The sequence below is a fragment of the Triticum aestivum genome, chromosome 7D, assembly GCF_018294505.1.
Source record: "Triticum aestivum cultivar Chinese Spring chromosome 7D, IWGSC CS RefSeq v2.1, whole genome shotgun sequence".
In the NCBI taxonomy this organism is placed as follows: Eukaryota; Viridiplantae; Streptophyta; class Magnoliopsida; order Poales; family Poaceae; genus Triticum; species Triticum aestivum.
In genome coordinates this window covers 34,056,797-34,128,885 of record NC_057814.1, presented here as the reverse complement: position 1 = coordinate 34,128,885, position 72,089 = coordinate 34,056,797, and the positions used below count along the sequence as shown (strand labels likewise).

General features: G+C 44.6%; 2 protein-coding genes and 1 long non-coding RNA gene across 3 annotated transcripts; all 3 read right to left on the bottom strand.

Annotated features, from left to right (window-relative positions):
* Window positions 1–31,893: 31,893 nt before the first annotated feature.
* Window positions 31,894–32,595, bottom strand: LOC123165177 (uncharacterized). The gene is made up of 2 exons (XR_006482818.1): window positions 32,352–32,595; window positions 31,894–32,242 (listed from the first exon to the last, which is right to left on the bottom strand). It is a non-coding gene; the product is annotated as an uncharacterized lncRNA (long non-coding RNA).
* A 7,217-nt stretch (window positions 32,596–39,812) lies between these two features.
* LOC542929 (spastin) lies at window positions 39,813–45,275 on the bottom strand. The gene is made up of 13 exons (XM_044582807.1): window positions 44,924–45,275; window positions 44,733–44,824; window positions 44,321–44,346; window positions 43,596–43,836; window positions 43,414–43,509; window positions 43,231–43,346; window positions 43,068–43,148; window positions 42,414–42,537; window positions 41,783–41,832; window positions 41,041–41,131; window positions 40,518–40,553; window positions 40,330–40,430; window positions 39,813–40,197 (listed from the first exon to the last, which is right to left on the bottom strand). Exons 1-13 carry the CDS (start codon window positions 45,184–45,186, stop codon window positions 40,081–40,083), a joined length of 1,434 nt encoding a protein of 477 aa, XP_044438742.1. The 5' UTR covers window positions 45,187–45,275; the 3' UTR covers window positions 39,813–40,080.
* An 11,132-nt stretch (window positions 45,276–56,407) lies between these two features.
* On the bottom strand, window positions 56,408–58,606 carry LOC123171350 (ervatamin-B-like). The gene is made up of 2 exons (XM_044588886.1): window positions 58,309–58,606; window positions 56,408–57,130 (listed from the first exon to the last, which is right to left on the bottom strand). The coding sequence occupies exons 1-2, from the start codon at window positions 58,517–58,519 to the stop codon at window positions 56,562–56,564; spliced, it is 780 nt and encodes a 259-aa protein (XP_044444821.1). The 5' UTR covers window positions 58,520–58,606; the 3' UTR covers window positions 56,408–56,561.
* Between the last annotated feature and the right edge of the window lie 13,483 nt (window positions 58,607–72,089).

The following is a 72,089-nucleotide window of genomic DNA, read 5'->3' as shown; positions in this document are numbered from 1 at the left end:
CGACAAGTAGACCGACTCCTGCCTGCATCTACTACTATTACTCCACACATCGACCGCTATCCAGCATGCATCTAGAGTATTAAGTTCAAAAGAACAGAGTAACGCTTTAAGTAAGATGACATGATGTAGAGGGATAAACTCAAGCAATATGATATAAACCCCATCTTGTTATCCTCGATGGCAACAATACAATACGTGCCTTGCTGCCCCTACTGTCACTGGGAAAGGACACCGCAAGATTGAACCCAAAGCTAAGCACTTCTCCCATTGCAAGAAAGATCAATCTAGTAGGCCAAACCAAACTGATAATTCGAACAGACTTGCAAAGATAACCAATAATACATAAAAGAATTCAGAGAAGATTCAAATATCGTTCATAGATAAACTTGATCATAAACCCACAATTCATCGGTCTCAACAAACACACCGCAAAACAAGATTACATCGAATAGATCTCCACGAGAATCGTGGAGAACGTTGTATTGAGATCCAAAGAGAGAGAAGAAGCCATCTAGCTAATAACTATGGACCCGAAGGTCTGAGGTAAACTACTCACACATCATCGGAGAGGCAATGGTGTTGACGTAAAAGCCCTCCGTGATCAATGCCCCCTCCGGCAGGACGCCGGAAAAGGCCCCAAGATGGGATCTCACGGGTACAGAAGGTTGCGGCGGTGGAATTAGGTTTTCGTGGATGCTTCTATTGGTTTGGGGGTACGTAGGTATATATAGGAGGAAGAAGTACGTCGGTGGAGCAACATGGGCCCCACGAGGGTGGAGGGCGCGCCCAGGGGGTAGGCGCGCCCCCCTACCTCGTGCCCTCCTGGTTGCTTTCTTGACGTAGGGTCCAAGTCCTCTGGATCACGTTTGTTCCGAAAATCATATTCCCGAAGGTTGCATTCCGTTTGGACTCCGTTTGATATTCTTTTTCTGCGAAACTCTGAAATAGGCAAAAAAACAGCAATTTTGGGCTGGGCCTCCTGTTAATAGGTTAGTCCCAAAAATAATATAAAAGTGTATAACAAAGCCCATTAATCATCCAAAACAGAATATAATATAGCATGAAGCAATAAAAAATTATAGATACGTTGGAGACGTATCAAGCATCACCAAGCTTAATTCCTGCTCATCCTCGAGTAGGTAAATGATAAAAACAGAATTTTTGATGCGGAATGCTACTTGGCATAATTTTTTTAATGTAACCCTCTTAATTGTGGTATGAATATTCAGACCCGAAAGATTCAAGATAAAAGTTTAATATTGACATAAAAGTAATAATACTTCAAGCATACTAACTAAGCAATTATGTCTTCTCAAAATAACATGGCCAAAGAAAGTTCATCCCTACAAAATCATATAGTTTAGTCATGCTCCATTTTCGTCACACAAGAATGCTCTCATCATGCACAACCCCGATGACAAGCCAAGAAATTGTTTCATACTTTAGTAATCTCAAACTTTTTCAACTTTCACGCAATACATGAGCGTGAGCCATGGATATAGCACTATGGGTGGAATAGAATATAATGATGAGGGTTATGTGGAGAAGACAAAAAAGGAGAAAGTCTCACATCAACGCGGCTAATCAACGGGCTATGGAGATGCCCATCGATTGATGTTAATGCAAGGAGTAGGGATTGACATGCAACGGATGCACTAGAGCTATAAATGCATGAAAGCTCAACAAAAGAAACTAAGTGGGGTGCATCCAACTTGCTTGCTCACGAAGACCTAGGGCATTTGAGGAAGCCCATTGTTGGAATATACAAGCCAAGTTCTGTAATGAAAAATTCCCACTAATATATGAAAGTGACAAAACAAGAGACTCTCTGTCATGAAAATCATGATGCTACTTTGAAGCACAAGTGTGGGAAAAAAGGATAGTAGCATTGTCCCTTTTTATTTTCTTTTTTCTTGGGCCTTCTTTTTTTGGCCTTTCTCCCTTTTTTTGGGACAATGCTCTATGAACGATGATCATCACACTTCTATTTATTTACAACTCAATGATTACAACTCGATACTAGAACAAAGTATGACTCTATATGAATGCCTCAGTCGGTATATCGGGATAGCAATGAATCAAGAGTGACATGTATGAAAAATTATGAACGGTGGCTTTGCCACAAATACGATGTCAACTACATGATCATGCAAAGCAATATGACAATGATGAACGTGTCATGATAAACGGAACGGTGGAAAGTTGCATGGCAATATATCTCGGAATGGCTATGGAAATGCCATAATAGGTAGGTATGGTGGCTGCTTTGAGGAAGATATAAGGAGGTTTATGTGTGAAAGAGCGTATCATATCACGGGGTTTGGATGCACCGGCGAAGTTTGCACCAACTCTCAATGTGAGAAAGGGCAATGCACGGTACCGAAGAGGCTAGCAATGATGGAACGGTAAGAGTGCGTATAATCCATGGATTCAACATTAGCCATAAAGAACTCACATACTTATTGCAAAAATCTACAAGTCATCAAAAACCAAGCACTACGCACATGCTCCTAGGGGGATAGATTGGTAGAAAAAGACCATCGCTCGTCCCCGACCGCCACGCGTAAGGAAGACAATCAAATAACACCTCATGTTTCAAATTTGTTACATAACGTTTACCATACGTGCATGCTACGGGACTTGCAAACTTCAACACAAGTATTTATCAATTTCACAACTACTCAACTAGCACAACTTTAATATCACTACCTCCATATCTCAAAACAATCATCAATCATCAAACTTCTCTTAGTATTCAGCACACTCATAAGAAAGTTTTTTACTAGTATTGAATACTTAGCATATTAGGATTAATTTTCCTACTTAAGAAAATTACCATGCTGTTTAAGACTCTCAAAATAATATAAGTGAAGCATGAGAGAATAATAGTTTCTATAAAACAAATCCACCGCCGCGTTCTAAAAGATATAAGTGAAGCACTAGAGCAAAAACTATATAGCTCAAAAGATATAAGTGAAGCGCATAGAGTATTCTAATAAATTCTGAATCATGTGTGTCTCTCTCAAAAGGTGTGTACAGCAAAGATGATTTTGGTAAACTAAAAACAAAGACTCAAATCATACAAGACGCTCCAAGCAAAACACATATCATGTGGTGAATAAAAATATAGCTCCAAGTAAAGTTACCGATGGAAGTAGACGAAAGAGGGGATGCCTTCCGGGACATCCCCAAGCTTTGGCTTTTTGGTGTCCTTGGATTATCTTGGGGTGCCATGGGCATCCCTAAGCTTAGGCTCTTGCCACTCCTTGTTCCATAATCCATCAAATCTTTTACCCAAAACTTGAAAACTTCACAACATAAAACTTAACAGAAAATCTCGTGAGCTCCGTTAGCGAAAGAAAACAAAACACCACTTCAAGGTACTGTAATGAACTCATTCTTTATTTATCTTGGTGTTAAACCTACTGTATTCCAACTTCTCTATGGTTTGTAAACTATTTTACTAGCCATAGATTCATCAAAATAAGCAAACAACACACGAAAAACAGAATCTGTCAAAAACAGAACAGTCTGTAGTAATCTGTAACTAACGCAAACTTATGGAACTCCAAAAATTCAGCCAAAATAGGAAGACCTAGAAAAAAAAATTATTGATCAGCAGAAATTGGAATCAATATTTTATCACGTTCTGGTGATGTTTAACAATTATTTTCGTGAACAGAAAGTTTCTGGAATTTTCAGCAAGATCAAATAACTACCATCCAAGAAGATCCTATAGGTTTAACTTGCACAAACACTAATTAAAACATAAAAACAAATCTAACCAGAGGCTAGATCAAAGATTTATTCCTAAACAGAAGCAAAAAGCAAAAAAAACTAAAAATAAAATTGGGTTGCCTCCCAACAAGCGCTATCGTTTAACGCCCCTAGCTAGGCATAAAAGCAAGGATAGATCTAGGTAATATCATCTTGGGTCTTTAATTTTTTAGCGGAGTTATGCTCGAATCCGGGAGGTTCTTTACGTTTCCCTTCATATTCGGAAATTTTGAGATCTAAAGAGTCCAACCGCGTATTGCAAAGGGTAATCAACATATTCATGTGGTGGAGATTCCCGCTAACACTCTTAAGAGGTTCAAGAGATTTTTGTAAAATCTTTGTTACTTCGCAAATTTTCTCAAAAACTTGCGTTTCTTCTTGGGTATTCTCGGGGATATACCCCGCGGCGTAAACCGGCCGGAAGTATAACCCGGCCGGACTTGGCGGTTTACTTGAGACCCGGCTGAGACTTAACGATTCACTGGCGACCCATTTGGACCTAGTGGTTTACGATTCATTGGTAATCCGGCAGGCGGGTCAGAGGAGCGACAAGACCCGGTGGCCCAACGGGCGGTTCATGAAGGCCGGTTCATACTATGGTGGGCCGGTTTAAGAGGAAAGGCGTGAGGAATATTTGTCTTACAAGGAGTTAAGACCTGGACCTGTATCCGGTTTGTATTAGAGATAGACTAGTCCTAATCCTGATAGGACTCCACATGTAACCCGCCCCTTCAACATATATAAGGAGGGACAGGGCTCCCCAAAGAGACAACAGGCAACAATCAATAATCTCTAGGGCTAGACACAATTAGAGGAGAGCCGGTTTACGGCGACTCCCTCATGAGCGTAATGAGATCTAGCCTCAAACAGCATGTAGGGTTATTACCGGATGATGTTTCCCGGGGCCCGAAGTTGTCTAAATCCTCGTCTTGTGTTGCGTCTCTCGATTCCGCTCAACCCCTCTCAAGCTACTGCATAGATGCGCTGGCCTCACGACTAAGTCCTCACCCTAGGACATCTGCCGTGACAAATCCACGACAGGTATGATGAGGCCCCTTTTGTTGAGGTAGTGTTCCCACTATACCTTCTATAATTTCATGTGCAATACTGGGATCAATTTCAGTAAAATTGCCTTTGGCAACGCAATCCAAGAGTTGTCTATGAGACACATTCAATCCAACATAAAAGTTGCGAAGCAAAATTCTAAAATTCACCTCTAGGGTGCAATTACGATAAAATTCCATCATTCTAAACCAAGCATCTTTTAAGTTTTCTCCTTGTCTTTGTTTGAAGTGAAGAACCTCAAACTCGGGAGACAAAGGAGTAGAAAGAGGGCTAGGCATAACGACAAGCAAGCGAAGAAGAGGCGAACGGGAAAAAAAGAGGGCGAATAAAACGGCAAGGGTGAAGTGGGGGAGAGGAAAATGAGAGGCATATGGCAAATAATGTAATGTGGGAGATAAGAGTTTGTGATGGGTACTTGGTATGTTGACTTTTGCGTAGACTCCCCGGCAACGGCGCCAGAAATGGCTCGTTGTCGGGAGTCCAAATCTTGACTTGACCTTGCGTAAGCCTCCCCGGCAACGGCGCCAGAAATCCTTCTTGCTACCTCTTGAGCACTGCGTTGGTTTTCCCTTGAAGAGGAAAGGGTGATGCAGTAAAGTAGCGTAAGTATTTCCCTCAGTTTTTGAGAACCAAGGTATCAATCCAGTAGGAGGCCATGCACGAGTCCCTCGCACCTACACAAAAAATAAAAACCTCGCAACCAACGCAATAAAGGGGTTGTCAATCCCTTCACGGTCACTTACGAAAGTGAGATCTGATAGATATGATAAGATAATATTTTTGGTATTTTTATGATTAAGACTAAAAGTAAAGAAAGCAAAATAAACGGCGCTGGAAAAATAGCTTGTTGACGGGAGATTAATATGATGGAAAATAGACCCGGGGGCCATAGGTTTCACTAGTGGCTTCTCTCGAGAGCATAAGTATTACGGTGGGTGAACAAATTACTGTTGAGCAATTGATAGAATTGAGCATAGTTATGAGAATATCTAGGTATGATCATGTATATAGGCATCACGTTCGCGACAAGTAGACCGACTCCTACCTGCATCTACTACTATTACTCCACACATCGACCGCTATCCAGCATGCATCTAGAGTATTAAGTTCAAAAGAACAGAGTAACGCTTTAAGTAAGATGACATGATGTAGAGGGATAAACTCATGCAATATGATATAAACCCCATCTTTTTATCCTCGATGGCAACAATACAATACGTGCCTTGCTGCCCCTACTATCACTGGGAAAGGACACTGTAAGATTGAACCCAAAGCTAAGCACTTCTCCCATTGCAAGAAAGATCAATCTAGTAGGCCAAACCAAACTGATAATTCGAAGAGACTTGCAAAGATAACCAATCATACATAAAAGAATTCAGAGAAGATTCAAATATTGTTCATAGATAAACTTGATCATAAACCCACAATTCATCGATCTCAACAAACACACCGCAAAACAAGATTACATCGAATAGATCTCCACGAGAATCATGGAGAACTTTGTATTGAGATCAAAAGAGAGAGAAGAAGCCATCTAGCTAATAACTATGGACCCGAAAGTCTGAGGTAAACTACTCACACATCATCGGAGAGGCTATGGTGTTGATGTAGAAGCCCTCCGTGATCAATGCCCCCTCCGGCAGGACGCCGGAAAATGCCCCAAGATGGGATCTCACGGGTACAAAAGGTTGCGGCGGTGGAATTAGGTTTTCGTGGATGCTTCTATTGGTTTGGGGGTACGTAGGTATATATAGGAGGAAGAAGTACGTCGGTGGAGCAATGTGGGCCCCACGAGGGTGGAGGGCGCGCCCCTACCTCGTGCCCTCCTGGTTGCTTTCTTGACGTAGGGTCCAAGTCCTCTGGATCATGTTTGTTCCGAAAATCACGTTCCCGAAGGTTTCATTCCGTTTGGACTCCATTTGATATTCTTTTTCTGCGAAACTCTGAAATAGGCAAAAAACAATAATTTTGGGCTGGGCCTCCGGTTAATAGGTTAGTCCCAAAAATAATATAAAAGTGTATAACAAAACCCATTAATCATCCAAAACAGAATATAATATAGCACGAAGCAATCAAAAATTATAGATACGTTGGAAACGTATCAACCTCTCAGAAGCCGCCGCCTCAATGCGGACGCAGCTTTCCGGCGAATCAACTCCGACCGCTGCACCGCATTGATGCAGTTGACCGTCCGTTCGCATGGTCTGGCCACGACTTTAAGCGGTGCTCCAGCGTCATTCACATCGCACCTACTACATCACTCCGCACATTCTCCTTCTCCCCTCCCCTCTTCCTCCACAACTCCGGAGATGGGCAAGTCATGGGCCTCGGCGCCAGGCAGCGGCTCCGGAGGACCTTCGGGACGCCGCCCTCGAACTCCGGGGCCTTCGTCCTCATAGGAGGGCGGCTCCTTGCAGAAGGCAGAGGTCGTCATCTCCTCGAGCAACGAGGACCAGCCATTGCAGCAACAGTCGGCGCCGATGTTCGTCGTCATGGATGAGGAGTAGAAGAGCAGATGGAGGGTGATGCTCCGTTGATCTATTCTCCACATCAACGGCTGGGTAGCGTCACCGGAGATGCTCCTCCGCGTGAAGCCGGAGCCCGCCTCCCATCCACGCTCTCCTGTGCAACCGCAATCTCCAGATCGGACGTCGCATCAAGGAGGAGCCCCTCTCGCCACCCCGGCGCATGAAGGAGGAGTTTCTCTCTCTGCCGCCCCATCACGTGAAGGAAGAGCGGCGCTCTCCACCGCCCCGCCACGTCAAGGAGGAGCACCCAATGATGCCGCCCCTGCCTTATGCGATCGCCGTGAAGGCGAGTGGTCGCATTCGTACTACCTCGACGGCGGCGGCAGCAGCTCGTCGTCCCGGGGCGCCCTAACACGCAGGAGTACGCCGACGGGGAGCGGTAGTGCGGGACAGGCGCAACGCGGCGCGCTGGTCGGAGTTCACGGACTCCGACGTCCCACTGTCACACATAATGATGGAACCGGACCTGGCGTTCGCCTGGGCCCCGGACCGCTCCATCACGACGGTGGAGCTGAGCAAGCGCTGTCTACACCGCCTCGATGGGGAGATGGCAAAGTACGGCGAAGGTTGTCTCTCAGCGAGATCTCCGCCGCCAACACAGCCCTCTCCCCCCGCCCACGTCGTCGATGGCCGCAGCCGCACTGCACACGACGCAGGAGGAAGCTGAGAGGTTCACTCGCGGGCGTCAGGCAGCTGCCGTGAAGCCCTGCCGCGATGTTGCGCCCTTCCGCCACCCGAAGCACGACGACGACGATGACAACGGCTCCGGCAACGATGACGGAGGAGCCGGCGGCCAGCCTGGCATGGGCTACGAGATCACCTGTGAAGTATAAGGTAGTGTAGGATTAGGTTTTTTAAGGTTTGATTTCGTCCGGTTTTATGTAAAAATCATCTAAGTTTAAATGAATGTCGTTCAGTTTGTTTTAGTTTGCATCAAATTTTGTCATTTTTGTTAAAATTTGTTTGGAATGTAACCGGACATATGCGGCTACCTTTGGATGGCCGCTTCTCGCATCCTTGTTCGTGGACGGGTCTCCTCCTATCCGTTGACGGATGCCAGAGTAAATTTATGGATCAGCGTTGGAGATGCCCTAACGGACAGTACTACGACCATGACAATTGGCCGTTTCTACCGTGCCTGCAATTGCAGCAAACCAATGAAACCGGTAGTGTTTTATACTGATATATATATTTGAGACGTGAAGCAAATCGAAATATGATGTGCACCATGATGAGTTGTTCGTTTGTCTATGAGATGCTACAAACTGTTTCAAAATTTCCATTCAGATTTTAACATACTTCCTCCGTTCGGAATTACTCGTCCAAGAAATGAATGTATCTAGATGTATTTTAGTTATAGATACATTCATTTTTGTGACAAGTAATTCCGAACGGGGGAGTAGTTGTCATAACCGTGACCTTTAAAAGACGCTCACTCTATGATTTTTTAGAGGCTGAGGCTTTATGCAAGAACACGAATAACTGGTTGTCGTTCCTAGGGAAGCCACCCTGGAGCGAACGATTGGTTCGCCCGAGAACCCTCCGTACAAACGTTTTCGTTCACTGTCACAAGCCACCTGTGCGAATGTTTTTATCATCACAGGCCATCCTTTTGGACGGCTTAAAAAATAAGCTACGTCTTCCTAGCTTAAAAATAAGCAGCTCTTTACTTTTTCTAAGACTTTTAAATTAGTTATCTCATAACTAGTTCAAAAGGCCCAATGAGCTCCTCGGCTCGTTAAGCTCATACTCGCTGAGCTCGAGCTCGTTAAGGCTCGGCTCAAGCTCGTTAAGTTTAACGAGCAAAAAACCGTTCTCGGCTCGGTTCGTTTGAAACTTGTTAAGCTCATGAGCGCTCGATAACAAATTATAGTGTGTTGCGGTCTACAGGATGAGTGTGCAGGTGTGGTTTTTAAGATGAAATAAGGTGACTACAAAGAGAAATGCACTACATTGTTGCCTCCTATGTCGATTAGATTGAATAGATGGGTTGAGGTGCTATAAAAAGTTTATCACGTAAGATGAAAAAATGTATTGTGTTGTTACTAATGAGCTTAACAAGCTACTCGTGAAACTCGTTAGCTCGTTCGTTAAGCTTGTTAAGCTTAACGAGCTGAAATCAATGATTGGCTATGTTCATTAAGAAGCGAGCTACGAGGTTAACAAGCCGAATTATCAAGCGCGAGCTACGAGCTTTTGGTCCAGCCCTAACCCTCAGCCCTACAAACATTTTCGTTCACTGTCACAAGGCACCTCTGCTAACGTTTTTATCATCACAGGCCAGTCCTTTTGGACGGCTTAAAAATAAGATGTGTCTCCTCAGCTTAAAAATAAGCCGCTCCCTAACTTTCTTAAGACTTTTAAATTAATTATCTCATAACTAGTTCAGAAGGCTCAATGAATGAGACAAGCGGCTTATGAGAAAAGCTAGGCAGGAGGCAGCTTAAAAAAGCTTAAGTTTTAAGGCGCCAAAAAAACTGGCCCGTACATAATGCCCGCAAAGATGGACATGGGTCAGGCCTGTATCACGCTGGCTGATTCGTAAAAACACACACACAGAGTGACACACACAAAGATGCCATGTTGTAGATCATAACAAAATTACCTTGATAAAAAATGAATAAATTTGCCATGCTATAGAGGAAAACAATTCACGTACAAAATAAACCAAAATCAAGACTAACATGAAAATTTGCCAAGATATAGATTACTAAAACTGTAATAGTCACATTGCAATTATGGGGGGGGGGGGGGTTGTTTCTATATAGAACACGGCTAATTTTAAATTTTGTTTTTGGCCATCACATATCCAATTTATCGGAAAAATGTTTTTCATATGAAATTAATGGTAAAAACTGAAGAAAAATTGTGAAAGGTCACATTAAAATAAAAATTGCCGTGGAAAGTTCGAATAATTTGCAATGGTATAGAAAACTAAATTAGCATGTTTTATTCAATAATTTTCCCGTGGTATGAACAATAAATTGCCATGACTAAAAATAATGAACCAAAAGAACACCATGCTACGTACAATAATAATTTCCATGTGCAAACAATAAAATTTGCCATGGACAAAAATGTAATGCCAAGGTCCAACATTTTATTTCCCATGATAGCGTATGAAAAGGAATTTATCATGAATTTTTCAGTTAAATTGCCATGGTGTGTACAATAAGTTGTCATGGTATGTGTACAATATATAAATTTTCCATGGTCCAAAAAATAAATTGCATACGCAATAAACGATATGTTGGGGCTAGGTTAGGGATTTCTTATGGCTTTTTTTGGCCAAATGGGCGGGATCGGTGGAAATTTGGGTGGGTAACGGTGGGAATTAACTGGGGTCTACTAATTTTACAGCCCAATTGTAAGGCTTCCATGGGTAAGGTGGGCAACGGGCACGGGTAATGCTATCACACCCCCATCCCCGTCTTGCACGCTTGGTAAGGTATTTGACCCACCAACTTCCCGTGGGCATTAAAGCTTGCACATCCCCTTTCCCCTAATAGAGTAATTACCCAGGTGACGTGGGTAACGGTTAACCATTGCCAGCTGGAGCTATGAGTACCACTTCATCCCCCATCATCATCATCGGCATCATCTTTATTGGCAAGCTCTGCAGTTGATGATTAATGGGTAAAATATGGTCGAAACATTGCGAAAGAGTTCTAATTTTCATGCCAGGCAACTTCTTTGTGAATAGTTTGGTAACTTTTCGTAACTGACTTAATGCGGGTTGGCTACTTTTAGCCATAAAAAAATATCCGGGACATACCAATATGGGATCTAGGTTGGAAGATTTTGTCATGACAGATTAGTGGTGAAAACATATTTTGTTGGGTGTTTGAGCTTGGAAACATTTTGAATTTTCAAAATAGGAGAGAATATAAGCTGACCTCAGAACTTTGTCTTATCGGCATGCATGTATCCAATAAGATAGAGGGAAGAGTGCACGTGTGTTGGGAGGAACATTCGGTAGCTACACTATATTTGAAATATTCAGAATATATCATGGTTCTTGCAATTAAAAGACATTATGGCATACAGTTGAAAATACTTCCACATGATAATGAGTCAAGCATGTCGATGAAAAAAATATAAGTGCACACTCGTATTCCTCCGGCACATGCTCACACACAATGTAGAAAAATTCCAACAATGGCGAGTTGTTGTAAAATGTCCATCCTCTAGCGCCACTCCCAACTACTTACTCAACCATCAACGCATCATTGAGAAGAAGCCTCGAGCATTGGTATAAGTCCATGGTGGCCACAACACACCTCGCTCGGCGTGAGACTCCTCGTAGAGGCCAAGGAAGCCAGGAGACCACGTTGTCTGTGTATGAAAAGTTCTATTCTCGGACGCATCGAACACACTTGGAATGTTTGGCATGCGGTTGTATTTACCACTGGTGAGCAAGTTGAGACAATACATAGATGATGCATTTTGGTTTTCGGAAGTGAGTTTGTGAAAACTTTAATCATGGGTACTAGGCATACATAACATAAATACATTGCTGAAATATGCTTCAAGGAATGTATATCAACACAAAAAGTAATAATAGTTTGGATGATGGATAGCCAACCCGACCAACCACAAACTACAAAGATAAGTTGGTACTAGGGCACCTTAGACCTCACCACCGGGGGGCAGTAGCCCCCCCCCCCTTCAGGACACCGGATTTTGCAATGGGCATGTTAAATACAATGTTGATCAACTAGTTAGGTTAACTAGTACCATCATAATTATGTGCTTGGATTGTACTAGCTTGAAGTGTATGGGTAGTAGTACTTTATGTGGTATGTGTGGGGCTAGAAATACTAGTCCCGGTTAGGATTCTGTACTGGTAAAACTAGACACCTATGGCAAAAAGGAAGAAGATGATGTGGACATTGAGGAGGAGCCATTTTTTGCCGATGAGCTCCCTCAACAAGAAAATGCACGAAAGGGAAGGCGGCAAAGCATTTGGACTGGAGCATACACTAAATATGAGGACAATTTGATTTGCAAAGGTTGGGAGGAATTTGGACAACATCCCGAGACGGGCGCCGAGCAGAAATGATCAACATTTTGGGCGAGAGTTCATGCATACTCTCATGAACGTAGAAAGTTCCCACCTTACATGTTAGAGAGCAAACGTAGAGATGTGTCAATCTCACAAAGGTGGGGTTTCATCCAACAAGAGTGCAACAAGTTTTGTGGCACCCTTGAGAGCATTGAAGGTCGTCCCGTGAGTGGCCTATGTGTCAAAGACATGGCATACATTTCCTTTTCCTTGTTCATATGTGTGTATATTGTTAATTGATGCTTTCATGTCCAATGCATATGAATGTCCATTGTTGCCTTCATTCTCATTTGTAGGCATTCTAAACTTTGGAAACCTTAAAGGCCCAACTGGGAACAAGCCATTCACCCTCACCCATAGTTGGACGATCATTTGTGATTGCCCTAAGTTCAAGGAGCAATATGCCGCCCAAAAGAAGAATGAAGGGCCGGTGGCCGTCGTTGAGCATGGTGACGGAGAGAAGCGGCCGAGGGGGGAGACCAACTCCAACATGGATGACAAGCATGATACAGCGACATTCGCCTTCCAAGAAACTTTGCAAGGGTTCATGACCAAAAAGGAACCAGGGGATGAGATGATGAGCTAAGATAAAGAGGAGCAAATGAAGGCCTCTACATCGAGATACAAAGGAATAAGCTCGAGATTGAAGAGAGCATCCAAAAGAAGAAGCTCGAGATCTAGGATAGCATTGCAAACACAAAAGAAAAGGAGGTGAGGCTCAAGATAATGACGAAGAAAGTGGAGATCATGACGGTGGACTTAAGCAAGATGTCCCCAAGGAGAAAGGTTTGAGAAGAGGGAAAAGGAGATGCTCGAGATAGATGGATGAACTATGGCCGAGACCGCAATCATTCTATATGCTGGCATGAGCTACGACCGAGATGCATGAACTATGGCCGTTTCTGTTGTGCTGGCAAGTATGTCGGCCGATGGCAAGTGTGTCGGCATGAACTATGGTGATTCTTTCTATAGGCTAGCACGTACGCCGGCATGAACTTTGGCCGCTGGGCATACACTTGGATGTTGGCCCTCAAATTATTTTGTGAAATTATATGTTTATTATAAAAAAAATCGGCCACGTGGACGAAATGGGTCGGTAGGTTGGGCGCACCAGCCAGATTCAGGCGAACCCGGCCAGACAGCGAGCCTCCAGCCGATCCAAAGGACAAAATGCGGACCAAATCTGCGTCCAAACGCCATGTTGGAGTTGGCATGCTGCCATTTTAGGGGGGTGGCACATGATAGGTAGCCAACCTATCCGTTCACTTACCTACCTGTTGCGTGAGTGTGTGTCCATGGAGTTGAAGATTGACAAGATATTGGCACTGCGGATGGACACTTGAGTGAAGAGCATTTGAAGATCACAATTGCTTAGAACAATTTTAGCAGATACTGCAAAAATTGATCCCGCAGATGCAATACGTAGTTCGCCTTAAAATGGATTTGCGGTATGAATTGGCATCGCCAGAACAGAGCTACTAAAACGTACCGCATATTTAAATTCAAGTTCGCGCTACAAACTTAAGCTTAAACACAATCGGGGTTCATCTTACATATACATAGCATAAAACATAGATCGAACTAGTTTAAATCTAGGGATTGATGGCGAATCAGTCCTCGACGCCAAGGTAAAACGCCTCGGCCGACCTCGAGCATGCATGGGCATACGTGTGCTCTTCCTTTTCCCCCTCTAGCCGTTTGGCGGCGCCATCTTATCCGGCCGCCACCGCGTTCTGCGCGGCAAGGAGCTCCTCGTCTACCACCCGGCACCTCTTCATGTGCGGGAAAAGGCCTCGTCGAGCTCGAAGAAGCAATCCCACGTGCAACGGCTCCTGTTCATGCCCAAACAAAAGGCTGAAAACTGTAAAACGGCCGGAAATGTCCAGATCGGTGGCGATATAGCGCATCTGCTAGAATTACTCTTGCTACTACCATCCTGCCAGTACACATTAGGCTATTCCTAGTACGCATGCCCATGATGTTGATGGTGTATGCATGTATGTGGTCAGTGGCTACAGAGGACAAAAAGAAAAGCAGAGCTTGTTGATTGATGTAGCCGTAGTAATAACAACTAAGGGTGTTTCTAACCGATCCCTTGTTCGTCGTTAGTGGAGTATAATTTCGATTTTACTCCCTTATGTCGTACCTACCCGATCCCGTAAAACACGTAGAGGTGGATAATTTATCCTCCGGCGCTTATCTCATCCCTAAATATACTCTGTCTAGAGGCGACCGAGGATAAAGAATTTCACGCAAAGGCCTCCTTTTGGCCGGCCGGCGGCTCGCGTGAAGCTCCCTTGTTGACAACGGCAACCTCGGGCCTCGCTGATGACCTCGACGGCGTACGGAAGCTGCGGCAGTACGTCTACAACTACCTCAAGCTCACGGTCCTTGTCAACAAGCAGAAGAACGGCACCGCCAGGGTGGAGGCCTTGATGGCCACCGCTGACACGTCTGAGCTTGTCGGGTTATCCTGGGGTCGAGGCAGTGGTGATGGGTACACCGTCGTTGCGCACTGCCGCTGGCACGCCGGCGCCACGACCATCTCCTTCGACCTAGCATTCTAGCTAGCCATGCAAATAATGCAAACCTTAGTTGTGACTTTAACAGAAAGTTTTGCTATATTAAAAAGTAATTATTTCTGCCACTTTAATAGAGCGTGACTCTAGCTTGGTTAACCTTAGTTGTGACTCTGGTTGGGACAGTGCTAGCAGATGTAGTCGACGGTAGGATTGGACGGACTAAAGGGGTTCAAACTCTAACCCCCCCCCCCCCCCCCCCCCCCCCAATCGCCATTTCAGTTTTGAAAAAAAACAAAAGAAAATGGTAAAAACTTCAAAAATTAAAATCCTTCGGGGTGTAGTTATGTTACTACATCTACTAGTTAGGAAAATTAAAAAACTTAAATTTGGACATGTTTTGCAAAAAATGTTATGAAAAAGTAAAACGGCTATAACTTTTGCATACGATGTCGAAAAAAATGTATAATATATCAAAATGTTCAGCACGAAAATCCGGTTCCGATTTCGACGGCCATAGGCCGTTTTGCAACATTTTAGAACCTCAAATTCATAAAGGAAAAGAAGTTATCCTCACATTTATGTTTTTTTGAATTTTTGGTCAAACTCTGGTCAAACTGCTTATTCAAGAATTATTAGTGTTACTAAATAATTATTGATTCTAAGAATAATAGTTTCAAACTCAAACGGTGAAACGTGTGACTTCATGCTCAAGTTGAAATCCTAGGGGTTAATAGGATTGACAGCTTACTATTGTAAGGAAAACAACAAGTGCAGACTTGGAAACGAGGGGGAATAGAACTGGAAAGTTAAGCGTACTCAGGCTGGAGTAGTGAGATGATGGGTGACCGGCCGGGAAGTTAGATGATTTGCAATGATGAGGGCTAGTAGAAAACAGGGCTTTCGTTCGGGCATGGCAAGCCCATTAGTCCCGGTTCAGTCACGAACCGGGACCCATGGCGGCATTCGTCCCGGTTCGTGAGCCCAGGGGGGCGGCCGGGGCCTCGTGGGCATTGGTCCCGGTTCGTATGGAACCATTTGTCCCGGTTCGAGGCACGAACCGGGACTAATGGGCTTCGCTCCTGGCCCACAACCATTGGTCCCGGTTCTTGGCTTGAACCGGGACAGAAGGCCCAGATTTAGTACCGGTTCTAGCCACGAACCGGAACAAATGAGCTGCCTATATATACCCCATCGCCGCAGCAGAGCACTCCACAGTGCTCTATTTTTTCTGGCCATCGAGGGGAGGGCATTTGGGTGCTCTAGCTCACCTCCTATGCACATGAGGTGTTCGATGAAATGTATGAGCCACACTAGTTAATCTTTCTCCTCTCGAAACTCGACCTCCGAGCTCCATTTTCCCCGAGATTTGTCTAGGTTTAGCGGTCCGTCACGTCCCGTCCCCATCTTCATCGCCGTCGATCGCCCGCGCCGATCTCGTCGCCAGCACCACCATGGTGAGCCTCTTGTTCTTATCTTCTTTCTGAAAGAAAAAAAATTCTTACTTCAGATAGATACTTGACTAATTTTGTTACTTTTATTATTCCTTCTTATTATATAGTGCGATGGTTTTGGTATCCGCCCCTGTCGGCCCTCGTCCTGTCTATGATTCGGATGTGGTATATATTATCTTTTTATAACTATTTGGTTCATTTATTGTTTATGACAATTATGCCGACCAACGTGACATAGATTTTATTTATCTAGGAGGTGGTTGAACCGGAAATTCCAACCGACCCTATTGTCGAGAGGTTAAATTTAGTTGAAGAAGAAAAAATTTACTTGAAGAAAAAAATAAAAAAATTGAGGAGGAGAAGATGATATTGGAGTTGCACGTTGCGGATGTCGTCGATGATCACAAGATCAAGATGGATGCAATGCGGTTGAAGATTAGAAAGATTAGAAAATATGTCATTCATACCGAGGCTTGGTATCATTATGCAGTTGGATCAATTGTTACCTTGGTTGCGATTATGATCGCATTTGTTGTTGCATTGAAATGTTTTACATAATTTCAATGTATGGTTTAATTAGATGCTCTGGAGAGCTATATATATGTTGTTCAATGAGAACTATGTATGTACTTTGGTTTTAATGTGATGATGAACTTCTATTAATTTGGTCACTTGTCTATTCATGAGAGCTATATGTTGCCTTCAATTTCAGGGTCTTATAGCTCAAAATAATCAGTAAATGCATGAAAAATAACAAACGAAGTCAGAAAGGGTTGAAAATTGATGATGTGGCTTTGAATGGTGCATTTTGAACACAGAAAAACTATGAAGTTCAAGTAAGTTCAAAAAAATGAAATCCCTTTGTAACAGACGAGTTTCCGAATGAAACCCTGATACTTCGAAAGAGATTGTCCGTTTTGTACACGAAGTGCATCCAGTTTTTGCCGTAACCCTCTCTACTTTCTTGCACATGCTATGTGGGTGAAATGATGATACCATGCCAACTTACAACCTTTTCAGAGTTCATTTCTAGTGCTTTTCAATTTCAGGGTCTTATAGCTCAAAATAAACAGTAAATGCATGGAAAATAACAAATATTATAAAAAATAAATAAGTAATTAGAAATAGAATAAAATAAACTTTAATAAAATATATAAGTAGAAACAAAATAAAATAAACTTGAATAACATAAATAAAATTTATGAAACTAAAATTATCAACGTATTTTCTGTTCAAAACATTATAAGCAACCTCTAGTATTACTAAAAACTAAAATTATATAAAATCGATGCAACTAAAATTATCAAAGTTTTTTCTGTTCAAAATCATTAAAAGCAAAAAGAATTTTTCATAAAGAACTTTTTTTGTTAGAAACTTTAATAGCAAAAGAATTATCATAAAATAAAATAAATAAGTAATTAGAAATAAAATAAATAAGTATTTTGTTGTAAGTAGAAACAAAATAAAATAAATAAAGCAAAATAGAAAAGAAATAAACTGGGAAAAAATAAAAAAAACGCCACCTACTGGGCCACCACCGCCTGAATACAACTAGAAACCCACCCATGGGCCAGGATTCAGGCCCGTAGAAGGCCCAATAGGCCCACAAGCAGATACAGTGTGTTTAGGCCCGAAAGCCTGCATTTGAGAGGAGCTCGAGAGGGCAGCGGGAGTGGGCTTATAAACCACTCTCGAGCTCCCTCAGCTAGCGAGGTGGGATTAATTAAACTTTCGTGCCGCGATGCGGGCAGCACAAGGCCTTTAGTCCCGGTTGGTGCCACCAACCGGTACTAAAGGCATACATTGGTACCGGTTCGTGGCACCAACTGGTACCAATGCCCACCCTTTAGTCTCGGTTCGTGCCACCAACCGGGACCAAAGGCCTCTTTTCAGCAGCCCTCTGAAAAGAGGCCTTTGGTCCCGGTTGGTGGCACCAACCGGGACTGAAGATGGGCTTTGGTACCGGTTCGTGCCACGAACCGGGACTAAAGCCTTTCCTATATAAGCCAGCCCTTCGCATTTTTTCAGATTTCAACGCCAGTTGCCGCCCGACGACGCCGACCTCCTCGACGCCGCCAGGCTACCCCGCCGCCGTCGCCGTCGCCCGTGCCCCCGAGCCCACGCTGACGCCGTCCGCCGCCCTCGAGCCCACGCCGTCGCCGGCCGCGCCCCTGCGCCACGCCCCGACGCCGTCCCGCCCCGCCCCGACGCCATCGCCGCCCCGCGCCGCCCCTGCCCCGGCGCTGCCTCCTCATCGCCGTCGCCGCGCACCCTGTGAGCGCCGCCCCAATCCCCTCCTCCTCCTCCCTGTAATGGCCGCCGCCGCGCCCCCTAGCTATTATATATGTGTAGTATAGATTTTTAATTTAGTTGTATTAATTTGGATGTGTAGTTAGATGTGTAGTTAATTTAGGTGTTGTAATTTAGATGTATTAATTTAGATGTGTAGTTTAGATTTTTTTGGTGATATTATTATTGAATATGCAAATGTTTGTATGTTCATATATATGCAAAGAATATATCAATTTTTTCATAGAATTTTCATGATTTTTTTCTGTTGTAATTTTGTTCATAGAATTTTTATGATTTTTTTTGTCCATAGAATTTTCTTTGTCAATTTATGTATATGTTCATATTGTGTAGGAATCTGAAAATTGTGTATGATCAAAGTCATTTATGTATGTTCATATTTAGAAGAAAAAGAAGGAGAGAAAAAATGAAAATAAGAAGAGGAAGAAGGAGAAGAAGAAGAAGAATAAAAGAAGAGGAGAGGAAGAAGAGGAGAAATAAATAAGAAGATGAAAAAGAAGAAAAAAAAAGAGTATAAGAAGAAGAAATAGAGGAGAAGAAGAAGAAATAGAATAATATATTATTCTATTTTTTCTTCTTCTCCTCTATTCCTTCTTCTTCTCCTCTTTTTTTCTTTTTTTTCTTCGATCTCCTCCTCTATTCCTTTCTTCTTCTCCTCTCTTTTTTCTTCTTCTTCCTCTTCTTATTTTTTTATCGGGTATGTCGTTGTCGATATACGTACCCCCCTCCCCGATAACTTTTAGTAAGTACTACTTAGAAAGTGTTTAATAGAATTAGTTAGAAAAATAATAGAACTAGTTAAACTAGCTAGTTTATTTTTAGTAAATACTACTTTATTCTATTTTATAGTAAGGAAATTAATAGAACTAGTTCTTTTTTAGTTAAAGCAATTATTCCCGCATCGACATCGACGATGCCTATCCCGCATCCTCGTCGTCGACTCGGCGGAGGAGGCCGGCTTGATCAGAGGGGCCATGTCCGGGACTGGGCTCCGCCGGGCTGGTTTTGGGAGGTGCTACCTTCCGGGGGGCGTAGGTTGGTGAGGAGCCAGCCCGTCGTTGACCCGATCGTTGTTTGGTGGCGGTCGCGTGGGCCAGTGACGGTGCCGAGGCTTCCGGACACCGCGGAAGTGGTACGTCACCGTGTCAGCAAGGAGGACCAGCACGTCCGTCGCTACATGGTTGCGTTGGAGGGCAGGTTCGACAATACCTGGCAGGTTCTTCAGGGATCTCACTAGAGCTATGATCCTGTGATGGTTCCTTCCCTTTGGGTGTCCACCGCCCGCGCCGATACCCGTCGGGCGCTACGGTTCTAGCTGTACTGGCGATATGTATGATAGTATTCGAGGTGTATTAGTGATATATTCGACGATGTACGGACGCATGGAGATGATGTAGTTTTGCTTATAATTGAATGCATCCTAATTTGAATACTACTTTATTTTGCGATTTGATTTTGCTTATTGAATGCTCAAATTGGAAAACTACTCCTACTTTGAATGCTAAAATTGGAGAGCACTATGCAAGGCATATGCATATGATTAGTTGATAGCATATACGGTTTTTGTTTTCGCAGAAATCTAGGAGCCCCCGGCCCCTCCATCATCCCCGCCATCGTCCCCGTCACCGACCCCCTCCGACATCGAGGTGAGACCAGCCAAATCCTCTTTTAGAAAGATAATTAAACGATATTTCGGGTTGACTTTAAGTCTGTCGAGTCTCCACCATATATGAGAGGACGAATAATCCCGACTGTTGTCGTGGGGGTAGCTTCTCCTTCGTTCCCGTATGCTAGACAATTTGGTGTAATGCACTCGGGAACGAATGGAGGAGCTACCATCACCGACGGTCGCAAATGTCAGAGAGGAATCAGTGAGGGAGAGTTCCACCATATAAATATGAGAGGACGGAGAATCCCGACTGTTGTCGTGGGGGTCGCTTCTCCTTCGTTCCCGTGTGCTAGACATTTTGGTGTAATGCACTTGGGGACAAATGGAGGACCGACCATCACCAACGGTCGAATGTATACACCACGTGAGCTGAGAGTTTTCAAGAAAAGACTCGACAAACCGATAGTCAACCCATGATGAATAATAATGATCTAATTTAGTTTTTGTAGTACATATATTTAATTGTACAAGTTTAATCTTTGAATTATGAACGTAGGAAATGTCATCATCGGACGACGAAAGTCTCCCGGGGGAGTGCGGGTGGTGCCACGACGATCGAGGTTTGTGCGACAGGCCTCACCTGGACGATGATCGGCGCTTCAGCATTAAGCTCGAGGAGACCTTCGATGTTGACACGGTACGCAACGGCGACAAGTGTTTTTTCGTAATTAAGCATGACTTCAACTATTTCAACGTGTAATTTTCATCTTTTACAATTCGAGTATAGCTTATCCCATGCCATGCAAGATGCTATGTCTTGGAGAAGATGGCTTTTGAAGACCATGAAAATTTTGAAACGAAGAAAATTCACCTAAGGACCCATCATGATGTGGATTTTGAAGTAAATCTGTATAATGCTGAGAGCGTAACCCATTTTGGTTGCAAAAATTGGGAAGCATTTTGCAAGATGTATGGTTTTGATGAGGGTATGCTTATCACCATGGATCTTGGTGATCCTGAAATCGAGCAAGACAATATGGACATTTGGGTCCTTGTTGATACGCCTCCAGTTCTACAGCTATGTGAGTTTCTCAAACATAGTTATTAGCTAATTTATATTGTTTTTTCAAAATAGTTGACAGCTTATTTCCATTGACAGCTTATTTTGATTGTTCAAACAATGTGCGGAACATGGTAGACAAACCCCACTACACCGATGGCTCCGAATTAACTTATCAGGAGAAAAATTATCTGGTCGGATTTTGTACTGATATTGAGAATTACAATATCTACAATAAAACTCCTCAACATTATGGTCAATACGTGCCACTAGTGCACGTGTTGAACTACGGTAACTACCATGGAGATACCCTGGTAAGATATTTTACTATTACGACATCCGTGCATCTTTTGCATACTTCTAAAACTAGTACATCATTGCTAACTATGAAGTTATTACTATGTTTTTCAACGGAGAATCCCAGAGGATTGTGTGCCTCATTTGATGTATCAGAATGGCAGCCTTCGTGTTTTGAACATATATCTAGTTCATCCTACGAATCTCAACTGTCCATACCGGATTTCTAAAAGAAGTGGAGACATGCTAATCAGAGAATGGAAAAAATGTATGGACAGTCGTAAGGAGGTTCTTGGAAGCAAAAGGAAGCGAAGCGCAAGAATTGGAGACAGGATGATCTCCATTCTCCATAATGGAGAGTCAGGGTCTATATTGTTTTATGCTATTTTACCTTAACGAGGGTATTTAGGTCCTACCTAATACTGATGATCATGTGCTGAGAACAAAGTAGGGTTGGTTCGATGACTATCAGGATGATGATCGTATGACTTGTTATTAATAACGAGTAGAAGTTGTATGATGATGATTAGTAGGACTTGTTATTATGATGATGCATGATGCGAGCATGAAGAGATATGATATATCTGTGGATGAAATGAACATGGATTGGATTGAAGTGAAGGCAACATGCATGTGGTGCATGTCGAAAGTAGTACAATCCAAACTTGATCAAGTTAGGATTAGTATTACTTTCGACATGCACCACATGTTGCCTCACTTCAATCTAAGTCATGTTTAGGCATAGCAGTAGCAGTAGCACGGAGATAAGAGAGGACACATCTCTCTATTAGCTACCTATACCAACCTAAATTAACCCCCAAAACCCCTAAACCACCTCCTTTCAAAAAAACAGCCGCTGAAATGCTGACGCGTGGAAGCTTATTGGTCCCGGTTGGTGCTACCAACCGGGACCAAAGGCCCTCCTGCCTAGGCTCGCCGGAGCGGCCACGTGGAGGCCCATCTGTCCCGGTTTGTATAAGAATCGGGACTAAAGGCCTAGGGCATTAGTAACGACCCTTTAGTACCGGTTCCCCAACCGGGACAGATGGGCCTTATGAACCGGGACAAATGGGCCTTTTTCTACTAGTGAGGGGTGATTAGAGATTAGAGATTAAATTGAGCAGTGATGAGGGGTAATTAGAGATCAAATAATTCAGAAATTTGAAAATCGGGAAAAAAATTCAAAAAAAATTCCCAAAAGAATCAATTTAAAAAAAAAATCCTTTAGCCCCGGTTGGTGTTACCAACCGGGACTAAAGGTGGAGCTCCAGACAGCGGCCACATGGAGCCCCTTTAGTCCCGGTTCGTAAGCGAACCAGGACTACAGGTTTTGGGCTTTAGTCCCGATTCCAGAACCGGGACTAATTAAAGGCCCGTTTTCTACTAGTGTCTTCTATTAGGGCATCTTCAACGCTGACACGCAAGTTTGCCCTGGCATCTGTTCACGGACAAGGGGGGGCCAGTCCGCGGACATTGATGTTGGAGGCTGCCATCCTGCCACATACATTGCAACAAATTTTTGAACTAACTAGATGAAATTCATGCAAACATGGCGGATTTCATATAAAGAGGACGACATTCATTACATTTTGGACAATTTTTTACTAAACACTATACTAGACTAAGGTAAAACTAGTTTACGGTCGGTGCCGGTGGATACCCACTCCCACGACACGGATACCCTTGACTAGTCTACGGCCGGCCGCGGCGGATCCCCATTGTCTTCCCCATGTCCGATAGCCCCCTTGTCGGACTTCCATGAGCCCTGGAGGTATATGCTTAAGGGAAAAGGGTGGCTCGCTTCCCCATGTTCGGTAGTGCTGCTCATCGGAGTGGAATCGCTACGGCGTGCTTCGGTCGGAGGGTAAGGGGACGACGGTGGCCTGCGCCCGGACAAAGACGCCGGCTGCGTACGCTCGCGTCTCATACCTCAAGACACCCTTATGGGACCCAAGTGGCGGCGGCCTCCCATGTTCTATTTCTCCTCGACGATGGCGGCGGGCACGGATGTGCTGGCCAACGTTTCGTCCATCTCCGTGAAGTCGGCTTCTTTCTCCGCCGACAGGGCGTGGCTACGTGTTCGTTGACGGTGGATGGCGCGGTCACAGACATGGAAGGAGCGGTACAACACGGTGACGTCCACGGAAGCCACGATGCCCGTGCCGCTGTGCTCCCCCGCATGTCGGCCTGGAGCAACTCACCACTCCTCGGTGAGCTAGCTTGGAGCGGCGAGTTGCTGAACGATGCGCCGGCTTGGAGCTTCTACATCTGCGAGTTGTCCTACAATATGGCCTGGATCTTCGAGGGTAGTGGAGCAGAGAGTTTGGCTGGCTCGTATCCGGCAGGCTCGACGGGCCACCTAGCCGGCTTTTATGCTGGAGAACTCCTCTTCCTGCTCGCGGGAAGTAATGGAGATTGCGGAGAAACTGGTACAAAGAGGAGAAGCGAGCGGAGTGTGGTGTGATTTTTGCCCAGCGTATGGCACCGTTTAAATATCAGGCAGACACCTAGAGCCAACAGAAATATAAGGTGTATTGGTTTCTGTGCAAGTCAAGCTTATGTATGTTTGACCAAGATTATAGAATAAAATATCAACATCTAAAAATATAAAATATGAGAATACTTTTCGTCGTGGATCCAATAATACAAGTTTGGTACTGTAGATATTGATACCTTTTTCTAAAAACTTGGTCAAACATGCATGTGTTTGATTTTTGAAAAAACTAATACACCTTAAATTTTGGAATGAAGGGAGTATATAACTAATCATATTCTGGGTGGCTCTATTTCCCCCTCAAATTGATAGGTGATAGGGTGGGATCAGATGGGTTCCCCGAAATATAGGTGGATGCGGGCTGGCAGGAATGAGTTCGGGCGATGGGGGCCTGGTGGGGTTCCTCGAACATCCACACATCTCACCAACTTACCGCAACATACTCATAGAGTGGTCTGGTTGCAGAATTAGGGGAAAATAACTATTAATTATGTGCCCAATAGATGAAATATGTGTGGTTGCCATGCATGCAATCATATCCAAATCACAGGAGCCTATGATTCAACAAAAATATGGTTATAACATAAATGTGAATATAGAAAAATCAAAGTAGAATAGAGGATGTTACCACACATGTGCTAGAATTGAAGAAGCCTGCACTCACATAAGGTAATAAATGCATCAACGCACTACTGTGCGCCAACAAGGTCCAAGGTATAAATATAGGCCCCTTACAATACTCTTGGTACCAATTTCTGTAACATTACATATGTTCAAAGAGCAAAGATCAGGTTATACTATATGAATGAGTTGTTACAGTTGTATAGGCTTGGAAGGCATGGGAAATTATGTCATGACTTTGAAGGTTATTGAGGTGATCAATTTGACCCCTTAGACATCTTCCACACCACGGGGGCTGATGTTGTGTCTATATTTTGGATCCTTATGATGTGAATCAGCCCCATAGAGAACCCAATCTACTAACAAGGAATCAACATGCTTACAGGTTCAAGGAGCCCCAGTTCCTTCTATAATGTGGCTATTTTGCTGCTAGGCATTAAGATGTAACTATAGGTACAACTACTGTTATTGTTGCCATTGTTGTTGGAGCTAGATTGTCAATAAAACCATAGGCGATGTTGCACTTGTCAAACAATAACTTAAGTGCAATATTACTCACATGTAGTCATTTACTTCTAGAGTTGTGCAAATTTACTTGCAGCCTAATATTGTATTGTTAAAACTTTTTTGTCTCTGCAAAGAGTTACCATTGGCATGTAAAAATACCACATTGTCAGTGGTATGACTTATTTCTTTTGGTCTTGAGCAGAGGCATCGTTGGCAGGCAGGAGACTCATCTAATCACTAATTGATGCAAACTTACCTCTGACGTTTAATCTCTATTAGAAACAAAAATCAGTGAATGGAGAAATTTCCTAAGCAGACACACCAAAACATTAACGCACGTCCCCCTTCTCCTTCTTTTCTTTTCTGTGTGTCCGGTATTTTGGTGGCCCAAGCCAAAATTTTGGAATGGGAGAATGCAAATGGATGACTCAAGAATGAGAGAGGTGTTGGATAGAAGGGAAGGTCATGCATGCCATCAAATGCTCTAGTAAATTTTATTGGCTAATTCAAAATAGAAATGATTGTCGAATAGAAAGTCACATTTTTATACTGCCCAACCATGAGATCGTACTCATATTGCTTCTCGTACAGAACAACTAATCACTGAATTCTCGAACAATATCAGCCCAACTTGTCCAAATAGATACCAGTCATAGTCTATCTTGCCAGCCTATTATATACACCACGTAGTTCTAAGTCCTAACGGGTGGTTCAAAGATAATTATGAAAATAGCAAATCAAAACATAATAGAAGAGATTACCAAACATGTGCTAGAATTGAAAAAGCCCATACTCATGGAGGCGAACGAATGAATTGAACCTCTAAGTTCACTCCAACATTGCCCGAGATATAAACATTGCCCCGTTCCAAATTCTATAGCGTCAAGGAATAGATATAATACACATGCTCAAAGAGTATGTATAGTGTGTATATGATGAGTCGTCTAGGCTCGGAAGGCACCGTGAATAATGATCCATATTATGTGAATCGGCCCTGAAGAAGACTCGTTGACTGGACGAGGAGTCCATATGCTTGATGTTGTAAAGGAACCCATGTTCATTATATTTAGTGTCTACTTTGCTACTAGACTTTAAATTCTAACTCTAGCTACTATGAATTATCCCATTCTGGTTGTCATTGTAGTTGGAGATAGCTGTGGTGGCTAGGTTTGTCTATGTAATTGGTTGTGGAGCTACCCTTGTACAAGCAAAACAACATGGCAATATTATCTTAATTTGTTCATTCATTTATTGATTTGTATCAATCCTCTATTTCTTTAGTTTGTTTCTGTACAAAGTTACAAATGATAGGCACTAATACGGTAACATCAGTAGTATGAATTGTTTTTTCTCCTAATAGAAGCACCATTAGCAGGCAAGATACCCATTCAATCACTAAGAGGTGTAAAAGTTATCATTGACGGATAATAATTGTTGGACGCAAAATCCGTGAGCGGGAAAAATTAGGCAAATGTTAGAGCAACTCTTGGAGAGTCGCAATATTAGGCCGGCCTACATAATAACCGCTGATATGGCAATTTTGGCCGAAAAGTGTCATTCGCTCCCGAGTCATCATAGTTTACGGAGGTCGCTCTATATGCATCAAACCAATCCACAGCACACTTTATGGGACCCAAGCGGCGGCGGCCTCCCATGTTCTACTTCTCCTTGATTATGGCCGCGGACGCGGACGTGCTAGCCACCGTTTCGTCCATCTCTGTGAAGCCCACTTCTTTCTCCGCCGGCAGGGTGCGGTTACGCATTCATTGATGGTAGATGGCATAGCCGCGCGCACGGGAGGAGCGGTGCGACAAGACATCATCCACGGCAGCCACGATGACATGCCGCCGTGCTCCCCCGTGTACCGGTCGAGCAACTCGCCACTCCTCGGCAAGCTGGCTTGGAGCGGCGAGTTGCTGAATGACGAGCCGGCTTGGAGCTTCTGCATCCGCAAGTTGGCCTGCAGCAGCCTGGATCGTCGAGGATGATGGAGCAAAGAGTTGCATGGCTCATATCCGCCGGGCTCGATGGGCCACCCGGCCAGCTTTTATGCCGGTGAACTCCTCTTCCTGCTCACCGGATGCCATGGAAATTATGATGAAAATGGTGCAAGTAGGAGATGGGAGTGGAGTGTGGTGTGATTTTTGTCCAGCATATGGCACCGTGTAAAATAGCGTGCGAACGACGAGAGCCAACTGGAGTATAAGGTGTATTGGTTTTGATGCAAGTCAAACTTATGTATGTTTGACCAAGATTATAAAATAAAATATCAACATAAAAAATACAAAAATAATATGAAAATACTTTTCGTGGTGGAACCAATGTTACAAATTTGGTACTGTAGATATTGATATTTTTTCTAAAAACTTGGTCAAACATGCACATGTTTGACTTTTGAAAAAACTATTTTTTTGGATAAAGGGTGGAATTTTAATGGTTCGAAATGGAGCATCAAGAGGATACAAACACAATGAGCATACGCCCGACCTCTTGATAGCTAAGATGTACATAGCCAACACCAACACACGCACGCACCGAACATCTCATGACATCACACGGACAATGAGGTTCGCGATTGGCGAACAGTAAAAGTGAAACCCAAAAGCGATCAGATCCGCGATTGGCAAACTATAATAATGACCATATCCGCACCGACCATCTCATGACATCACACGGACAATGAGGTTCTTCAACGGCAACACCTTTAGGAAGGGAGAAACACTCAAGTGTCGTCATCACCAGATCCAACCACCCAATGTCAGAATCTAGGTTTTCACCCGTTAGACCCACTATGAGCATATCCGAGCAATGCCTTCAACAAGGTAACCGCATAAAAACATCGTCATTGCCAGGTATAACCAACTCGGTTGCACCTAGGCTTTCACCCAGAGCTCGAGAGCATGTGCTCAAGTAGCACAACCATCAACGTCACTCATGTTTCATCTCCACCACTTTTCTACGATCCCAGCAGCTACATGCGTGATCGATGCGCGATCGCCGCCACTGCACAATCATCCTTCTGCGTCAAGTCGTCATCGATACTTTGCTTCTCCCTATCGAGCTCAAGCATCGGGTCTAGCGAGAGGAACCCTCACAATGACCTTTCGATGGTCACCGTAATCCATAGCGAGGCCACCACCGCAAGCCGAACGTCACCAAGGACCTACACGGACAGCGAAGCAAACCACCACAGACTACCACCTCACACAAGAGAGCCATGCCTAGGCCTGTCGACCCAAAACCAATATTCCTGGAACTAGAGCACGAAAGTCAAATAACTATCATCAGTGACGCGCACCCAGACCAAACCAACCACGCCATGGTGAAGGAGGCGGGTCGAAACCATAGCACGGGTGCAACCCACCAGTGGACAAAGCGGTCACCATCGGAGTAGCTACAACACACCTGGGCATAGCTGCCACCGTCAAATGAGGCTTCCTTCTGATGCATCCGGACTCCAGAACCTAGGCAGAGTTGGTTGGCGAGCAGCCGCAGCGGACAGTCCCTATCCAGATTGGATCTGAGAGGGCCAAGCCAGAGGCCTGCCGAACCAAGGCCATGCACGACACAACCACAAACTCTGGTTATGGTCCCTGTACTCCAGGAGCTTCTTCAGCCGGCAGAGGAGGCCCCACACCAGCCGCATCACCGGCGAACACATATCAGCGAGGGGTTCCTCACGAGCATCGCAAGATGGCGCGGGATGGAGTGAACTGCCCAGCCGCCACCGAGCGCCGCGCAGGGCTTTTCCTCGGCTGCACTGGCTAGCGGGGCGAGGGGGAATGGAGGAGGAGGGGTAGTTTCGTCCCACCCGTGTCGCCCGATAGGCAACGCGGGGGCCTGAGCGATTTTTTCGGATCTTTTGGTCAGTACAAGCTATGTTTCCAAGGTTCTCTTTGAATAAACCAACACACCTTATATTTTGCAATGGATGGAGTATAAACTAATCATATTCTGGGTGACCATGGTCCGGCCCGGCCATGGGTGGACAATCGAAGCTAAAGGCTGGCGCTACCATTTTAGGGGGATGGCACATTGGCACATGATAGGTCATCACTGGCACATGGAGTGGATGCTGGAAAAGTCACCACTCCAAAGCACCCCTACCCTGTCACCTACCTACCTACCTACTTGTTGTGCCTATGTGTCCATGAAGTTGAAGATTTGACAAGATATTGCATTGTGGATGGACACTTGACAGACATTATTAGGCCATTCATAGGTAGCTTAGACAACTTGTGAATTGGTCTAGCAATCTAATCCCCTGATACTATTTCCCAAGAACCATAGTAGTTATCATACTGTGAGTGCAGTACAATTTCGCAGTTCCAACTGTTGCTGAACTCCATTACATGAGGCAGAGCAGAGCATGTGTTAGGTTTAGGGAGGAAAGAAACATTCGGAGCCGAATCACCGGGGCTACAGAACAGTCAGTTGTGCACACACATGGGTGGCCCACTCACACGATCCAGAGAAAGAGTGAGAGAGAGTAACGGCTCATCCAAGAGCATCTCCACTTGTTCGGCCCCGCAGGGGCTTGAAATAGCGCCGTCTGGGGCGCGCTGGCGAAAAAATCGGCGTGGGGTGGTCGGTTTCCCAACCGCCGCCTCAGATGCGTTTTTTTAATAAAAAACTAGGCCAAAATTCGGCCAAACACGACAGAAATTCAGTCAAACTAGGCGATTTTATTGATATTTGTACAAAAACAGAAAACATAATTTAAAAACTAAGTAAAACGACAACTAAATACTACTATGCCATCGCCGCCGCCCGCCTTCTACATGCCGAGCAGCCTATAGAACTTGGTGTAGTCGCCACCGTCGTCGTCGTTGTCGCCGTCATCGTCACCACCGTCCTTCATGCCGCCACCGTCCCTGCTGCACCCCTGACCAGCGTCGCCGATGCGTGGGGTGTTGGACGGCCCGGGCGCCTCCTCGTCGCTGTCGTCAACGATGACGACGCCGCCCTCCTCGCGTCCGCGGTGACAAACGGCGATCTCCTCGACGGCGCGGCGTTGGTGCGCCATCTCCTCGCCGACGTAGTCCTCCCGCGCCCATTTGAAGGCAGACTCATCGTCGGCGGCCATGGCCTCGTGCTCCTTCTTCATGGGGAGCAGCCCCGGCTCGGTTTTCGGCCTGATGAGGCGTGAAGAGGGAGGAGAGGGGCCACGGCCACCCTCGTTGATGACGGGGGCGCCGCCGCGGGTGCGGCGCCCGAGCAGCGTCTCCTGCGGCTCCGGCTTGAGGGGGCGGAGCGCCGGAGATCCGGAGGAAAGGGAGCCCGACGACGAGGAGGTCGTTGTCTCCATTCGCCGCGGCATCCAGGAGCTGCCGCGGCGGCGAGAGAAGGAGGGGGGCGCCGGGTACTCCATGCACGGTGTGTTGCCGGCCTGGATGTGCTCGAGGATGGCTTCGAGAGTGCGGCCGGGGACGCCCCACCATTGGCACCGCCCCTCGGAGTTGAGGCGGCCGCGGGGCTTGACGCCGTTCGTGGAGGCGAGCTGGTCTTCGTGGCGGCAGCCGAAGTACGCCGTCCACAGCGTGTGGCTATCGGGGGCGTACCTCGGCTCGTTCCGGGCTTGCTCCGGCAGCAACGACCAGATGCGCGCTATCTCGGCGTGCCGGTCAGCACCGATGGGCGCCATAGGCACCGGAATGCCACGGGCGCTCAGCCTCCACGAGCCCGGCACCCGCATGTCCGGCGGCGCCGGGTAGTCGGCCTCGTAGAAGAGGCACGCCTCGTCCTCGTGCAGGTGGCGGCGGCCGAAGCCGTTGGCCGCCGCACCGTCGCTTGGGTAGCGCTCGGCCATGGTCGTCGACGGAGGAGAGAGGGAAGACGCGCGTCGGCGGCGAGAGGGCGAGAGGGGCGTCGGCGGCGAGAGGGGGAGAGGGTCTGTGGGCGAGGGAGTGTGTGTTCACCGGTGAGGGAGGGCGGCTTTTATAGCCGCGGGTGGGCGGCGAGAGGGCGACCGCCGTGTGTACGCGTGGCGGGAGCGGGCGGGACGCGCGTCGGCGCGCCTTCACTGTGCCGGTCAATGGAAGGCTGACCGGTGCGGCAACGCGGCAGCCTTGGCATTGATTCCCCGCGGGAAATGGAGGCGATGAGGACGACGAACGCGCCCGGTCGCTGACTCACCGGGTCCACCAGTGTTCCGCGCCAAAATTGTTTTCCCTGGCCCTCCCCAGCGTGCCGGGTTCGGCCTGGATCCGCCGGCACCAAATTCAGCCCTAACCACCATAATGCGATCGACGGTACGTCGGATTCCTCTGAAATGATTAGCCCGTCGCCATCTCGCTGCAATCATATGCGCTCCGGCCAAATGTTCTCTCTTCCTGTCTCGGTTTCCTTTGCATCGCAGCTACTGTTTATGATCCCTGCGAGCTCTAGCACATGGAACAGGAACATGGCTGGATAATGGAAACTATGACTGTTTTACACGGTCAGGGAGATGAAATCGTAAGCATTATATTATGTGTAGGCACTGATTATATACAGCATAAGTTCATATGTAATTTTCAGCGATCCGCACAGCTCATGAGCCAGAGGGACTTTACAATGTTGTAACAAATCGGATGACCGATTGGGCATGGCAAGAAGAAAGTTGGTGCTTCATCCTTGGCCATGAACTACTCACTGGAGATTACTACCAACAATTTTAAACAGCAGGGTTGGCGGTTCGGTATACAAAGTTCAGAAACTGCAGAAGAAGCACCTGGTTTGCTTTAGTACTGAGAATGTTCTGTGCACCGAGCTCACTGATGGACATCATTGTAGCTTCCTCGCACAAGGCTCTCAGGTCACTCCCAGAATACCCTAGGGACATATAGATATGCTTCCTCATCAAGGACCACAGCAGCGCCATCATTTCAGAATGAGCATAGAACGGAAGATGGAATTTACCTTCAGTCTCGGCAGCAAGCCTCTCCAGATCATAATCTGTAATAGAATTGATTGTCAAATATAAAGTCGCATTTTTTTATACCACCAAACCATGAGATCGTCCTAGTATTGATCCATCGTATAGAAAAAGTAAACAATAGATTACCAGAAAACATCGTTCCAATGTTGTCACTGGATTCCCGAACAATATTGTTTCATTGTTGTTCGAATAGATACTAGTCTTCATCTATCTCGCCATCCTAGTACATGCTAGGAACTCAAGGCAGGGGGCTTGTGGCCCGGTAGTAGAGAGATGACAGTAGTGTCGATGATCGATGGGTCAAATGAGCTATACGCCATGAAACTCCTCACAACGATACATCCCGCCAACTCACAACAACATAATTGAATCATGGACTGGTTGGAGGCTTAGGTGAAAAAACAACCAGTCCATTAGATGAAATATTTATGGTTGAGATGCATCCAATCGTATCAAAAGCACATGGTCGTATGACACAACAACGAGCGGTTCTATCATAAATGTGAATACAGAAAAATCAAGACATAATTGAAGAGAATAAATGCAATTGAGGACCACGTTCACTCCAATGCCCAAGATATAAACATAGGTCCCTTCCAATACTGTTGGTTCCAATTCTTACAGCCCTGGCGTAAATCAGCAGAGATAGGGCTGCCTATGGATTAGCTGTCTACGCTTGGAAGGCACCGGGAATTATTATACGGTTACAAGGTTGTTACAGGCGAGCAATTTGATCCCTTCGACCTCTTCCACACAACTGAAATGGGCATTCTTGTGTGAATCAGCCTCGATGAGAGATCAGTCCACTGACAAGGAGTCTAAATGCTTAAAGTTGGAAGGAGCCCATGTCCCTTCTATCGTGAGAAAAAGGGTTTCCCCCCGCTTTGTATTACAAAGCAACCACTGATACATCCAACGATAGGTGCTATGGCCGCAGCACAAACAAGCCCAAAGAAAAAAGAAGAAGAAAGGAAGAGAAACAAATGCCAACAACGGCAGATCGACGAAACGAAGATGACCGGCGACCGCTGCACCCTCCGGAGAAGTACCACCACGTTCCCAGCACCCGAAGCGCCGCGTACCAAGCAACACCTTCAAGAAGGAGGCGACGACGACGCCGCTGCTGCCCAGACTAGTCCTAGGGTTTCCCCCGGTACGCGGGGGCAGTGAGGGCAGGGGAGTACCCGACACCCTTCAGGAAGGTCCGGCGGCACCCACAGGCGTCGTCGCGTCGGGGCCGGACGTGCCGCCAGAGATTTCTCCCAACCCAAACCCCCAGCACCACCCCAGACGAATCATAGTGCACCGCCCATCGCGCCGCCCACCAGCATGTGCCACCACGGTCACCGAATCAACTTCGCCGTCTCCCTGAGGTCACTGACACGAGACCTGGAGGATGGGAGAAGGGAGAGTGGCCTAAGGGGCATCCGCAACATCGCCGACGTGAGGGGACAACCACCACCGCCACCGCAGAGCCGACCGGACGCGCGGACAAGGGGCCTGCCAGGCACCGAGGCCCGGCCGGACCCAAAAGGGTCCGGACAGCCCCTGCCGTCACGCTGCAGCTCGCCGGCCGACGAAGCCGCCACCGCCCGCGGACCACCACCACTTCACCACCAACCAGGGAACAGCGCCGCCACGCACCGAGTCGCCGACCCGCCCTAGCCCAGATGGAGCCCGAAAGGGCCTAGATCTGGGCCGCGCGGGCGCCGCCGGCCACCAGCACCGCCACGCCGCCCCGCGGCCAACGGCCGTGCCGCCGCACCGAGAACCACGGAGTTCGCCGGAAATCCGCCGCCGAACCCCACCGCTGCGACCGAACTGCACCGCCGCCAACGGGAGGCCCCCGCGCTCCCCAAGAGCGAGCGGGGAAGGGACAGCCCGCCGCCGCCAGCGCCGCGCGGGCAGGGCCCGGCGGCGGCGGGGAGGGAGATGGACAGGGAGGAGGCCGAAGGAGAGGAGGCAGGGGGGCGCCCGTCGCCCGAGGGGGGCGAGCGGGCGGACGGGAGCGGGGGAGGGGGAGGGGAGAGGGGGGTGGGGAGCGCGCTGCGGCGGCCGGCGACGGCAGGAGGAGGCGGCCGGTGGCGGCGGCGGGGGGGGGGGGGGGGAGCAGGGGAAACCCTAGTCGTGGGAGCGGGAGCGGGAGCCCAAAACTGTGGAATTAAGCGCGTATGTCCCTTCTATCATGTGGTTATTTTGCCGCTGGGTTTCAAGATGTTGGCTGGAGACTAGCAGCGTCGAGTGATGCGTTGGAAATCAAGAGGCATTTCCCCTGTAGACAATGCTTTTAGAAATTCCCCTGCTGTTGTTATATCTTGATACCCATGATGGTTAGGATTGCCTACATAACCACCGTCCACAAATGGTGTTCCATTTGTACAGACAACATCCTCAGAGCAATATTACTAGCATATAATCATTCAGTTCTAAATTTGTGTAAATGTTCTTGCAGTGTTTTGTTGGGTGTAAATACTTAGAGCATCTCTAGTAGATTCCCTGTTCTAAAAGTCCAATACTCATCCCATATCCCAAAATCTCAATGTCAATTTTTAGGGGATTAAACTTTTTCTCAGCTAGCAAACCCCATCCAACTGTTTTTAAACTTATCACAACATAATGTTGCAATACTTAAGAATTCCGTGCACACAATTTAAATACATAGCAAATTTAATGTTCTCAAACATGACCGTGCAAATACGGTCCAAATGAACTAAGAATCCAAATAAACATGATAAAAGAGCACAAGATCAAGTGCTATGAAGGCGTCAATTTTGCTGAGTGAGATCTTGAGGTCCATTGTGAGCTTGACAGTTCTCGAGCCTTCGGTGTGCTTGGAGTGCTTGGAGGAAGGCTTCGATCATGTTTGGAGGATATGGATTGTGTACATGGAACATGGCCGTTTTACACAGTCAGAGAGATAAAATCAAAAGCATTGTTATTATGTGTAGGCATTGATTTTATACAACATGAGTCGTGCAATTTTGGCTGATCCACATGGCTCATGAACCCGAGGGATTTTCCTTGTACAGCATTTTACATTGTTACAAATCGGATGCCTGAATGGGCGTATGTGTATATGTGCCAGTGACACGCTTGCAACTTGCAATCCATTTAGTAGCGCGGAGAAATATATGTACACACCGAAGTAAAACCATCTGATGAACAGGGGGAGTTTATTGTTGTCAGCTTGCGCCGAACTCATCGTTCCATTTCTCCAGCTCGTCCCACTTGCTCTTCTGCAAGCTTGGCCTTATCGCGGTCATCGCATTCCTGAAATCTTCATACCTCAATGGTCGCAGCTGCAACACGGTAAGCAGAATGTTAGTGCTTCTCCTTGGCCATCAACTACTCACGCGAGAATACTATCAACGATTTCAAACAGCATGACGGTTCAGTATACCAAAGTTCAGAAACTGCAGAACAGTCACCTGGATCCCCTACTTGTCAACCAACGCCCGCTATTCCTTTTTTTTTTTTTGGCAAGAAAAACTCCCGATCTATTCATCATCTGTCAAAGCAGTACAAAGATCATTACAAGTAAAAATACATCCAGGTCCGTAGACCACCTAGCGACAGCCAAGTAAAAAATTACATTCAGATTTGCCCGGCGCCGTCTCGCCGCCATCATGTGCAGCTCTGGCCATATGATCCCTTCTTGTCCCGGTTTCCGTTGCAGCGCAGCTACTGTTTATGATCCCTGCAAGCTGTAGAGTAGAGGATTGATTGTGCACATGGAACAGGAACGTGGCTGGATAATGGAAACTGTGACTGTTTTACACAATCATTGAGATGAAATCATAAGCACTACATTATGTGTAGGCACTGATTTTATACAGCATAAGTTCATATGTAATTTTAACCAATCCGCACAGCTCATGAGCCAGAGGGATTTACACTGTTGTAACAAATCGGATGACCGAGTGGGCATATGTGTCTGGCCATTTAATTAGGGAGAGAAATTTATGTACTCCGACATGGATGGAGCGTTACTCTTGTCAGCTTGCGCCGAATTCTTCGTTCCATTTCTCCAGCTCTCGTCCCACTTGCTCTTCTGCAGGCTCGGCCTTATCGCCATCATCGCGCTCTTTTTTAAGAGGAAGACCCCGGCTTCTGCATATGGGCGATGCATACAACCACTTTATTAATTATTTAAAAAAACTTATAAAAAAATACAGCGGTAAGTGTGAAGTCACCGTCTACGCAGTATCTGTCGCTACTCCTATCCAGTTGATGAAGGGATGTTGATAGTCCTGGCCTAATACCAAACAGACCTCGCAGTCAAACCTAACATTAAGACCTGAGGCATCAACCAAGCCACATGCCGGGAATAGGACATCCACCGATCCGGCGCACTCTTAGAGGCTGCCGCCGCCAACTGCCACCACTCCATCTTCAGAGCTATACTGGCGCATCAACCTTGCCCGGTCTAGCTGTCGTCGACGCCACCACGACGCCAGACAACGCCACCATCCTGCGCTCGTCCATCAACACACACCCAGCAGCGAGACCCTGCTGCTCCATGCCGCTGAGACCCACCGTTGTCGACGCGTCAGATGCAACGCTGCTCCTCCTTGGCGAACTCCACCTGCTGCCACTGGTCCCATCCCCTCCACCTGCAATTCCTCTGCACTCCCAACCGAGCCCCAGTGCCCCTGACGACACCTCCAGGAAGGTCACGACGCGAACAACGCCGCTGCCGCCAAATCCGAAGAGGATTGAAGGTTTTCACCCGGCCGGGTTGGGCCCTCGGTTGTGCCTTCATGAAGGAAAGCGGCGCCCATGGGCGTCGCCGCCGTCAGGAAGGCCAGGCCGGCCAAGGTTTCCCTCGAACCCAAAGTACAACGCCAGGGCTCACCATCGCCGGAGTCTGCAGCCGCAAACCACCGGGACGACGAGGAAGGCAACAGGAGAAAAACCTCCAGATCTGACGCAACGGAGCACCGCACCACGGCCAGACTTCACCAGCGACCCGCCGCCTGCGCGGCCGAGCACGCTGGCTAGCGTCGCCTGCAGACGTCGCCAGCCGCCGGACGCCACCGCCTCACCGACAGGGCCGCCGCCCAAGGATCCGCAAGCCACCGATGCGATACTCCAGCCCGCAGGCCGACGGGATCGATCCGGGCTCGGAGATCCCTGCTGCCACCTTCCCCGGCACCCATGCGGGCTTTGCCGGTGGCCGTCTCCGGCGGCGGCGAGGGAGGGAAGGGGATGAGGGGAGGCGGCGCAGCGAAGATCTGATCTCCCCGGAGTCGCCCAGGGAGGCGAAGCGAGGGCCGCCTCTGTTACGCCCCACCCGCAGCCCGCATGGTGAAGGAGTCGCCTGAAGAATAATGATTCTCTTAAAAAGGGAGAGATTTTCACTTCCTGGCCTCTGCACCAACTAGTGGTGAATACTGCCATGTTAGTACGAGTACCAAGATAAACATGGTCCTCATAATTTTTTAAATGAGTATCAAGATATTTCTTGAGGAGTGGTTCCACCACACACCAAGATTGATTCTCAATAAACAGGGAAAACTCCTGTGCATCACCTGTCAATTCTAGAAATTGAACTCGGGTCGGTAGGTTGCACAACCGCATGCCCAACCACGGAGCCATCATCGTGCTCGTGAAATCCTCATATCTCAATGGTCGCAGCTGCGACACGGCAAGCAGAAAGTTAGTGCCTCGTCCTTGGCCATGAACTACTCACGGGAGAATACTACCAACAATTTCAAGCAGCAGGGTTGACAGTTCAGCATACAAAGTTCAGAAACTGCAGAATAAATACCTGGTCTGCTTTGGTAGTGAGAATGTTCTGTGGACCGAGCTCTCTGAGCAGCATCATTGCAGGTTCCTCGCACAAGGCTCTCGGGTCACTACCAGAATACCCTAAGGGACATACAGATATGCTTCATCATCGTCAACGACTACAACGGCCATCATTTCAGAAATGAACATAAAACAGAAAATGGAGTTTATCTTCAGTCTCCACAGCAAGCCTCTCCAGATCATGATCTGCAATAGAATGGAGGGTCAAATAGAAATTCTCATATTTTTTTTATACCAGCAAACCATGAGAACGTCCTAATATTGATTTATCGTATAGAAAAAATAAACAAGATTACCGGACAACATCGTTCCAATGTTGTGCAAATAGATACTGGCCTTCGTCTTATCTCGCCATCCTATTTCATGGTAGGAACTCAAGGCAGGGGGGTTGTGGCTCGGTAGTGTGGAGATGACAATAGTGTCGATGATCGATGGGTCAAATGAGCTATACGCCATAAAACTCCTAACAACGATACCTCCCACCAACTCGCAACAACATAATCCATACAATGGACTGGTTGCTGGCTTAGGTAAAAAGAAGGCATTCCATTAGATGAAATATTTATGGTTGAGATGCATCCAATCATATCAAAAGCACATGATTCTATGACGCAACAACGAGTAGTTCTATCATAAATGCGAATATAGAAAATCAAAACATAATTGAAGAGATTACCACACGTGTGTTAGAATTGAAGAAGTATGCACTGACATAACCTAATAAATTCAATTAAACATTACCTTCGCTCCAGCAATGTCCAAGATATAAACATAGGTCCCTTACAATACTGCTCGTCCAATTCCTACAGCACTGACGGGTCGATATGATACATATATAAATCGGTAGAGATAGGGCTGCATATGAATTACTAGGTGTCTAGGCTTGAAAGGCGCCAGGAATTATTATACAATTACAAGGTTGTTACAAATTTTATCCCTTCAGCCTCTTTTACACAACCTAGATGGGCATTCTTGTGTGAATCCGCCTCAAAGACGTCTCAATCCGCTGATAAGGAGTCCAAATGCTTGAAGTTGTAAGGAGTCCTCATGTGGTTATTTTGCCCCCGGTTTTCAAGATGTAGCCGTAGACCATGACACTCAGAAATTCCGCTGGCGTTGTTATATCTCGGTACCCGTAATGGCCTAGATTGCCTACATAAACCACTGTCCACCAACGGTGTTGCATTTGTGAAAACAACAACCGCAGAGTAATATTACTAGCTTTGTTCCTTCGGCGACATTTGATAAAATTGGAACATACAGAGTAATATTACTAGCATATAGCATTTCATTTCTAAATTTGTGTAAATCTTCTTGCAGTGAATTTTCTAGGTGTAGTTACTTAGAACATCTCTGGTAGATGCCCTATTCAAAGACCAAAACTCATCCCGTATCCAAATGTCAACTTTTTTAGGGGATTAAACTTTTTCTCATCTTGCAGACCGATCCAACCTTTTTCCAACTTATCACAACATATTAGTGCAATACTTAAGAATTCAAGTGCACATAATTTAAATACATAGAAAATTTAATGTTCTCAAACATTACCACGCAAATTCAAACACAAAAACGGTCCAACTAAATTAAGAATCCAAATAAACATGATAAAAGACGATAAGATCAAGTGCTACGAACGCATGAATTTTCCTCAATAAGATCTTGAAGTCAGTTGTGAGCTTGATGGTTCTCGATCCTTCGGTGTGCTTCGAGTAAGGCTTCAATCATGTTTGGAGGATAAATTGTGTATATGGAACGTGGCCTTTTTACACAGTTAGGGAGATGAAATCATAAGCATTACTATTATGTATAGGCACTGATTTTATACAACATGAGTCCATGTGCAATTTCAGCTGATCCACATGGCTCATGAACCCAATGGATTTTCCTGGTACAGCATTTTACTTGTTACAAATCGGATGCCTGAATGGGTGTATGTGTGTGTCTGTGTGACACACTTGCAGCTTGCAATCCATTTGGTGGCGCGGAGAAATATATGTACACACCGAAGTAAAACCATCCCATGAACATGGGGAGGTTATTGTTGTCAGCTTGCGCCAAACTCATCGTTCCATTTCTCCAGCTCGTCCCACTTGCTCTTCTGCAAGCTCGGCCTTATCGCGGTCATCGCATTTCTGAAATCTTCATACCTCAATGGTCGCAGCTGCAACACGGTAAGCAAAAAGTTAGTGCTTCATCCTTGGCCATGAACTACTCACGAGATAATACTATCAACAATTTCAAACAGCAAAGTTGACGGTTCAGTATACAAGTTCAGAAACTGCAGAACAATCACCTGGTTTGCTTTAATGGTGAGAATATTCTGTGGACCGAGCTCTCTGATCGGCATCATTGCAGCTTCCTCGCACAAGGCTCTCAGGTCACTTCCAGAATACCCTAAGGGACATATAGATATGCTTCATCATCAAGGACCACATCAGCCATCATTTCAGAAATGAACATATAATAGAAAGTGGAATTTACCTTCAGTTTCCACAGCAAGCCTCTCTAGATCATGATCTGTAAGGAAACAATTCCAGGTTCAAACATCGTGGGCAGTACTAGACTCGTGCTACATGCATATAGAAAGTACTGGCTAGGTACGATGATATGCAAAAACGGAACTTCCAGCTTCCGTGAGCTCATCTTCTCGACATCACTATCACACCACTTATTATGTGCTGTGCAACTGTACATCAGACACAAAAATAAAAGAAGATGCCAAGGTTTCATTTTTTATGAGCTGTATGTGAATCCCTACAATTTGTTTACAATATAAAACCTTTGGATGTCCATTCACCTTTTACACAGAATGGCAAACAAAGTAATCAATTTTGTAAACTATAGTGATGCATACACTATTACTTCCAAGGTGCTTAGTTTGTTAGTTAATGTACTTTTGGAGGTGAATAAGGGGTAGATGCAGAAAATATGGTAGCAAAAGTGGCCCTGAAACAACTGAACAGAGCAAGTGTCTGAAGGTATAACTAAGGAAAGTATAACTTACTGGACAATTTGAATGCTTGTCCTTTGAGCTGATTTTTCAGAAGTAACCTCCGTACATTTGGATCAGGCAGTGGCACATATATTCTTTTTACCTGTTTATATGGTTGAATAGAACATAACATTCATTAAAGAAGTAATGCTTATTATGGAAACTAAGCAAAATAGTGGGTAATAAAGTGCCAGAAATTCAGTAGGGAAAACAAGTGCCCTAATGTCCAAATATGATATGCCAGCATTTGCTATTTTCCATGAACACGGTTATTTAACAATAGCTTTCAGTTTGCTTTATCAGGAGTTGGTAGCCAGAGAATGTAGAAACCAAGTTTAAATAGTGATAATAGAGACGAAGTCAAAATAGGGGATGATAAAGTGCCAGAAATTCAGTAGGAAAACAAGTTCCCTAATGTCCAAAGATGACACCGCAAAATTGATATTTTCAATGAAAAACACAGTAATTTAATAATGCTTTCAATTTGTTCTATCAAAAGGAGTTGGCAGACATAGCAAGGCACTATTTTTAAGTTGTAACTAGAGAAAACTGATAGAATTTTGCTGTTCAGTTCCCGACAATTCTCTGGTTGCCACAGGACCCTGTGTAGGGGGCAAAGGTGTCAGGAACTGGTACCAGCTACCAAGCAGCACATACTCCTGTGCATGGTCTTTTAGATGCAAGATGCAAGAAATTTGTAGACATCATGAAACAGCAACAGTAATCCTAAATATATATGTAAGATCAATCTTACCAGTCTTCGAAGAACAGCGTCATCCAACTCTTGTGGTTTATTCGTAGCTCCTAACCAAATGATTTTCATTAACAGAAGATACACACTCAAGAAAATTTCGTAAAAAGAAGTGAAACTTTTGTGTACCTATGTGATAAAATGTTTATTCATCAATTCATTAACAAATTACAATGAGGCCAAATTATACATCACCCAAGATCACAAACTGGTGTGCCTATTGTGCTGCAAACTGTTTCAGAAATGTCTAATCTACAACTCGTGACAAAACAATTCTATGTCCTAATGCTGCTGAAGTAATGAAGGCACTGAGTATTGGTTCCAAGGGTCATTTATTTGCAGAACTCAACCGCAATTTTATACCACGAAGAGGGAATAGACAATAGACCTGATCAAAATACAGGATATACTGAATAACATAACAGCAGCAGCGAAGAAATGCTAAACAGCATTGCATGTCCACAAATTACTGTCCTAGCAAATAAATGTTTACAGTATGGGGATTCTGTATAATATGATTGCGACCAAGTACTAATAGTTGCATGATAGCTGTGTCCTAAGTATTTTCACTGGAAGCAAGCATAGTGCAAAAGATAACCAGGATTAAACAATCAAAAAAGAAAGATATGCTTACCTATCACAATTACTAAATCATCTGGGTTTGATGTCACCCCATCAAACTGGATCAGGAATTCAGATTTCAGTCGCCTGCTTGCATCATTCTCGCTAGCTAACCTTGTTGACATTACACTGTCGATCTGGATGGTAAGGTAAAATAGAACAAAACACATCAGATCCCACTTTTAAAATCAAAAGGGGAAAGGATACATAAAAAAACAATTAACGGAAATGTACTTTGTACTTGGTGCTTCTAAAAGAATAGCATTTCAAGATCTTATACTAAGATAGCAGGAATGCAGATACTATATATGTGCTCAACTGTTCATCCAAACTTCTAGGAAGATTTGACTGAAAACGGCAACTTTGTGCATAAGCCTATGCAGAATATGTACAATGTTCAATGCATACTTCTATTCTATTCTGTGCAAATTTTAGAAAAAGCATGAATTTACACTTTTAACTGTAACAAGCGCATGGTTCAAACAAATCAAACACTCCAAAAGAAAACCATTCTGAAAATATGACAAGCGACCAATTTCCCTATCCGAACAACTAGTGATAGCATGGTCAAAATAACATCGGCAAGCTTAATAATAATAACAAATAAATAAATATTACTAGTACATAATTTCAACAAAATTTGAATGGTAAGGTTTGTAATGAGGACCTCATCCAGGAAAATAACAGACGGTTGCCTCTCGACAGCAACCATGAAAAGTGTCCGAACAAGCTTTTCAGCTTCCCCTACCTGTTTTGCCCACGAAATAAGGTTCAGACAGCGAAATATGTAAGTATCTGACAAAGTAACATATATAGCAACAACCACATACCCACTTTGATGTCAACGAAGAAGCTGAAACATTAAAAAATGTTGCTTCAGATTCTGAAGCAACAGCTTTGGCAAGCATTGTTTTCCCATTCCCCGGAGGACCAAAGAGAAGCAGCCCTGAAGAATAGTTATGAATTTTCGAAAAGATCCAGAGAAGGGAAACCTTCAGCACGAACAAGTTTACCTTTCGCAGGCCTCCGAAGACCAGTGAATAAATCCCTTCGCTTAGTAGGTAAGATAACCATTTCCATGAGTGCTTGCTTTGCTTTGTCCAGACCAGCTACAGATCAAACCAGAGAGTGATGACACCATGATTAATAACTGGGCTTGAGCCAGAACGCACAAAGAAAGTCAATGGTTGCATACCAACATCATCCCATCTGACAGATGGACTTCTATCCACGATTGTTGTATTTATCATTTCAACAAGCTTGTCATCATCCTTTCCACCAGCTCTTTGCACTGGCTTGGATCCACCAACGCTGTTCTTCTGATGAGAGGATGCTTGACCACCTCTGTTAAAGGTGGGGCTAGACTGCAAAGCTGACTTACGGGAGCTAGTTGATGCTGGTCTCTCAGGCCTATTTACTTGATTGTTTGTAACAACCTGCAGAAATAGCGCACATGGTAAATTGGTAATGGAGAAGGACTTCTCGACCAATGCACTCGCTGCAAAGTACTCCTTACAAAGAAAATACACTTCATAACGTCAATATATAACTATGTAACCCAGGCATCTAGCTAGCTTTCCTTTTCTTACAACAACTTATTTTGATCAATGTTTGCTACCGCACATAACAAGTACTCAAGTAGATATAATTCTAGCATTCCTAAGTCCTAATCGTAAGAACTGACAAGAACATATCCATGTTGAGCAGACTTCGATTAATAAAGTAGCACCACAGCAGTACCAAATCAACAGATCAGTAAAACTCTGTTAACCGGGAAGGAAGCAAATAAAAAGCCACAATCGTTTTTACTAAAACGCTAGGTACAAGACAATTCCGAATGTACCAAGTAGACACTAGACAGTTGAAGCTATCAGGCAAAACATGTACCACGTGTAAAAAGTCAACACTAGAAGCTTATACCTTCTTGGGGACTGGTGCAGCCGCTCCTACAATACCAGACAAAATGAAAGAAAGTTAAAATCCAACTAATTGAAGTCCATAATTGCAACAGTAGGGAAATGTATGTAGGATCTATGTGAACAATCAAACTACTGATAGTTAACTCCCAACGAATTATAGTCCACAATCGCAAACGTAGGGAAATGTACAATTCACTAATGGAAACATATAGGCATTAACCCCTAAATTAGTAAATTTACACAATTAAGTGATTAACACAACAAACTACAGGTATGGTTGCAAGAATATTTGGCCTCTTCTAACGTGTTTGTACTGAGAAGTGCACACACATCGCTGAACAAGTTTCACATGCGCGCAAAATTGAGAAGTCAGTAAAACTGGGGAGAAAACGAAGAGGAGCAGGGAGGCTCACCGCTCCTCCGGCCGAGCACCCTGAGCCGCTCCTCCACCTGCGTCTGCCACTTGGCGATCTTGTCCTGGTACACCCTCACCTGCCCCCTCTCGCTGCAAAATCGAAACACGCACACCAATCAGCGACCTCAATCAAACCCTAATCAAGCCGCGCGGGCGCACCGGAGGGAAGGAATAGAAGGGAGGGGGCACCTGGAGGAGACGGCGTCGGGGACGCGGGCGGCCTTGGCCTCGAGCATGACGCGGAGGGCGTTGCGGTAGTGCGCCTCGGCGTCGTCGGGGAGGCCCCACTCCTCGGCGCGCACGGCCTTGTCGATCTCCTCCTTGGCCAGCTCGAAGTAGCCCCGCAGTTTCACGGCCACGCGCTCCCCCACCACGGCCGCCGCCGGCGCGTCCATGGGCGGCGCGAAGAGGAGCGACGAGAGGGAGTCCGCGAGCGCGCGGAGGAAGCTCATGCGCCGGCGCGGGGGAGCATTGTCGGAGATTCGCCGGAGGAGGGGAGGGGGGAGGTTTGCGTGGGGCCTTGGGGTTGTTGGGGGAGGGAGGCCGGAGAGGAGTCTAGTCCCCCGAGGCACGCATCTCCTCCGTGGGCCGACGCTGCCGTTTCTCGGGCCGGATGGTATCTTTCGTCCGGTTGACTTCACACTGTTCTGGGCCAAAGACCATATCCGCACACAGGGCCCGCCCTACCCCACACGGTTATATCTCGCTTCACACGAATATAGTTCATGGAGTTAGGAGCTCAAATATCGAGGCCCACAAGTTTGCGAGGCACCGGGTTTGGCCGCCATGTTTGGTTTAGGCCAACTTGATGGTCTTTTATTCATCCCTGTAAATACTGGCGGAGACAGCCCTGGGGCAGCTATGGCTATAGCCCCAGCAGGCCTAGGAACAACTTCACTCAACATAGCATAGCAGCAGGCTTAACCTGCTGCTAGCTCCGCCACTGCCTGTAAACATTGTGATGATTAAATAAAGAGCTTTAGAGTTTGTCTTAAAAAAAGAAAATCTGCTTTGACACAAAAAAAAAAGATGGAATCTGCTATCAATTCAGGTGCAGCACGAGCGGACCGGCTCAGGACTCGCTCGCGTAAGGTTCCCTTGCTGTACTTTCCTTCTGTTTTCTCCCTTTTTTTGGTTGGTTATTTTTATTTTTTCATAGGTTTTCTTCAAATTTTTCTTTGTTGTGACTTAGTTTTCTTTTGATTTTCACTGGTTTTCTTCATTTCTTTTTCGGTTTTCACAGATTTTTTTTTTGTTTTCTTCCTTTTTTACTTTGAATCTTTCCTGGTTTTTTTCTCTTTCCTTATTGCACTGTTTTTTCGGTTTTCTTATTTGCCCTTTTGTTATTTACTTTCGTTTCTTTATTAGTTTTTTTTCTTTTATATTTTCACCACGTGTCTACATTGTTTTACGCATTATACATTTTCCATACACGTCAAAAAAACTTTTACATACATGTTTAATATTTTTCAAATACATGATAAACATTAATTTTAAATAAATATTTCAATATCTATTCTGGTATATATATAAAATATTTTTAAGTACTCCCTCCGTCCGGAAATACTTGTCCGAGAAATGGATGTATCTAGACGTATTTTAGTTCTAGATACATCCATTTTTATGTATTACTCCGACAAGTATTTGGAGACGGAGGGAGTACACCTTTAACAATTTTCATATATATGACAAATTTTTTCAAACATATATTTTGATGTCTAATTTCTTCATGCAAATTGTACATTTTTCTTATATGATACATTTTTTATACATGTATAACCTTTTATATATACACCTTTGACATTTTTCATATACATGACTAACATTTTTTTAAACTTATATTTTTTGTTACATCAGGAACATTTTTATATACACATTATACATTTTTGTATACATCATGACCATTTTCTATACATGTTTCATTTTCCAAATACATTATTCATATTTTTTAAAACTTATACTTTTTATTTCTAATTCTTTTCATACTCATTGTACATATTTGTAAACATCGGAAACATTTTATATACACATATAACTTTTTCAAATGCATGACTAACATTTTTTAAATGTTTTATGTAATTGTTTTTGTAATATATATAAATATTAAGAATATTTGGATGTATAAAATAAAATATAAAAATAAGCATAAAAACAAAATTAAAAGTCATAAAAAAAAGCAAAAGTAGGCAGTTACTTGGCTGGCGCATCTCGCGGTCACCTTCAGGCCAGGCTACCCTCCATCTCAAGCCAAGCGAGAGATATAGGGTTGCCCACCAAATAGCGACCAAACGCGTACCACCACTCACCCACTATCTACACTTGGGCCAGCCAAACAAGCTCCCTCCTACTTTCATAATGTTCGGTCTTTTTCTAATTTTTCTTTCAGTTTTTTTGGCTTTTTTCATCTTCGCTCTAACCGATTTTTCATTTTCTATTTTTATTATTTTTATATCTCATGTCTGTTTTATCTTTTCATTTTAATTTTGCTTTCTCTTTTATGTTTTTTTTCTTTTTATTTTTCATTTTGCGGACAACTTCCAAATTCGTGAATTTGTTATGAAATCAGGCATATTTTCGTATTCATTATCGTTATTTGAAATCTTCAAATAAAAAATCAGATTGTAAAAAATCAGATTAGGAAAAAAATTAAATCATGAATAATTTTTGAATCACGAACATTGTTTTACAAATTATGAAACACTTATTGTTTGCATATTTTTATGACACTAGAGAAAGTTTTAATTAACCGATAAAAAAAATTGCATCAACGATTGCATTCATGAACATTTTTTACAAACATTTTTTGGAATGCATGAACATATTTTCGATTCAATGATAATTTTTTGAATTGATGAACTCTTTTGGAGATATGGGAACAATTTTGGAAATTGGTAACCATTTTTTTAATTTCAAAAATACTTTTAAATTCATGAAAAAACTGAATACGCAAAAATTCTCATAATCAAGAACATTTTTAGATTTCCCAAAAAAAATCAAAATCATGAACCATTTTGAATCCACGAAATTTATTTATTTCCCGAACATTATTCAAAATCATGAAAAAATTATTCATGCACATTTTAGTACTTCCTGATAAAAAAATACCATTTTTGAAAAAAATTACAACTTATATGAATCTCGAATTATTCTATAGAGTAAGGATAAAAAAGATAAAAGATAAAACGAAGGCAGGAAAAAATTATTATGCAAACATGCTACAAACGTCTCACGCAAATTAGGTATGTGCAATGGAGATAGTTCAAGATGGATGAGAATGTCTCACTGAACCCCTTGTTGTGGATTGGTAACTGCCCTTCCCTACGTATAATACTCATAGGTTATGGATAGGGAGTTGGCCCTTATACTCATCATAGGAAGCTTGTGTATGTAGGTTTTTCTTCGAACAATAGGAAGCCTATTTGTCATATATTGCACCATTTAGCTGACATATTTTTCTTTGTGTGAACACTTACACAAATCGAACATTCACACAAATCTTCTAAGACCTGCCACGAACTCGAAAGAAGCAACTCCTAAGATTTATCACTAATACAAATGATTTGATTCATTGGCGGATATAGGGGTGGGGTCAAGGGGGCCATGGCCCCCATACACATATTACAATTTCTATTTTACAAATGCAAGGTTTGGCAAGCAAGCACATGCAAGCGGTCTGTTTTCCTTTTCCTTTGCAGCTCCACTCAATGAAAACAAAACGCAGATGGTGAAGTCACGGTTTACGCAGTGCATGGGAGGTTGCGTTCAAGAAAGAAATTGCACATAAACTTACATAATGCAGCTGGACCTGGATGCCTAGCGTGCAATATTCCCAGGGGAGAATCCGGCTCGCCATGACGGCCGGGATACAAGACAAATCAGCTCGTCTTGACGGGTAGCCCGCTTTTGAATGATAGTCTATTCTTGACGATGCTTGATACTGGCCCCTCAGATCATGCATGGGAAGTTGCACGGATCGCCATCTTGTGAAAGATCAGATGAGACTAGCCAATCCACCGAGGGTCCCACTCAGCAGGGCGTGTTTCAGATGCATTCACATTTGGTACACGATTTGCATTAACAGATATGATGGGTATCCAATTAGATATAATTCATATATATTCAATCCCTAGATCTATCTTACTTTCCTACTTGGTAAATGTCGCACTTGAAGATTTGGGCTAGCGATGGAGGTAAACGGAGCGTCTTTAACTTTGAATTCAGATTTAGTACGGGTTGTACCAAAGCAGAAGTAGTATCCCAGATGAAATTTGTACAACTTCCGAATTATCCAAAAACATGGAACTGAGTCCCAATTTCATTTGCGTTAATTGTGTTCATAATCATGGATGTGCTACGCAGTTTTGACTGTGCTAAGCTGTAGAGTCAATCAAAGTTGTGACTGACACTTATCCGGGCATATCTAATTGTGTAGCTTACCTTCCGTACTATAGCTGCTTACTCGGCTGAGAACTGCATCTAATTGACTATCAAAATTGTTAGTATTTGTCAATGAGATTAAATTTGATTGCTGCTTTTGGTTTTTTGTCCTTTTGCTAGCTAGCTAGTCGTCTTAGTCACGGGCACAACTTTGAGCCGATAACAATAAGTACAACAGAGCAACAAACAATGACGCACTATAAACAAAGAGAACAAGTGAATCAAGCACGGCAGCTAATTTAACACTCTACGACTTAGGGCCCTCCCTCACATAGTATGCACAAATAAACTTGATGGCTTACTATTTACAACTTATTTGAAATCCCGAATTGCTAAACAGTATAACTCGGCGAGCTACGACGTCTCACAGCGATTTGACCTCGTGAGCCGTCGGATCTAGCATATGAACGGACCAGATTGTTCAGTTGTTCCACGGTGTGTCCCTGTGCGGCCTGGTTGCCGAACGTGCATGGGCTGCTGCTCCTGGGATTGACCTGGGCTTCTTCTAATCAATCGGGCCAAGAAATTACTAAGTGGGCCTCAATTCTTTCTCTGCCCGTAGAGAGAGACCAACTGGGAACAGCAGCCTGCCAACATAAAAGGATGCAACATCATCTCGCTGGTGAAATGGTGACGGGGTTGACTTTTCTTTTTTCTTTTTTTACGAGGAACCCTTGCTTTTCATCTTCCGTTATGTTTGAGCCCTATTCTTCTTTGTAATTCTCCTTTCCCATATGATTGTGTGAGCTTGGCGCTAGACTTCAGTTTTTTTTCTTTGCGGGTTGACTTCTGCAGTTTTTGTGTTGCACTATATATCAACTATCAACTTTAGCAATTAAAAAAATATTAGCATTAGTTTTTAGAGTTGTCTCAAACATTCAGCTGGGGATCTATCAACTTAATAGCCCTCCTAGATATATTAGCAGTTTGCACGGTGTTCAACTCGTGTGCAACTATGCCAATAACATCCACATATCTTTTACAAAAAAGAAGAAGAAGAAAAAACAACTACCTTATCATCAGAAATGGAGCATATAAGTTACTATTACTTCAGCTACTTAAATAGATCATGCGATTTTGCATGCTAGGGCCTGACTTAGATCAGTTCGTCTTGGTACCTTACGTTAATATGTGAGATGACTGCTCATCTTATTTTCGTCCAGAAGTAAGGTCTCTATTTTGTACACAGGCATTATGTATAGTCTGTTGAAATGCAGGCTTGCTAAGTTCTTTTATTTCGTTGCTATGGTCCATATTTTCTGAAAGGTTTCTACTATTCATAATTTTCTTTTTTTAAGTGAACGGGCGCGGCAACGCGCGCCTTCATGGTCTAGTTATTCTATAGAGTAAGGATAAAAAAAGAAAAGATAAAACAAAGGCAGAAAAAATAGGGGGCGTCCCGCCCGCATATGGGCCGGCCAAAAACGGCGCATGAGGGGGATCGGGTGAGTTGGCTGGTTCTCCAGCATTTATACCACGCTAATGAGGAGGCCCCCTCAGATGGTACGCGCTGTTTGTTTCGTCTGCCTTTTCTCTTTGTGTTTCTATTTTGTTCTTCCCATTTTTTGAGTTTAATGTTACTATTTAATTTTTTATTTTAATCCTTTTATAGTTTTTTTTTGGTTTTTGCACTTTTTTGGTGGAAATATGCATATAATTTCAGAACATGTACATGAAGTAAACAATTATCACGTATTGAAAGATATGTATATAAACCTTATATTCATGTAGACAAGTTAACATTTAGAAAGTTCATGGATGTTCTTAATATATACATGAACATCTTAAAATATATATATATTGGAAATAAAATGCTCATCACATATTTTAAAACATGTTCATGTACAACAACAATTACTATATTAAAATGTTTACGCAATTTTGGATAAATCAAAACAAAAATAAGTAGATAATAAATATATACTAAAAAAATGGATTGACATGAAAAGGAAAAAAGAGAAACTGGAAATGAAAGGAAAAAGAATAGAAACCATAATCTAGAAAGAAAACAAATAAAAAAAGTCACCCAACCAAGGTCGACTGGGCTCTATAAAACTAACTAGGATTTGGGACTCTGTCATTACTTATTGTTACTCACACATTTCGCTAAGATTGTTGATGTCTGGCAAACAATTAGTGATGTCCTTACTATGGCTTTGTTTAAGCGCCATGAACGCCTCTTGATCTAACCTTGCTTAGCAAAACACCGTGTTGGTGCAAAAAAACCCGACATATCCCATGATTGCTCATGGAGCGGAATACACTTAGATGATCATGATAGGGTGCATGCGAGACAAACGATTTTACCCAGGTTGGGGCCCTCACGGTGGAGTTAATACACTACATCCTGCATGTCTAATTTTATTGACGGTGTTCGTCTCGTATGAGATCTTGTAAAATTTGGTGCCGACTTGGGAGGCCATACCTCCCCTTATATAGGTGTACAGGAGGTAGGGTTACAACAGTCCAAGTCGATTTACATATTGTAACCACAGCTGATCTACCAGGGCCCAGGCTATAGCTGGGCCGCGAGGCTGGTCTGGCGATAGTCCCTACCGAGGAACGGATACCCCTGGTATATTCTATTGTTAGTAGCCCCAGAGTCCGTCACGAGCTCGGCTGATTTGGCTTTATGTTGAACCAAATGCGCCACCTTGGATTGCTTGGCGAGGTCTTGAGGGTTTCATGAGTATCCTTGCAATGCAAGAAAATGTCTTGTGTGGGCTTGTGTTGAAAGGGTTGGAGATGACGCGATCCGCCGGGCTTGTTTCCCCAAAGAGGAAGGAAAACCGTGCATGGTGAGCAAGGTGTCTGACCTTCCTATCTTCTTTTGTTGTTGGAGACTGATACGTCTCCGTCGTATCTATAATTTTTGATTGTTCCATGCCAATATTCTACAACTTTCATATACTTTTGGCATCTTTTTATACTATTTTTGGGACTAACATATTGATCCAGTGCCCAGTGCCAGTTCCTGTTTGTTGCATGTTTATGTTTCGCAGAAACCCAATATCAAACGGAGTCCAAACGGGATAAAAACGGACGGAGAATTATTTTGGAATATTTATGATTTTTGGGAAGTAAAATCAACGCGAGGTGGTGCCCGAGGAGGCCACGAGGAAGGGGCGCGCCCTGGACCCTCGTGGGCACCCCGTAAGGCGGTTGATGCTCTTCTTTTGCCGCAAGAAAGCTAATTTTATGAGAAAAATCTGGGCGAAAGATTCAACCCAATCGGAGTTACGGATCTCCGGATATAAAAGAAACGGTGAAAGAGCAGCAGAGAGGAGCGCAGAAACAGAGAGAGACAGAGAGACAGATCCAATCTCGGAGGGGCTCTCGCACCTCCCACGCCATGGAGGCCAAGGACCAGAGGGGAAACCCTTCTCCCATCTAGGGAGGAGGTCAAGGAAGAAGAAGACGAAGGGCCCCCCTCTCCCCTTCTCTTCTGGTGGCGCCGGGACGCCGCCGTGGCCATCATCATCACCGCAATCTTCACCAACAACTTCACCGCCGTCATCACCAACTCTTCCCCCCTCTATGCAGCGGTGTAACCTCTCTCTTACCCGCTGTAATCTCTACTTAAACATGGTGCTCAACGCTATATTTTATTTCCCAATGATGTATGGCTATCCTATGATGTTTGAGTAGATCCATTTTGTCCTATGGGTTATTTGATGATCAAGATTGGTTTGAGTTGCATGTTTTATTATTGGTGTTGTCCTATGGTGCTCTCCGTGTCATGCAAGTGTGAGGGATTTCCGCTGTAGGGTTTGCAATATGTTCATGATTTGCTTATGGTGGGTGGCGTGAGTGACAGAAGCACAGACCCGAGTAAGTAGGTTGTTTGCGTATGGGATAAAGAGGACTTGATGCTTTAATGCTATGGTTGGGTTTTACCTTAATGATCTTTAGTAGTTGCGGACGCTTGCTAGAGTTCCAATCATAAGTGCATATGATCCAAGTAGAGAAAGTATGTTAGCTTATGCCTCTCCCTCAAATAAAATTGCAATAATGATTACCGGTCTAGTTATCGATTGCCTAGGGACAAATAACTTTCTCGTGACAAAAAGCTCTCTACTAAAACTAATTTAGTTGTGTCTTTATCTAAACAGCCCCTACTTTTTATTTACGCGCTCTTTATTATCTTGCAAACCTATCCAACAACACCTATAAAGTACTTCTAGTTTCATACTTGTTCTGGGTAAAGCAAACGTCAAGCGTGCGTAGAGTTGTATCGGTGGTCGATATAACTTGAGGGAATATTTGTTCTACCTTTAACTCCTCGTTGGGTTCGACACTCTTACTTATCGAAAGAGGCTACAATTGATCCCCTATACTTGTGGGTTATCAGAGACATCCGGTTTCACAGGAAAAACCGGCCTCACCAATGCTTGTGAAGCGTAGCGATTCCCAAAGCCACATGCCCTTCGAGTTCCTGCTGCCCAAGGAGCTCACTTGTAGTCCCGCCAGTGCCCCCCTTCCGGCCAGCCAAGGATTCAACCCGTCCGAGTTGACCAGCGACACACTCCTCTGGTTCCCTGTCTTCATCAGGTTCCAAACCGTCGTATGCATGCGCGTACAGCCTGGTCGTTGTCAGAAATTTGATGGTCACTGTGCTAGCACTAGTGCAGAAACGGGTCATAGTCCCGGTTTGTAAGGCCCTTTAGTGCCGGTTCTGTAACCGGCACTAAAGGGTCACTACAGGAATCAACTACTTTGCCGTCCGCCAAGGCAGACGGCAAAGGCATGGATGGCGGACGGCAAAGGCCTTTGCCGTCTGCCGCGGACGGCAAAAGGCGTCGGCAAAGATAGGATCGGTAAAGACCTTCTTTGCCGTCTGCTTTCTGAAGCGGACGGCAAAGGGGCCTTTGCCATCAGTGGCTGACGGCAAAGGGGCCTTTGCCATTAGCGGTTGACGGCAAAGAAAGCCGACGGCAATAAATTTGCTGTTAGTCCGTTAGGTGGCTAACGACAGTCTTTGCCGTCCGCTAGCTGACGACAAAGAGCATCAGGCCTTTGCCGTCTGCCAAATGACGTCAGCTGCGCGTCACTGCCCATCAAGGCTTTGCCGGCCGCCACTGTAGGCAAAGGCGGTGATCCTTTGCCGTCTGCCACTATAGGCAAAGTCTTTGCCGTCCGCCACTGTAGGCAAACTGACCAAATGGGTCAGCTCCCAGGAAACACAGGTGGCTACCACGTGGCTTCTTTACCGTGGACAAACTGTTATATGCGGACGGACTGGGCCACGGACAAGATTGGATCCAGATGCTTCCGAGCCATGGAACAGAGTCCACCAATGGACAACGTCTTCTATCCCAAACTTGAATCGCACTCCGGCGCTACGCGAAAGGCCCACCGTGTATGTAACTGTTCGCGCATGTATACATATGATACAGTAATTTCCCACACATTAGACTTGTTATCTGACAGCTCGTTTTCCGAGTCGCAATAGAAGATGCAACGGGCTAGATGCCAGGTGCATTTGAGCACAGGCACCAAAACGCCATGCTCTAGGTATTGACTCTATCGCATGATTAAAGGAAAAAGACTGAACATAAACTCTTTTTACAATGAGTCTCTTCTTCACAGAACTGTAACTGGTGCTATATTATTAAAAATATATGAAATGCAAGTCGTTTGAACTATCATTGCACCAGTAGCTAAAATTCAACTATTTGCTTTTGTTGTCACCAACAGAACATTTTTTTATAGTTCAGAATCCAACCAGATAGCTCTCACATTGTTTAAATACACCGGAGGTGCCTTATGTTGTCGAGCACGGTCACTTTGGTGTCTAAAGTTATAAAATACGTGAAATTGGTACTATAACTTGTCCTATGATGCAAATATGGTGTCTCCGCACGTATTCGGGTGTACGTCCTGCCCACGTGGCCTTGGCCCACATGTCAGTGGATGATAGCTGATGAGGTGTGCGTGAAAACGTTTTTGCAAAAAATACCCGCATATTCTTTTAGTAATAATTAGTCGGAGAAATGGATGAATCTATACGTATTTTAGTTATAGATGCATCCAATTTTATCCATCTATCCGACAAGTATTTCGGGATGGAAGGAGTACATAAGAAAGCCAAACATGATTCCCACATGTCAGTCTATTAATATCGCAGAAAAACAAACTGCCTCGCTGACATTAAAGCCACGCGAATCTCCACACATGTCCTCGCCGTATAGATAAAGTGACCAGGCACGCTGGTCCACTACAATGCCACACTCATATCATATGCACTAAACATACTAGTGAGTTGTACGTGTTTTGCACGCGTGATATTAGTGCACCACAATATTAACAAGCCACAATTATTTACATATGCATAATGGAAAATGAAGAGTTGTTCCTGATGGTATTTGAATTAATTTTGGAAAAGTAAATTTAACTGACATAGTTCACTGTACATACATGATATATTAAATGTATGGACCTTAAGAACAAAATTTCATGAGCATCCATAGCTAGTTCAACATGCCCCATAAAAATAGCTAGTGTTGCGATATTTGGTAGAAACTATTTGAAAAGCTACATAGACTTCAAGAAATGGTTGATAATAAGTCTTTCACCTTGGACAAAATTCCACAAGGTAATCTCGTAAATCACAACACTTGTATGCAAGAGGAAAAAAACTATTGGAGCAAGAGCATGTGGATTGTATCTTATTGTTGTATGTAAAAGATCTCTTAGACTAGCCACAGTGGGAGTAACTTCAGCAGTAACATCGAGTCCAACTCAGCAAATTTGCTTATGTGGCAATGATTTAATGAGGAGAGGGATAGTTTCAGTAACTTAGCTAGTTACTGTAACATCACATGTCCCAATACAATATGAGTCAACCTAATAAATGAAGCTTTGCATGTTACCACACTTATGTTAGTACGTACTATGAAGGTAGTAACATAGTCTAGAAAAATATGTATGTTACTAGTGTATGTTACTCTCCATTGTGGCTAGTCTCATTTAATGTGTTATGTGAGAGGAAAAGTATGAGTTGTCTTGATTTTGGAGCTAATTAAGAGCTATATGTAGATGAAGATATCATCACTCTCTCTTTCCTCATTAAATAACGTGCCGCATCTAGGTGTTATGACGACAAAGATATAGTCCAAGGTGAAGCACTCGGACTACCCTCATATAGTTAGATCCTAGCTAGCTGATACTCCCTCCGCTTTTAAAAAGAAGGCCTATAAATTTTTATCTCAAATCCGATGGTATAATTTTTTATCATCTTGTAGACATTAAATATTACCAACAACTAGAATAAAAAGTTTATATTGTATCTCTTTAGTATTGTAATTCTTGATAGTTTTTCCTTACAAACTTGACCAAAGTTTGTAAGCCTTCATTATTATATAAGACGGATGGAGTAGAGGTCTAGAGTCTAGACCGGATGTGCGGCGTAATTCGCAATGCCGCAGAGGCCTGCATCGTGTCCAGGTCCACGTTGCACGTAGAAGTATCCGTGATCACCCCAATGGACGCCATAAGAACTTTTTAAGATCCAGTATTTTCTGCCGTCGGGGAGGGCGCCATAACCCACTGCCAACATGGAGTGGCCAGCATGCCCGCACGGTCCCGAGAAGATGCCTCCTGTGTAGTTGAGGAAGCTTGCTGGCTCGACCGACATCTTGACGGTCACCGGCTGCTGAGAGACGGCGAGCAAGAGCTCTTGCTCGGTTCGTATGGTCCAGACGAAGCTTGTGATGGACGCAGAGATCATATGCAGCTTCTCCCGCTTGCAGTCTTGGACTCGGTCCACGTACGGGTACGTCTCCTCGGAGGCGACGCCTCCGTTGCGGAGGACCCAGTCGTACGCCCGGAGGTGCGACTCGATCATGCTTTTGTTGGAGCAGTCGTATATCTGCTGGCTCGATAGGCGGACAAGTCTTCCGGAGCGGATCTTGTGCAGCCCCTCGATGGCGCCCGCCGTCGAGATAGCCCAGCAGGAACCTGTGCATGTAGATCAGACATATTACTTGGTAAGGAAGGGCCGGAAGGACAAAGTAAGGTTCCATTCATGTTCTAAGAGCCAAGTAGTAGTTCATAGACTAGTATCACATTCGTCCCAAATTATCTGTCTTAAGTTCCATCCATGTAGTGCGAGCCTAGTAGTAGTTCAAACTACTCATAATGAGAGTAACATAGGTAGTAACATCACATATATCTAAGTTAAATAGATGATGTGGCATGCAATAAATGAAGAAAGAGATGAAAGTGGTAACATAGCTAGTTAGACTACCCACAATGGGAGTAACATAGGTGGTAACATCACACCTATCTAGGCAAAATAGATAATGTGACATGTAATTAATGAAGAAAGAGAGACATATGGTAACATAGCTAGTTACTGTAACATCACATATCAAGGCAAGATGTGTCTATAGCCTAATAAATGAAGTGTTGCATATTACCACATATATGTTACTCCCCACTGTAGAGGTAGTAACATAGACTAGTAACATGCCCATGTTACTAGTCTATGTTACTATCCATTGTGGGTCTTACTACTAGTATGAGTAACATCACACATATCAATGCAAGATGTACCTATAGTCTAATAAATGAAGTGCTCCATGTTATCACACATATGTTACTCCCCACTATAGAGGTAGTAACATAGACTAGTAACATGGGCATGTTACTAGTCTATGTTACTACCCATTGTGGCTAGTCTCATAGACTAGTAGTACATTCTTTTCGGTTTATAGGGCTCAATTCAAAAATTTCATCAACCAAGGTAGATGGTGAGTGGTGGAATAATTTTCGTAGTTTGCAAAAACACTCAATTAATGCACTCATTTTCCTCAAAAATTATGTTTACCAATGCATTAATTGCAATGCATGCATGCATGAAGTCCATGCATTGGTTAATTTTCTCTTAATACTTGCATGCAATGATTTAATGCACCTTAAAATCTGAACATGTGGTAGAGAACCATCAAATTGAGATTTATAAAATAAGAAATCTACAATTTTGAGATAAGCCCTATAAACCGAAAAGGAGGGAGTATCATCATAGTCCCAAATTGCTTATCTAGACACCTTTTCGTGTTAGATACATCCGTATCTAAGACAAATAATTTAGGACGGAGGGAGTAATAAGCAAGCAACGAGCTCCATTTCCTTACCGAGAACTCCCTGGTCCATGACCGGCGTGACAGCACCATGCGCACGCCAATCGACCATCGGCGGCGGTGTGCGAGCAGTAAAGATACTAGCGGCTGAGCGCGGCGTGAAGGTCGCCGACCTCGGCCGCGGGATGCAATTTGCCCCCGATGTGCCTCCCGCTATGCCTAGGAGGCACACCAGCAGCGCGATCGTCTTGGCCAGAGCCATCATGAGCTCTTAGTGCAAGTTTTTTCCTTGCTCTCCACTAGTCTCTCTGATATGTATACCTCAGATCGTTTTGTGTGACGTTTAATTTGTTCTTAGCCTTTGTGCGTGGCTGATTAGGCCCAACGGATGCATATGTATAAAGATGTCAGGGGAGGTTAGGGCATCTCCAAAGTTGACCTGCAAGTGGACATGCCAAATGTCTGTTTTTATGTCCGGGCGTGTTCCGCGGACATGATGCGACATCATATGGAGGAAGCCATCCAAAGATATTCACAAATTAATCTGGTTGGGAGGAGAGAGAGTAGAGGTGGATCATGCATGTAGTGGGATATTGTGTTGTGGTGTCCGGTTGAAAGGAGAGAGAGAGGAGAAGGGGATCATGCATGTGAAGGAGAGAAAAAGAGAAGTACCACGTAGGGGCTTTTTGTTGGTCAATTGCATGTCACGACTCCGATCTAAGTTTGTCTCACATTTACTGAAAATCGGACGTCCGAACCACTTCGCGAACCGATAAGGATCTTCATTGGATAACAAAAATTGACACGGTCCGGACACCATAATCTGGACATATACCAGAGCTTTGAGGGTCTCCTTTGGAGATGCCCTTACATGCTTTGCTGCACAAGGAAAACCCTACATCCGATTAGGATCAAAATTACAATAATACCCTCGCTATCTATCCATCCATCCATCTATCGAGTGGGCACGTCCTGAACGCATGGACATCTGCACCCAGTTTTCGAAAAAAAGCATTTTAAGCACGTTCGAAAATGCCAAAAAAATTAAAAGAAAAATTCACACATACGTGTTCGCAAATGTGTGTGCGCAGCACAAAGTTTTGTGAAAAATATCTTTTTCTTTTGTCTCCGCAAAAAAAGAGAAATTTCAATGCTCCTAAATAGCATTCCACAAACACAATTTTTGTTTTGTTTTTTGCATTGGCCACAATTTTTTTTATTTTTCCGTGAAACTTTATGCACGCACGGAGAACATGGAGACGTACCCATGCAACCTTTTTCAGTTTCTTTAGCATTTAGAAAAGTGTTTTTTTAAGTGGGTTCATATGTACCCGGATTCATCCATGCACTTCCCTCTATCTATCTATCTATCTATCTATCTATCCCTCTATCTATCTATATATTTATGTATGTATCTATCAACTTCCCTCTATCTATCTATCTATCTATCTATCTATTTATCCCTCTATCTATCTATATATTTATGTATGTATCAATCAATCAATCTATCTATCTATCTATCTACCCGTCTATCTATCTATCTATCTATCTATCTATTTATCCCTCTATCTATCTATATATTTATGTATGTATCAATCAATCAATCAATCAATCAATCTATCTATCTATTTATGGCTAATTTTTTTAAATAATACATTTTTTTAATTAAATTACAGAAATATTACGCCGAAAATATTATTTTCAAAAATAATACACCGTCGGCCCGCTGCAGGCCGACTGGACCTAATCGGCCCACAGCAGGCCGACTGGTGGCCCATCTGCTTGCTGCTGGCCGATTGGGCTGTCGGCCACCAGATCAAGTCCAGTCGGCCTGCAGTTGGCCGACAGGGTCCAGTCGGCCTGCAGTGGGCCGACTAGGCTCAGTTGGCCTGCTGTGGGCCGACTGGTGCATGCCACCATTTTTTTTCCGAATGATCCCTGGTTTTTTTGTAAAACTATGACGTATTCCGCAACCCTTTCCCGCCATATGTTCGCGCCAACTATTTCCCGCCACCCATTTCCCGCCAACCCTTTCCCGCCATACCGCAGTCGTTCTTTCCCGCCATATGTTCGCGCCAACTATTTCCCGCCACCCGTTTCCCGCCACCCATTTCCCGCCAACCCTTTCCCGCCATACCGCAGTCGTTCTTTCCCGCCATTTTCTCCTCTCTACCTATAAAACCCCCTTCATACGGAGGTGGATAAGCATTGCAGTGTAGTGTAGTTGAGATGTCCCATTATCCTTTCGATCGTAGTTTTCACCCTGGGATGAGCAGGACTCTTCTGAGGCTAGCTACCGATTTCAGGATGGATAATAGGATAGTTCCATGGGACGAACTCACCGGTAGTGACACCATAATGAATAAGTTGGCTCACCAATTACGTAGGTCTGGGTGGCCTGAAAGGACCTATGAGGAGGTACGTAAAGAACTTCTTAGGTTGCATGACAGGTGGAAGAAGGTAGTGGTGCCGAAGAGTGAAACTTTCAGAAGGATTGCAGCAAATAATCCATGTTTATGGACTGAGGAGAGCGAGGACGAAGATGATATCTTCATGCCGCCGCTTCCGGGTTCTGCATCGTCGAAGGGCAAGAGTTCTTCATCATCGAAGGGCAAGGTTTCTGCATCGTCGAAGGGCAAGAGTTCTTCATCGTCGAAGGGCAAGAGTTCTGCATCGATCGAGGATGACGATGATGACTTCATGTAGTTTTTATGCTGTATGTTGTGAGTTCAGTTACGTGCCATTTAATTTAGATGTAGTTCTATCTAGTTGTTTGTAATGTCTCGTTGTATGAATATTATGTTCTATCTAAATATGATCTTGTAGTTCGGATAACAGAGTACTAAAATAGAGTAGGCATATGTCTCGTACATAAGAACATAGTCATTTGTCTCATACATAGAATAGACATAAGTCTCACACAGAAATAGATGGTAATGTCTCTACTGATAGATAGAAGCATCAGTGACGACGTCTGGCCTGGCGGAGAGGCGGATCTCGAATGACAAATTCATCACATATAACTCAGTTTCCTGTAGCAATGCAACTCAACAACCCTTTTCCATTCCCATTCGCTCAGCATTTCTTGAATCTTGCCATCATCAGTTATGTCAATCAATTTTCTTTCCCCAGGGCCATCTGACTGCTTCCTGCTGACGTAGTACACAAAATCGTCTTCCTTCAACCCTTGCTTCAACATGAATTTAGTCTTCAACCAATCAAAAGTGAGGTCCACTTCACTAACTTGCACAACACTTGGAGAAAAGCCTTGGACATGAACAATAGGGCTAAGCACCCACTGAGTACCCTTAGCCATCTGCAACACACAAATCGCATTGAGTACCTAACCTACCCCTTAGCCATACTACCGGAGCACCTACGAAAAATAAAATGTGGGCTGAAATATACCTTTGAAGCGTGCGTGCGAACGAAGAACGACGAACGGTGGCCACCAAACTGCCGGTGCTCCGCGTCCAACGAAGAACGACGAACAACAGCTTCACCTCCACCACACTGCCCCAACTTCACCACCACCACACTGCAATGCTTATCCACCTCAGTCTGAAGGGGGTTTTACAGGTAGAGAGGAGAAAATGGCGGGAAAGAACGACTGCGGTATGGCGGGAAAGGGTTGGCGGGAAACGGGTGGCGGGAAATAGTTGTCGCGAACATATGGCGGGAAAGGGTTCTTCATCATCGAAGGGCAAGGTTTCTGCATCGTCGAAGGGCAAGAGTTCTTCATCATCGAAGGGCAAGAGTTCTGCATCGATCGAGGATGACGATGATGACTTCATGTAGTTTTTATGCTGTATGTTGTGAGTTCAGTTACGTACCATTTAATTTAGATGTAGTTCTATCTAGTTGTTTGTAATGTCTCGTTGTATGAATATTATGTTCTATCTAAATATGATATTGTAGTTCGGATAACAGAGTACTAAAATAGAGTAGGCATATGTCTCGTACATAAGTACATAGTCATTTGTCTCATACATAGAATAGACATAAGTCTCACACAGAAATAGATGGTAATGTCTCTACTGATAGATAGAAGCGTCAGTGACGACGTCTGGCCTGGCGGGGAGGCGGATCTGGAAGCGGCGACCATCCCAACCTGTCGGGTGCCCTAATGTGACGAGGAGGAATCTCAGACTCTCCCTGGTCATGCTGTGTATCCTGTGTGGGGCCTGGTGGAGGAGTCGAAAACATGTTCATCCACTGGGTGTGCTGCGACATCTGAGCCTGTATGTTGTCCTCGGGATGTTGATCACTCCCCCACGTATCATGTGATGCCGACATAGACGCCTGATATCCATAGGCTCCTACGCGATGGAACGTTTCATCATGAAGAATGAGGTCGCGTCAATTAATATTGAAAACAATAAATATGAAGACACATACCTGCTGGCTGTGACGTCTGCTCTGGCTCAAACACGAAACTGGACGAGGGACCGTGCTGCTGTGGCTGTGGAGATAACACGAAGCTCGACGAGGGACCGTGTTGCTGTGGCTGTGGAGAAAACACGAAGCTCGACGTGGGACCATAGTGCTGCGGGTGCCACGTAGAACTGCCAGGTTGGTCAGGACGGGGTGGCCTGGTTGTCGGCTGATGTGCTAGACGTGGACGTGGTTGATGTCGGTGCATGGAGTGACGCGGCTGCTCCTGCTGGTGCTGAACAACATCGGTTCTCCGGGTGCACGTGATAGCCTCGTACACAGTCCGTATCTTATTCTGAATTCTTTCGAAGAAGGGCTGTAGCACTGGACGATGCTGAAGAAGAGGTCCAGACGATAGTGATCGTCCAAAGGTGGTCACGTCGTCGTAGAGTTCGCGTGTCAAGGTAGCCTGCAAATTTCCATGACGATTAATAATGTCTGTCTCTTGCACGTCAAAGTATGTGACAACATTACGTAAAGAAAATATATCTTACCGCGTACTGCCTAGAGCCCGAAGTATCATAGCTCGGGTACATATCCGACGGAGTAGGATCCGGTATCTCCTCTGGGTGGGAGTACTCAACAATGCGTAACCGTGTTCCGGTCATGTAGCGCCGCAAATAGAGATTGAATTCATCGAGATCGAAATTGTGATTCTCGTGCCATAGATTTGTGTTTGCTGTCTCCCATTCTATAACATACGGCTCTAGTCTAACTAGCCAGTCAGCAGTAGTCCTGGTCATGCCCTTCCTTGTCGTCCTAAAATTGTGGTGTGTGTTCAACAATTACCTAAAGCTTCGAATGGAGTACTATGAAAGATAATGCAACATTGAAAAACTGGTTAATACCTGTGGATGTGTGCTGGCACCGGGTTCTCTATAGGGGGAGGTAGCTCCAACTGCAGAAGACCAAATTGCCTCATAACCCTCTGTTGTGCCATCTCCTCGACGAAGACATCGAAGATGATCTTAGATTTTGTCATCCAGTAATCTCGGTCCCTTGTGCATAGCACAGACATACCACCAGGGTATCTCGCTTGTATGGCTGCTTCCGTGTAGGGCTGCCAGATGACCCCGGTGTACGCATCGAACTGCTCGTTCAATGCTGTGTATGCCTTCCTGGTCTGATCACTAGCAAAGCGTCTCTGCAGAGAAGAAAAGTTAGTAGCCGCTAGCATCGAACTATCTCTTGTGCAGAAAAAAGTTGCATTAAACTACAACACGGTGCGCCATACCTCGCGACGTGTCCAACACAGACCGAAAGTAGGCATGTCGATGCCGTCAACATCAAACATGGCGTCTATAGGCTCATGAACACGTACATCTGGTCGCCCTATAGAGAACCTCTCCCACGACCACAGCTGTAGGAATAGAGGGCATCCAAGAAGGGCTGGCTTTCTCGATGTAAGCTGGCAACCGTTGCACATACCTCGGTATGTAGCCGCTAAGACCGCCGAACCCCAACTCCTCTGTCTGATCTGATCCGCCGTCTGAGCGCTCGCTATCTCGAGTGCCATAGGGATGTAGAGGGCGCTAATAGTGGTGACATGGTTCTCCGTGAACATCACCTTGCCGAAAAGCCACAGTAAGTAGGCCTCCAGGCTCCGAGTGATCTGTTCCGCAGTCAACGGCGCCCGGAAGTTCTGGATCTGCATTAAGCGAAGAGAAAGTATTAGTAAGCCGCAATTATTTTCTGTAAAACTGTATGCACGATAATTGAAGATAATAGGTAGGGGAAATTACCCGGAAATTTAGCAACCACTCATACTTAGGTCCGTGATGCTCCCATACCGGATCCGGAGCATCCGGAAAAACACCATGAAAACGTTGTGTAAGAGCTCGCTCCCAACCAGCCGGTGCGTCCAACGGTCCTACGGCATGACCTGCCAACGGTAGTCCGAGCAAAAGTGACACATCCTCCAGAGTAGGAGCCATCTCTCCCCATCTGAAGTGAAACGTGTGGGTCTCTGGCCTCCAACGGTCCACTAAGCAGCTCAGCAAAGACCCATCGATGGCGAGGCGTTTCTCACCCGGGATAGACTCAACCAGACGCGCGAAAGGTAAAAGGCCGGCCCATTTCAACCTTCATCAGAGAACTTTTCAGTTAGTGTCTCCCATTTCAACCATTAATATGCATGTCAGTGTGCAAATTAATAAAGCACGTACCGCTGAAGCCATCCTGAGTGTATCTTCCAGTTTTCCTTAGGAGTGCGAGTGACCAGAGGCTCAAGCTTGCGCTCATACCATATCGCAGCACGATGACCCCTATCAATGTCCCCATTCAGCAACCACAATCCCGACATTCCTGCACATACAAAATTCAGAACATAGTGTCACACTTAATAAAAATTCAGAACATAGTGTCACACTTATTACAAATTCAGAACATAGTGCCACACTTAATAAAAATTCAGAACATAGTGCCACACTTAATACAAATTCAGAACATAGTGCCACACTTAATACAAATTCAGAACATAGTGCCACACTTAATACAAATTCAGAACATAGTGCCACACTTAATACAAATTCAGAACATACTACTGCTAGCTTAGCTTCTTCCTCTCGCCCTTACTCCTCTACTGCCTCTACCTCCTCTTCTTCCCCGGTTGCCTCGTCCACGCCCAGTGACGAAAGTGGGACAATTAGTGTCCCTATGGCCAAATTCATTGCATAGAATGCATTGCCTAGTCGGACCTCCTGCTTCAGATTCATCCATATCATTTCGGATGCGCTGACACTGCCGTCTGCCTCTACTTGTACGCATATGCTCTGGGTTTGGAATGTAACGCCTTTCGGCGGGGTTGACGCTGTTGAAATTACCCATTGATCGAAAACCCATCAGCTCACCTGTCCAGGTATTGAGGACAGACTCTTTCAGAAAAAATGGAGACACAAACGATATTGCGTCCATTCCAAGCTGCCCGCAAGCAGCAAGTACATGTGAGCAAGGTAGGTGAAGCAATTTCGGTTTATTGCATGTGCACTCACACGTTGGCCAGGCTTCATTGCCAATTTTCACCTCATGCGTCCTCAACTCATTTGCACATCCGAATTTGTTGTTGGCTAAGCGGACCTCAAACCTTCTTTCTTGATTACCGATGGCGACTACAGTGTGTGACCTAGCTTTTTGCATCTTGTTGTCCATGTACTTCGTGACTCTTTCACAGTACCGTGTATTTGGGTTGTTCAAGATATGCTGCTCTGCTTTTTGACGTCTGTCTCTGAAATACTTGACGGTGCCATAGAAAATACCCTCAACGATGGCTGTAAGTGGCAATGCCCGGTTTCCTCTGAGGACAAAGTTGTATGTTTCCGCGAGGTTCGTTGTCATGACACCGTACCTTGCTCCATGTGTGTCATGTAGCAAAGACCACCTCTCCAGAGGCTCATGCTCTATCCACTGCTCGAAGGTTTTAATCGACCTCCCGAGCCTTCTCCTAGTACCAGGTGGGTCAAAGCCTGGCAGGTCACATAGCCCAACAGGCTCCTCCTCCACGGCCGCTGTTCCTGTTGCCAACTGTGCAGCTACTGCTTCAACATGTGCCCTCACCGCTGCATCTCTTGCAGCTTTCCTGTCCCTCACGTGTCTCTGCGTGCACACATTAAGTCTGTCGCGTATCAAATTGTACTTCCATAACTGGTTCTGCTTGCAGAGTTTTTTGAACAGATTCATCAGGTTCTTATTTCTAAACTGCGAGAAGAAATTAGCCCCCAGATGGCGCATGCACCAACGGCTCTGCAAGTCCTGCCATGGAACTTGTTCCTCAGGGCCTGGGTTTGTCAGTGTCCTTATCGCACTGAGTATACCTGCATGCCTGTCATGAAGGATGCACACATTGGGCTTCTCCTTCACAACTGATATTTTCAACTGCCTGAAGAACCATGTCCAACTTTCAATGTTCTCACTCTCCACAAAAGCAAATGCCAGTGGGACGACTTGATTTTGGCCGTCTTGACCTATGGCTGTCAGGATCTGACCCTTGTACTTGCCTGTGAGAAAAGTACCGTCAACACATATCACCGGTCGGCAATGCCTGAAAGCTTCGATGCATACACCGAAAGAGAAGAAGAGACGATGCAACACCCTCACAGTTGGGAACTCTGGCATGAACATGTCTTGGATATCGATATAGGTGCCTGGATTCCGCTGCTGCAGGGTGTGGAGGAGGTGGACAACAGAGTCATATGCATCAAAATAAGAACCAAATCTCCTCTCAAGCGCCGCATGCTTAGCCCTCCAAGCCTTGCCATAAGAAATTCTGTACTTGAACCTGGCGAAGACTTTTGTCTGGACTGCCTTCACTTCCATAGCTTTGCCCTGCACTATCTCATCGTAAAACAATCGAGCAATAAGCGTGGATGAAAGGTTGGCATGATCTTGAGGGATGCAGGGAATAAGACAAGTGTGATTAACTAAGTCACTTATCACCCAACTTGTGCCATACTTAGGGAGAAAGCCGTGCACCCTGGCGGGACAATCTGCGTTCTTGCATACCATTGTCAGGAATTTCTGACTGGACACCTGAGCTGTGAAAACCCTTTGCGTGGACATTGCCCAATTAATTATTGCATCCTTCAGGGCTTGCTTGTTCGGATACATAGCACCCGTCGCAATATTGTTCTGGTGATATTGCCAGGCTGAATCATGTCCATCATTCACGGTCATTGCAGATGATAAGTCATGATTCCACCATGCAGGATTCGGGACCTCCTCTGCATTTTCTTCTTCATCTGACTCGTCAGAATCATCGGCATGACCCCTTTCAACATCGGTGTCTTCTTCTTCCATCTGGTTCTGCATGTGCCCATCTACCTCGTCAGCGTCCACCTCGCCATTGTAATCACCATCGGCATTTCCTCCTTCTACCTGACTACTCTGCCCTGGTTCATAACCATAAGCATTTCCTCCTTCTACCTGACTGCTCTGTCCTTGTTCGTAACCATAAGCATTTCCTCCTTCTACCTGACTGCTCTGTCCTTCGTAGCCACCCTCGCCTTCATGTGCAGTGACCTCCTTCACGACGGGAAGCACTAAAGCAACAGGATTGCATCCCCTTCGTTCACAACCTTGTAACCACCGCACCCAATCGGAGTCTCCCTCTATTGGCCTCAAATAAAAGTAAATTTTTGAACTTGACCGTGTCCACAATGCATGAACACCGACGGTGTGTGTTTCAGTATCAAGACCTAAACTTGCCGCAATCCATTCTTTCAACTGACTGACAGACCATGTTTGTGGTGCGCTCATTGCCACCTCTATGTGAGTAAATTCACTCAGATCTGCTCCCAACTCAGTTGTTTGGACAGTACCAGGACCGTAGTAAAATCTGAACTTCACTACATCGGACATCTCGACTCACCTATTTTTTTTCAACAACGAAATACAAGTATTAAGCAACAACTTAATATCCCCACTAACAAATATTAGACATGTCTATATATTACCTAGCTATATATTACAGAATATTAACGGAGCAACTAATACAATTCACACACCTACAAGTATATTACGAATATTTGCCGTAGCAACTACAAATATTGACAGATTAATATATTTGACTGGACTGCCTATATTACGGACCTTTTTTCGGAACTACTACAAATACTTACACTCCTAAATACTTGACATCCACATATAGTACGGATTATTACCGGAGCAACTACACATTTTTACACAACTAATTAGTTGACATCTAAATATATTTACGTATACTACCGGGGCAAATAACAATAATCGCACACCTAATTTATTTCACATCGAAACATATTAACAAATACTACCGGAGCACCTACGAAAAATAAAATGTGGGCTGAAATATACCCTTGAAGCGTGCGTGCGAACGAAGAACGACGAACGGCGGCCACCAAACTGCCGGTGCTCCGCCTCCAACGAAGAACGACGAACAACAGCTTCACCTCCACCACACTGCCCCAACTTCACCACCACCACACTGCCCCAACTTCACCACCACCACCTCCACCAAAATGCTCACCACGACCACCACGAGCTACCCCATCAGTAGATCGAGACCTCTTTTGGCTGCCCTAACTGAGTTGAATCCATTCACGGTGCCAAAATCGCGAAAAACTTGCTCATTTAGGTGTATAAATTGGTGGCATTTTTGTGTACAGAGAGGAGAAGGTAAGAACACAAAAGAACAGAAGAAGAAGGGAGGAAGGGGATAAGAAGAAGGGAGGAAGGGGAGGATAAGGCACGGGCCGGCCAGCTGCGCGAGGTGGCAGCACCCTGTCGGCCAGCAGCTGGCCGATCGGCCCGCGGTAGGCCGACAGGGGCGCACCCACGCCGACAGCCCACTCCCTCCCCCTCGCGACGTGGCCCGACCAACCAGAGGCCGCCGCGTGCCAGCCGGGCCTGCAGTCGGCCTGCTGCTAGCCGATCGGCCTGCTGTGGGCCGATTAGGTCCAGTCGGCCTGCAGCGGGCCGACGGTGTATTATTTTTGAAAATAATATTTTCGGCGTAATATTTCTGTAATTTAATAAAAAAATGTATTATTTAAAAAAAATATCTGTCTATTATACTAACTAGTATAAAGTGGTCCTCGCAAATGCGAGAGCATCGTATCTATTGTTCTGTAAACATTGATTTTTATCTATCTATCTGTCTGTCTATACTATAAAGTGGCCCTTGCAAATGTGAGATCATCTTATTCATTGATCTGAAAATGTTATAGAAATAAATTATATCTATCTATCTATCTATCTATCTATCTATCTATCTATCTATCTATCTATCTATCTATCTATCTATGTATTGTACTAACAAGTAAAGTAGCCATTGCAAAATGCAAGCATGGAATTTATTGCTCTGAAAACGTTTGATAATAAAATTTTACTTTCATAGATATTCATATTACAGGGTTGAAAATTTATATTGTGATTACATAGACACTCCTTAATATAATATTATAATGGTGAAACATAATATCTTCCTATTGAAATTTTAGGAGAGCTTGAACCTCCAAAAGCTCATCCTCTGTCTGAACTTAAATCTTTACGTGATAAATAGAAATATGCCTATTTATATGAAAGTAAAATATATCCTATTATTATTATCAATGCTAACCTTTCGGTGCATGAGGAAGAAAATGTACTCGTTGTTCTAAAGAAACATCGAGGGGCAATTGCTTACACTGGATGATATTAAAGGCATTATCCTACTCTCTGTATGCACCAGATTCATATGGAACCCGATGCCAAGCCTGTTATATATCACCAACGCTGCTTGAATCCTAAGATGAAGGAAGTCGTAAGGAAATAAATTCTCAAACTCTTAGAAGCAGGTATAATCTACCCTATATATGATAGTAGATGGGTTAGTCATGTTCATTGTGTTGGTAAGAAAAGAGAAATTACCGTTGTTCCTAATGATGAAAATGAACTTATACCACAAAGAATTCTTGTTGGTTATAGAATTTGCATTGATTTCAGGAATTAAATAAAGCTATTAGGATAGATCATTATCTCTTGCCTTTATTGGTCCAAGTTAGAAAGACTATCTAGGCAAACACTTTTTTTGTTATCTTGATGGTTATTCTGGTTTCTCTCAAATAGTTGTTTATCCTGAAGATGAATAGAAAACAACTTTTACCCGTCATTTCTAAACTTTTTGTTATAGACGTATGAAGGAAATATGCCCTAGAGGCAATAATAAAGTTATTATTTATTTCCTTATTTCATGATAAATGTTTATTATTCGTGCTAGAATTGTATTAACCGGAAACTTGATACATGTGTGAATACATAGACAAACAGAGTGTCACTAGTATGCCTCTACTTGACTAGCTCGTTGAATCAAAGATGGTTAAGTTTCCTAGCCATAGACATGAGTTGTCATTTGATTAACGAGATCACATCATTAGAGAATGATGTGATTGACTTGACCCATTCCGTTAGCTTAGCACTTGATCGTTTAGTATGTTGCTATTGCTTTCTTCATGACTTATACATGTTCCTATGACTATGAGATTATGCAACTCCCGAATACCGGAGGAACAGTTTGTGTGCTACCAAACGTCACAACATAACTGGGTGATTATAAAGGTGCTCTACAGGTGTCTCCGATGGTACTTGTTGAGTTGGCATAGATCGAGATTAGGATTTGTCACTCCGATTGTCGGAGAGGTATCTCTGGGCCCTCCCGATAATTCACATCACTATAAGCCTTGCAAGCAATGCAACTAATGAGTTAGTTGCGGGATAATGCATTACAGAACGAGTAAAGAGACTTTCCGGTAACGAGATTGAGCTAGGTATTGAGATACCGACGATCGAATCTCGGGCAAGTAAAATACCGATGACAAAGGGAACAACGTATGCTGTTATGCAGTTTGACCGATAAAGATCTTCGTAGAATATGTGGGAGCCAATATGAGCATCCAGGTTCCGCTATTGGTTATTGACCGGAGATGTGTCTCGGTCATGTCTACATAGTTCTCGAACCCGTAGGGTCCGCACGCTTAAAGTTCTGTGACGATCGGTATTATGAGTTTATGTGATTTGATGTACCGAAGGTAGTTCGGAGTCCCGGATGAGATTGGGGACATGACGAGGAGTCTCGAAATAGTCGAGGCGTAAAGATCGATATATTGGACGACTATATTCGGACATCGGAAAGGTTCCGAGTGATTCGGGTTTTTTTCGGGGTACCGGGGAGTTACGGGAATATGAGGAAGAAGTAATGGGCCTCATGGGCCAAGTGGTGGAAGAGAGGAGGCAGGGCGCGCCCCCCCTAGCCCAGACCGAATTGGACTAGGGGGCCGGCCCCCCTTTCCTCCTTTTCCTCCCTCTCCTTCCTTCTCCCTCTCCTCCTTCCTTTCCTCCTCCTAGTAGGAGTAGGAAAGGGGAGTCCTACTCCTACTAGGAGGAGGACTCCTCCTCCTGGCGCGCCCTACAGGGGCCGGCCGGCCTCCCCCCTTGCTCCTTTATATACGGGGGCAGGGGGGCACCCGAGAACACACAAGTTGACATTGTTCTTAGCCGTGTGCGGTGCCCCCCTCCACCATAATCCACCTCGGTCATATCGTAGCGGTGCTTAGGCGAAGCCCTGCGTCGGTAGCATCATCATCACCGTCATCACGCCGTGCTGACGAAACTCTCCCTCAAAGCTCTGCTGGATCGGAGTTCGTGGGACGTCATCGAGCTGAACGTGTGCTGAACTCGGAGGTGCTGTACGTTCGGTACTTGGATCGGTCGGATTGTGAAGACGTACGACTACATCAACCGCGTTGTTCTAACGCTTCCGCTTTCGGTCTACGAGGGTACGTGGACACACTCTCCCCTCTCGTTGCTATGCATCACCATGATCTTGCGTGTGTGTAGGAAACTTTTTGAAATTACTATGTTCCCCAACAACATATGCATTTTCGTCTGTGTAATGC

Bases quoted from the DNA above. Each gene is read 5' to 3' on its own strand.
- LOC542929 (XM_044582807.1), bottom strand. From the start codon at position 45,186: ATGAGCTTCCTCCGCGCGCTCGCGGACTCCCTCTCGTCGCTCCTCTTC. The intron at 44,347-44,732 runs GTGAGCCTCCCT...CTGGTATTGTAG, and splicing joins GGTGCTCGGCCGGAGGAGCG to GAGCGGCTGCACCAGTCCCC. The intron at 43,149-43,230 runs GTATGTGGTTGT...TGGGCAAAACAG, and splicing joins CTTCGTTGACATCAAAGTGG to GTAGGGGAAGCTGAAAAGCT.
- LOC123171350 (XM_044588886.1), bottom strand. From the start codon at position 58,519: ATGATGGCTCTGGCCAAGACGATCGCGCTGCTGGTGTGCCTCCTAGGC. The intron at 57,131-58,308 runs GTAAGGAAATGG...CTACATGCACAG, and splicing joins CATGGACCAGGGAGTTCTCG to GTTCCTGCTGGGCTATCTCG.